General features: G+C 40.8%; 1 protein-coding gene across 1 annotated transcript; it reads right to left on the bottom strand.

The window, feature by feature from the left end:
* Nucleotides 1–53,367: 53,367 nt before the first annotated feature.
* LOC100661985 (procathepsin L) lies at nucleotides 53,368–59,124 on the bottom strand. The gene is made up of 8 exons (XM_003407585.4): nucleotides 59,038–59,124; nucleotides 57,792–57,928; nucleotides 57,002–57,124; nucleotides 56,750–56,896; nucleotides 56,329–56,553; nucleotides 55,477–55,642; nucleotides 54,629–54,746; nucleotides 53,368–53,800 (listed from the first exon to the last, which is right to left on the bottom strand). The coding sequence occupies exons 2-8, from the start codon at nucleotides 57,915–57,917 to the stop codon at nucleotides 53,701–53,703; spliced, it is 1,005 nt and encodes a 334-aa protein (XP_003407633.1). The 5' UTR covers nucleotides 57,918–57,928; nucleotides 59,038–59,124; the 3' UTR covers nucleotides 53,368–53,700.
* Between the last annotated feature and the right edge of the window lie 12,965 nt (nucleotides 59,125–72,089).

The raw sequence follows: 72,089 nt of genomic DNA, 5'->3' as shown, positions 1-72,089 counted from the left end.
GCTGTGCTGGGCTCCGGGTCAGAGCTGTGGGATCTAAAAGTCGATTCCCAGTGGAGTGAATTTGCCTTCCTAATCGGACTATCCGTTGCTGCAAAAGTGAATCACGTCGCCTTCCCTTGGGGAGAACCAAAAACGTATTTTCTGTAAACAAGGAGTTTTAAAAAAATAATCTAACACCTTTCTTTTTGATTAAATGCAATTTTCTATATAAAAATTCTCGAAGCTTTAATGCAGAAGCTAATGGTGATGGTATATGTAATAAACTGCCAGCCCAACCATGTGCGTTTGTTTCTGATATAAGCTTTGCAATTTGATTATTTGATCCCCATAAATTCTGTGCTAAGCAAGGCTGTTAAATAAGCCTTGTGATTCCTTAAACACTTGAAAGTTTTTCCTGCCTTTTTTTTTTTTTTAATGTAAATATATTTAAATACTTCTTTTAAAGTTCTCAGTGCTCCACTTGGTCAAAATACACCAGTGCATGATGGGATAATGGAAGCTCTCTCAAAGTCTCCATCCCACTTCCGAAATATGATCGATGTTAACCAATGCTTCATTACGCTTTATGGCTGGGGTTAACACATTTTTCAGAAAGCACCCACACACCCACCCACCGCTAGTCATTCCGACTCCGAGTGACCCTGTAGGACAGAGCAGAACTGCCTCATAGGGTTTCCAAGGGCGTAAATCTTTTACAGAGCACTGTGCCACATCTTTTTCCCTCGGAGAAAGACTGGTGGGTTTGAACTGCCGCCCTTTCAGTTAGCAGCCCAGTGTCTTAACCACTGTACCACCAACGCTCCTCGAAAAGCAGTTTCTTCTTATTTACAACTCGTTTTTACACTTAAAATTGTCTCTGATCTAGTTATCTGGTCAGGCTCTGGAAAACGAAATCATTCTTTTTCCTTAGCTGTGTTGTAGGGGTATATCAAGTTTATTTAGTCAACCCCCTTTTGACGGATGTTTAGTTTGTTTTTAATTTTCACTATAATAAATAATATACAATAAAGGTCATTATCCATACACCTTTGCATATTTGTGTGATTCTTTGGCACAAATGCCACAGTTACAGAATTGCCCAGTGTACACATTTAAATATTCGATAGATGCTAACAGCCTTCAGAAGGGTTATACCAGTTTATGCTATTTCCTCACACCCATTCCAACACTAGATAGCATACATTTCTTTGTAATGTTTGTCAGAGATGTTTAGGAAATTGTCATAAAATCAGTTTGAGTCTTATATAATTTGCTGCTTCAGCATACATTAGTTCCTTCTAATTGCCCTTTCACCAAGTTTCTGACATGGCCATTCCTATCTTTTTACCCAGCCTCTCAGCAGGTGTGGGCTCTAACTGGCCCTCCTGGCCACACCCCAGGTAGTTTTCCGTGATAAGAACCCCTTACTACTCTGTAGCCCAGTCTGTCAATGGCCACAGTTGCTCCTTGCCTCTCCCAGCCCTGTCCCACATGATTCCCTTTTCCTGCACTAATTAGAAACTTTTAAACCGACCAATAAGACTTCAGCGCATGCTAACAATGAGACCCATCCTGCTTGCCATACATGAGGCCTCTCCTACACTTGCAACTTGTTACCTTGTTCCCAGGTGCAACTCCCTGAGTGACCCTGCATCCAGATGTGCTATAGTGTCCTTTCTGGGACCTTTGAGTACTAAATTCTATTTATTTTTTTGACCTCCCTGCATGAGTTTCACTCCCTAGTGCTACATCTGAGAGACCATCCAAGACACTCACAGACGCTCCTTTTGGTCAAACTTAATGTAAGAATTAATTTCATGTTCTAATGGAGAGGAAGTGACATGTATATGTATATATATACATATATTCAACAAACGTTTATTGAAAACCTGCTTGTGATAGACAACAATTTAGATGCTTAGATAATAACAAGAAAAAAAAGCAATAAAAATCCCCACCTGCCCCCCCATAAAGGTTATGATCAGAGCTACTGTACAGAGACTACCAGTGGAGATTCTCACAAGGAAGAAGTGTCAATTGCCAAGAAACACTGGTACAAATGAGGAGAGTCTAATAAAAGGTGTTCTTGATAAAGCATGAGCAGGGTTGGTGAAGCATCCTATGGCCAGTAGGGTGGTGAGTGGGGTTAAGGAGGATTACCAGACCCTGACAGAAAAGGCCATTCCAATAGGATCTGTGGACTTAGGAAGAGGAACATTGTAACTGCCAGCTCACGGCTCAGCACAGAGAACCAAGGGAATAAATACCCAAACTTCCCTTGTTCTCCACCCTCTAACGTCCTATCCTCTGACAAGCATTGATAACCCGCCACTGTAGTCCAACTCCTAGAAGTCCCTCCACATATGTCGCCTCCAGATATCATTATCAATTTTCCATTGTTACTGTTTTCTAGCCCCAGACTACAGTCAACTCACTGAGCCATTGGCCAGCAATCAGTATAAATCTAAACTTCCAGTACTGTGTTGATTAGTAGTAGGCAGAATGGACATCCTCGCTTCATTCCTGATTTTAGGGGAAAAGGCTTTGAGACTTTAGTCATTAAGTATTATGTTAGGAGGGGCAGATTAGCCAGTAAGCAAGGGCTTATTTGTGCTTATTTACTGATCTGTAGTGACCAATTTCACGTGGATTTCCAACCATGTGACCATGTGAAATTGGTCACTATGGATTACTGAAAAAGCACAAGTAAGACCGTGCTTACCTTGCTCCCTGGGTAATCCGTATCTGTCAGGGACTGTAAATTTGAGAAGAGGCTTTGATTCTGTAGGAAGGTGCTGTGCAGTTGGGAGAGAGACAGATGCCAGCCATGCCTAGAAGCAGAACCTTTGATGTGGTGAAAGAAAATGTGAAATTCGTTCACCATCCTTACCTTGCCTATTGGATAATCCATCCCCGGATGTTAGCTGTAGGTTTTTCAGTTCCTCTTTATCAGGTTGAGAAAGTTTCCTTATATTCCCTGTTTGCTGAGAGTTGTTATCATGAATGAATGTTCATTTGCTCAAATGCTTTTATCCTGGAAAATTCATTGATTATGTGATTTTCTTTAGCCTGTCAATATTGTGGATTGTGTTGACTAATTTTCAAACATCAAAACAGCCTTGCATTTCTGGAATAAACACCTTGGTTGTAGTATATCTAACTTTTGAGATTTTTGTAGATATGATTTACTTATGTGTCTATGTTCATAAGGGAAGTTGGTCTATTGTTTTCTTTCTTTATACTATCTCTGTCTGGCTTTGGTATCAGGGTAGTACTGGCCTTGTAAAATGAGCTCAGAAGTATCCTACCACTTTTGATTTATAGAAGAGTTTATGAAGAATTGGCGTTAGTTTGTCATTAACTGTTTGGTAAGATGCACCAGTGGAGACATCTGTAACAGGATATACCCTTTTTTTGGCAGGTTTTTTAAATTACAATTTCAATTTCTTTAATATAAGACTATTTAAATGATCTATTTCATTTTGGGTGAGTTTTATTAGATTGTGATTTTCAAGGAATTGGACTATTTTATCTAAGTTGTTGAATTTCTGTGCAAAGACTTACAGCATTTCGTTATTATCCTTTTAATCAGGGTTGTGGTGAAAAATGGATGAAATTATGTACTACAGATTAGTAAGTAAGCACAATTAAGCCCATGTGTACCTTGCTTACTGTAAGCTGGTGTGTACTGTGCTTATTGGTTAATCTGCCCTTGGTTTTAATGTCTGTAATGTGTACTTAGAATCCCTCTTTCATCCCTGATACTGGCAATTTGTATCTTCCTTTTTCCTTTGTCAGTCTTCCTAGAGGTTTATCAGTTTAATGACCTTTTCATAAAAAAACTTTTTATTTTCTCTGTTGTTTTCTGTTTTATTGATTTCTGCTTTTATTATTTCCTTCCTTCTTCTGGCATTGAGATTATTTTTGTGCTTCTTTTGCTATTTCCTTGAGGGTGGGAGCTTATATGATTGATATGAAACCTTTCTTCTTTTCTAATATAAACATTTAATGAATAAATTTCCCTGTAAGCACTGATTTAGCTGCAACTCATGTATGTTACATTGCATTTTTACTTTTATTCAGACATACATTTTTTCCATGACACATTTTCTTTGATCACTGGAATGTTGAGAACCAGTTTGTTTAATTTGCAAGTGTTTGAGGATTTTCCTGTTAGCTTCTGTTACTGACTTCCAGTTTAATTCCACTATGGTTGGAGAATGTGTATTATTTCAATTCTTTTAACATATTTTCATGTTTATTTTATGTCCCAGGGTATGGTCCGTCTTCGTGGTCTAGGTGCACTTGAAATGAAGGTGTAGTCTGCTGTTGTAAATGGCAATGTCCAGTAAATTTCAGTTAGATCCTGTTGATTGATAGTATTGTTCAATTCTTTTATATACTCAATGATTTTCTGTCTAGTGTTTCCATCAGCTCCTAAAGGAAAGGAGCTGAAGTCCCAAACTATAATTGTGGGTTTGCCTAATTCTCCTTTCGCTTCTGTCAGTTTTTGTTTCATATATTTTGTATCTCTATTGTTTGGTATGTACATATTTACAATTGCTGTATCTTCTTGATAAATTGACACTTTTATCATTATATAACGTTCCCTTTGCCCCTGGTGATTTTCCTTTTTTTTTTTTTTTTTGAAGTCTACTTTGTCTGGTATTAATTTAGTTTTCAAAGCCTTTGCAGTGCTGTTCTGGTCTGCCCCACCTTGTGTGCTATGCAGAAGCCCATCTGAAACCCGGGCAGTATTCCATACTAGTGTTTAATTCTCAGACCTTTTGTTGCTTCATTTCTCATGCATGTGATGCTCAGAGTTCTCCATGCACACATTTATAAAATCCAATTCTCTAGTTCCATTCCCTCTATAAGCCTCCCCCATTCTCTAGTTGGGAGAGGCAGCCCTTTTCCTTAAAGGGTAGGGATGGAAAACAGAACGCTGCTGACATTCGCTGCTGCTGCAGTACCTGGTGTGGCAAGGGATTAGCCCCATCTTGTTACTGCAGGGCAGGGATGGAAACTAAGGCTCCTCCCACAGTCTCTGAAGCTGGTCAGGTTGGGGAGGTAAGGTAGTTATTGAGGGGCAAGGATGGAAAATCAGTCTTTGCCCACAGTCTTCACGGCTGGAGATGGGGTGCCACCTCATTATTACTGGGCAGGGATGAATGTCAGGACTCTACCCACAGTTTCCATGGATGGAGAGAGGTGTCTCTTTGTTACTGTAGGGTGGGGATGAAGAAAGGACTCTCGCACAGTCCCTGTAGCTTCAGTGTCCAATGAAGGGCAGGAGGGAAGGGGTTTCTCTCCTGGTGTTTTCCCGAATTGGGCAGGAATGATCAAAATATTTCTGTCCTATTGAGCTGTCATTTTCCTGGTCCATTTGCTAGAAAGAGTGGGTTTTTCTGGAGATTTTTTTTGTCTGTGTCCATTGGCATTTCCAGTCATGTGCCTCTCCAGTACCTAGGCTGGGATCCATAGACGGCAATTAAAATAAAATTTTTTTTTAAAACCTATAAGTCTGCATCCCACTTTGAAATGTGGCATCTGGGGTCTTAAATGCTAACAAGCGGCCATCTAAGATGCATCAGTTGGTCTCAACCCACCTGGATCAAAGGAGAATGAAGATCACCAAGGTCACACGATAACTGTGAGCCCAAGAGACAGAAAGGGCCACATGAACCAGAGACCTACATCATCCTGAGACCAGAAGAACTAGTTGGTGCCCGGCCACAATCGATGACTGCCCTGACAGGGAGCACAACAGAGAACCCCTGAGGGAGCAGGAGATCAGTGGGATGCAGACCCCAAATTCTCACAAAAAGACCATACTTAATGGTCTGACTGAGACTAGAGGAATCCCGGCGGTCATGGTCCCCAAACCTTCTGTTGGCCCAGGACAGGAACCATTCCCAAAGACAACTCATCAGACATGGAAGGGACTAGACAGTGGGTAGGGGAGAGATTCTGATGAAGAGTGAGCTATTTGTATCAGGTGGACACTTGAGACTGTGTTGGCATCTCCTGTCTGGAGAGGGGATGGGAGGATAGAGAGAGTTGGAAGCTGGCAAAATTGTCACGAAAGGAGAGACTGGAAGGGCTGACTCATTAGGGGAGTATGGAGTAAGGTGTATATAAACTTATATGTGACAGTCTGACTTGATTTGTAAAAGTTCACTTGAAGCTCAATGAAAGTTAAAAAAAAAAAAAACCTATAAGAAAAACAAAACAAAAAACCCATAGGAAATCACCACAGGCATTTCCTCCCAAGATCCCTATTCTAGTCATTCTTCTTCTGTCCATCTCCAGAGTCTTCTGTCAGTTACTTTACAAATTTTATCCAGGGTTTTATAATTAATGGAATGAACAAAGTGGAATTTGTTTACTGCATTTAGTCTGGCACCAGAATCTTGTCAGCTATTTAATTTTCGCCATTTTAATGGCTGTGGTTTTCACTTACATTGCTCTGATTGATACAATGTTCAGCATAATTTTGTCATATTTTCCACTCAAACCTTTTATGAAGGGTCTGTTCAAATTTTTACCTCTTCATTTATTGGGATTTTGTCTTTCTATTTTTGATTGTAATATTCCAAAATATATTTGGGATACAAGTCCTTTGTATCCAGATGTATATTTTGTAAATATCTTCCTCCTGTTTGCAGTGTGCTACCTGTTAAATTAAAATTTTTTTTCAAGATATTTTTGATTAACATACAACTGAAGGAAATAGTGCACAGAGATCCCAAGTACCCTTTACCCACTTTCCCCCAGTGGTAGCATCTTGCAAAGCTCTAGTACATTGTCCGAACCAGGATATTGACAAGGATACGGTCAAGATATATAGAACATTTCCGTCATGTAATTTGCTTTTTGTAAGAAAATAACGTACTCTTTCAAAGTGCAGAAGATTTAGTTATGATGACAGCTAATTTATCATTTTTTTTCCTTCATGTTTAGTGTTACTTGTGATCTAAGAAAACTTTGCCTACCTCAAAATCATAAAAATTTTCACCTACGTTTTCTTCTAGAAATATGTTTTTACCTTTTAAATTAAAGACTATGGTCTATTTGGAAACCCTGGTGGTGTAGTGGTTAAATGCTACGTCTGCTAACCAAAAGGTTGGCAGTTTGAATCCACCAGGCCCTTGTTGGAAACTCTATGGGGCAGTTCTACTCTGTCCCACAGGGTTGCTATAAGTTGGAATTGACTTCATGGAAATGGGTTTTTTGTTGTTGTTGTTTACGGTCCCTTTGGTGTCAATTTTTTTTTTTTTATTAACTTTTATTGAGCTTCAAGTGAACGTTTACAAATCAAGTCAGACTGTCACATATAAGTTTATATACACCTTACTCCGTACTCCCACTTGCTCTCCCCCTAATGAGTCAGCCCTTCCAGTCTCTCCTTTCGTGACAATTTTGCCAGCTTCCAACTCACTCTATCCTCCCATCCCCCCTCCAGACAGGAGATGCCAACACAGTCTCAAGTGTCCACCTGATATAATTAGCTCACTCTTCATCACCATCTGTCTCCTACCCACTGTCCAGTCCCTTCCATGTCTGATGAGTTGTCTTTGGGAATGGTTCCTGTCCTGGGCCAACAGAAGGTTTGGGGACCATGACCGCCGGGATTCCTCTAGTCACAGTCAGACCATTAAGTATGGTCTTTTTGTGAGAATTTGGGGTCTGCATCCCACTGATCTCCTGCTCCCTCAAGGGTTCTCTGATGTGCTCCCTGTCAGGGCAGTCATCGATTGTGGCCAGGCACCAACTAGTTCTTCTGGTCTCAGGATGATGTAGGTCTCTGGTTCATGTGGCCCTTTCTGTCTCTTGGGCTCTTAGTTATCCTGTGACCTTGGTGTTCTTCGTTCTCCTTTGATCCAGGTGGGTTGAGACCAATTGATACATCTTAGATGGCCGCTTGTTAGCATTTAAGACCCCAGATGCCACATTTCAAAGTGGGATGCAGAATGTTTTCATAATAGAATTATTTTGCCAATTGACTTAGAAGTCCCCTGAAACCATGGTCCCCAAACCCCCGCCCTTGCTCCGCTGACCTTTGAAGCATTCAGTTTATCCCGGAAACTTCTTTGCTTTTGGTCCAGTCCAGTTGAGCTCACCTTCCATGTATTGAGTATTGTCCTTCCCTTTACCTAAAGCAGTTCTTATCTACTAATTAATCACTAAAAAACCCTCTCCCACCCTCCTTCCCTCCCCCCCTCGTAACCACAAAAGTGTGTGTTCTTCTCAGTTTATACTATTTCTCAAGATCTTATAATAGTGGTCTTATACAATATTTGTCCTTTTGCCTCTGACTAATTTCACTCAGCATAATGCCTTCCAGGTTCCTCCATGTTATGAAATGTTTCACAGATTCGTCACTGTTCCTTATCGATGTGTAGTATTCCATTGTGTGAATATACCACAATTTATTTACCCATTCATCCATTGATGGACACCTTGGTTGCTTCCAGCTTTTTGCTATTGTAAACAGAGCTGCAATAAACATGGGTGTGCATATATCTGTTTGTGTGAAGGCTCTTATTTCTCTAGGGTATATTCCTAGGAGTGGGATTTCTGGGTTGTATGGTAGTTCTATTTCTAACTGTTTAAGATAACGCCAGATAGATTTCCAAAGTGGTTGTACCATTTTACATTCCCACCAGCAGTGTATAAGAGTTCCAATCTCTCCACAGCCTCTCCAACATTTATTATTTTGTGTATTTTGGATTAATGCCAGCCTTGCTGGTGTGAGATGGAATCTCATCGTAGTTTTAATTTGCATTTCTCTAATGGCTAATGATCAAGAGCATTTTCTCATGTATCTGTTAGCTGCCTGAATATCTTCTTTAGTGAAGTGTGTGTTCATATCCTTTGCCCACTTCTTGATTGGGTTGTTTGCTTTTTGTGGTTGAGTTTTGACAGAATCATATAGATTTTAGAGATCAGGCGCTGGTCGGAGATGTCATAGCTGAAAATTCTTTCCCAGTCTGTAGGTGGTCTTTTTACTCTTTTGGTGAAGTCTTTAGATGAACATAGGTGTTCGATTTTTAGGAGCTCCCAGTTATCTGGTTTCTCTTCGTCATTTTTGGTAATGTTTTGTATTCTGTTTATGCCTTGTATTAGGGCTCCTAAGGTTGTCCCTATTTTTTCTTCCATGATCTTTATCGTTTTAGTCTTTATGTTTAGGTCTTTGATCCACTTGGAGTTAGGTTTTGTGCATGGTGTGAGGTATGGGTCCTGTTTCATTTTTTTGCAAATGGATATCCAGTTATGCCAGCACCATTTGTTAAAAAGACTATCTTTTCCCCAGTTAACTGACACTGGGCCTTTGTCAAATATCAGCTGCTCATATGTGGATGGATTTATATCTGGGTTCTCAATTCTGTTCCACGGGTCTATGTGTCTGTTGTACCAGTACCAGCCTGTTTTGACTACTGTGGCTGTATAATAGGTTCAGAAATCAGGTAGAGTGAGGCCTCCCACTTTCTTCTTCTTTTTCAGTAATGCTTTGCTTATCTGAGGCTTCTTCCCCTTCCATATGAAGTTGGTGATTAGTTTCTCTAAAAAAAAAAAAAATCTATCACCTTAAAAAATGACATTGGAATTTGGATCGGCAGTGCATTGTATGTATAGATGGCTTTTGGTAGAATAGACATTTTTATTATGTTAAGTCTTCCTATCCATGAGCAAGGTATGTTTTTCCACTTAAGTATGTCCTTTTTAATTTGTTGCAGTAGTGCTTTGTAGTTTTCTTTGTATAGGTCTTTTACATCTTTGGTAAGATTTATTCCTAAGTATTTTATCTTCTTGGGGGCTACTGTGAATGTTATTGATTTGGTTATTTCGTCTTTGATGTTCTTTTTGTTGATGTAGAGGAATCCAAGTGATTTTTGTATGTTTATCTTATAACCTGAGACTCTGCCAAACTCTTCTAATGGTTTCAGTAGTTTTCTAGAGGATTCCTTAGGGTTTTCTGTGTATAAGATCATGTCATCTGCAAATAGAGATAATTTTACTTCCTCCTTGCTGATCCGGATGCCCTTTATTTCTTTGTCTAGCCTAATTGCTCTGGCTAGCACTTCTAGCACAATGTTGCATAAGAGAGGTGATAAAGGGCATCCTTGTCTGGTTCCCGTTCTCAAGGGAAATGCTTTCAGGTTCTCTCCATTTAGAGTGATGTTGGCTGTTGGCTTTGCATAGATGCCCTTTATTATGTTGAGGAATTTTCCTTCAATTCCTATTTTGCTGAGAGTTTTTATCATAAATCAGTGTTGGACTTTGTCAAATGCCTTTTCTGCATCAATTGATAAGATCATGTGGTTTTTGTCTTTTGTTTTATTTACATGGTGGATTACATAAATGGTTTTTCTAATATTAAACCAGCCTTTCATACCTGGTATAAATCCCAGTTGGTCGTGGTGAATTATTTTTTTGATATGTTGTTGAATTCTATTGGCTAGAATTTTGTTGAGGATTTTTGCGTCTGTGTTCATGAGGGATATAGGTCTGTAATTTTCTTTTTTTGAGATGTCTTTACCTGGTTTTGGTATCAGGGAGATGGTGGCTTCATAGAATGAGTTGGGTAGTATTCCGTCATTTTCTATGCTTTGAAATACCTTTAGTAGTAGTGGTGTTAACTCTTCTCTGAAAGTTTGGTAGAACTCTGCAGTATAGCCATCCAGGCCAGGGCGTTTTTTTTTGGGCGGGAGTTTTTTGATTACCGTTTCAATCTCTTTTTTTATTATGGGTCTGTTTAGTTGTTCTACTTCTGATTGTGTTAGTTTAGGTAGGTAGTGTTTTTCCAGGAATTCATCCATTTCTTCCAGGTTTACAAATTTGTTAGAGTACAATTTTTCGTAATAATCTGATATGATTCTTTTAATTTCAGTTGGGTCTGTTGTGATGTGGCCCTTCTCATTTCTTATTCGGGTTATTTGTTTCCTTTCCTGTATTTCTTTAGTCAGTCTAGCCAATGGTTTATCAATTTTGTTAATTTTTTCAAAGAACCAGCTTTTGGCTTTGTTAATTCTTTCAATTGTTTTTCTGTTCTCTGATTCATTTAGTTCAGCTCTAATTTTTATTATTTGTTTTCTTCTGGTGCCTGATGGATTCTTTTTTTGCTCACTTTCTATTTGTTCAAGTTGTAGGGACAGTGCTCTGATTTTGCTTTTTCTTCTTTTTGTATGTGTGCATTTATCGATATAAATTGGCCTCTGAGCACTCCTTTTGCTGTGTCCCAGAGGTTTTGATAGGAAGTATTTTCATTCTCGTTGCATTCTATGAATTTCCTTATTCCCTCCTTAATGTCTTCTATAACACAGTCTTTTTTCAGGAGGGTATTGTTCAGTTTCCAAGTATTTGATTTCTTTTCCCTAGTTTTTCTGTTATTAATTTCTAGTTTTATTGCCTTGTGGTCTGAGAAGATGCTTTGTAATATTTTGATGTTTTGGATTCTGCAAAGGTTTGTTTTATGACCTAATATGTGGTCTATTCTAGAGAATGTTCCATGTGCGCTAGAAAAAAAGTATACTTTGCAGCAGTTGGGTGGAGAGTTCTGTAGAAGTCAATGAGGTCAAGTTGGTTGATTGTTGTAATTAGGTCTTCTGTGTCTCCATTGAGCTTCTTACTGGATGTCCTGTCCTTCTCCGAAAGTGGTGTGTTGAAGTTTCCTACTATACTTGTGGAGGTGTCTATGTCACTTTTCAGTTCTGTTAAAATTTGATTTATGTATCTTGCAGCCCTGTCATTGGGTGCAAAAATATTTAATATGGTTATATCTTCCTGGTCAATTGTCCCTTTTATCATTATGTAGTGTCCTTCTTTATCCTTTGTGGTAGATTTAAGTCTAAAGTCTATTTTGTCAGAAATTAATATTGCTACTCCTCTTCTTTTTCACTTATTGTTTGCTTGATATATATATTTTTCCATCCTTTGAGTTTTGGTTTGTTTGTGTCTCTGAGTCTAAGGTGTGTCTCTTGTAGGCAGCATATAGACGGATTGTGTTTCTTTATCCAGTCCGAGACTCTCTGTCTCTTTATTGGTGCATTTAGTCCATTTACACTCGGCGTAATTATAGATAAATAAGTGTTTAGTGTTGTCATTTTGATGCCTTTTTATGTGTGTTGTTGACAATTTCATTTTTCCACTTTTTTGTGCTGAGACGTTTTTCTTTGTAAATTGTGAGATCCTCATTTTCATAGTATTTGACTTTATGTTTGCTGAGTCGTTATGTTTTTCTTGGTTTTTATTTTGAGTTATGGAGTTGTTATGCCTCTTTGTGGTTACCTTAATATTTACCCCTATTTTTCTAAGTAAAAACCTAACTTGTACTATATCACCTTGTATCCCTCTCCATATGGAAGTTCTATGCCACCTGTATTTAGTCCCTCTTTAAAAAAAATTTTTTTTTTTGATTATTGTGATCTTTTACATAATGACTTCAATGATTCCCTGTTTTGAGCATTTTTTTTTAATTAATCTTAATTTGTTTTTGTGATTTCCCTATTTGAATTGATATCAGGATGTTCTGTTCTGTGACCTTGTGTTGTGCTGGTATCTGATATTATTGGTTTTCTGACCAAACAATTTCCTTTAGTATTTCTTGTAGCTTTGGTTTGGTTTTTGCAAATTCTCTAAGCTTGTGTTTATCTGTAAATATCTTAATTTCGCCTTCATATTTCAGAGAGAGTTTTGCTGGATATATGATCCTTGGCTGGCAGTTTTTCTCCTTCAGTGCTCTGTATATGTCATCCCATTGCCTTCTTGCCTGCATGGTTTCTGCTGAGTAGTCTGAACTTATTCTTATTGATTCTCCCTTGAAGGAGACCTTTCTTTTATCCCCGGCTGCTTATAAAATTTTCTCTTTATCTTTGGTTTTGGCAAGTTTGATGATAATATGTCTTGGTGTTTTTCTTTTTGGATCAATCTTAAATGGGGTTCGATGAGCATCTTGGATAGATATCCTTTCGTCTTTCATGATGTCAGGGAAGCTTTCTGTCAGCAGATCTTCAACTATTCTCTCTGTGTTTTCTGTTGTCCCTCCGTGTTCTGGGACTCCAATTACACACAAGTTATCCTTCTTGATAGAGTCCCACATGATTCTTAGGGTTTCTTCATTTTTTTTTAATTCTTTTATCTGATTTTTTTTCAGCTATGTTGGTGTTAATTCCCTGGTCCTCCAGATTTCCCACTCTGCATTCTAATTGCTCGAGTCTGCTCCTCTGACTTCCTATTACATTGTCTAATTCTGTAATTTTGTTGTTAATCTTTTGGATTTCTGCATGCTGTCTCTCTATGGATTCTTGCAACTTATTAATTTTTCCACTATGTTCTTGAATAATCTTTTTGAGTTCTTCAACTGTTTTATCAATGTGTTCCTTGGCTTTTTCTGCATACTGCCTTATTTCATTTCTGAGGTCATCCCTGATGTCTTGAAGCATTCTGTAAATTAGTTTTTTATATTCTGTATCTGATAATTCCAGGATTGTATCTTCATTTGGGAAAGATTTTGATTCTTTTGTTTGGGGGGTTGTAGAAGCTGTCATGGTCTGCTTCTTTATGTGGTTTGATATCGACTGCTGTCTCCGAGCCATCACTAAGATATTGTAGTGATTTATTCTATATTTGCTCACTGAGTCTTATCTTGTTTTGTTTTCTTTCAATACACGTGGATGGGCTACTAGATTGTGCTGTCTTGATTGTTGTAGCCCTTGAATTACTTATGACCTATTACCAGCTGGTTTGGGCTGTTGCCAGATATATATGCCTGAGTTTATTCACTATTCTTGAGTAAAATCTGATTTTGGGTCATCAAGTGTGTGCTGCACCCTAACACCTATCCACCTCGAGAAGTAGTGGTGATAGTTGTGTGCACCAGATTCTATTAGCAGCTGAGGTTCGCACTCCAGGGGGGGCAGGATGCTGACAGGCTTCCCCCAAGTGTCAGTGAGGTAGGTATGTCTCTATTCCTAAAGCACCTTGGTCGGAGGGCTCTGCAGCTGTACCTTAGGCCACCTATGCAAGTAACTCTACAGATTGGTAGGTGTCACCCTCCTTAGACCCCTAAGGCAAGAGGCTAGGTGGTCTGGGGGGAGCTTCAGCCCTCAGTTCCCTGTTGTGGGTCAGTTAGGGCTCTGTTGAATAAGCAGAGATACTGGGAAATTTGTTTTTCCAGTAAATCCACTAAAAAAAAATGCAGTCAGATCCCTATCAGAAATGCTTTTGCATTATAATAGCCACCTTGTTCCCTTTAGGGATGAAAGCCCGAAATATGGATCATATATGCTTGGCTGGAGCTGGTTCTGTGTTTTTAGTCCGATTAGGGAAGGATTTTTGGTCCCTGGGTTTTTTGTGGTTGCTTCTCTCAGGCAGGAAGAATGGGTTAGGAAAAGACCAAAAAAAAAAAAAAAAAGGGAAAAGAAAAGCCGTGGAGCCGGAGCCATTCTCCCTTTGGCTCAGGAAATTCCAATGTTAATGAAGCCGCCTGGGAAGGGGAGGGGAGGGTTCAGAAAAACAGGAGACAGTAGCACCCCGGAATATAGCCAAAGTTGCTTATCTTGCTTGGGATGACTATTTTATCTGAGATTCCCTAGGGGCGTGTCGCCTACGTGTGCTGGCTGTGTAGAGATTGCCCCCCAGGGTCTGGCCCGCAGAAGCCGCAATCAGATCCTCCGCTGCCAGTCCAAAGCCCAGCATCAAGGTTCCCTGGCTGGGACGCTGCACTCCCGGCTCCAAAATCAGTCGCTGCCTCCCAGGGACTTCTCCTCCCGCCAGCCGCATGGCCGTGCTGCCCGCGCGGACTGGCTGGGCCCCCTCCCGGGGTCAGTTCAAGGGGGTAGGTCTGCGCCCTGTGTTTGCGCAGTGACAGGATGCCGTGCTCAGCTCTCCTGTGCCCAGTCCAAAGCCCGGCGCCAAGGTTACCTTACTGGGACTCTGGCTCCAGGCTCCGAAAACAGTTGCTGCTTCCCCATAGTTGTTCATTCTCCGTCTGTGTCACTCTGGTCAACTCTTTAAATCTGTGTTTGTTGTTCAGGGTTCGTAGATTGTCATGTATGTGATTGATTCACTTGTTTTTCCAAGTCTTTGTTGCAAGAGGGATCTGAGGTAGCGTCTACCTAGTCAGCCATCTTGGCCCCCTCCACCAAGAGTCTGGTGTTAATTTTTATGTGTGGTATGGAATTTGGAATAAAGGTTGAGCTTTTTTTCTTCCACAAATATCCAGTTGTTCATTACTATTTATGGAAATAAACTATCCACCTGTTATTGACGTATCTTGGCATCTGTACAGAAAATCGATTGACCTGACCAGAATTCAAATACAAATTTAATTTTATGAATATGAATACAAATACAAATTTTTAAAATAAATTTTATACAAAAAAATCCTGAATTATTTTAAATGAAACAGTTTGGAAATGTATGTGAGTATGTGTATATGTGTGCATATGTGTGTGTGTATTCATTCTGACAATTTATTAACGGAGATCTAAATGATAATATACGAAATCATACTCGTATTAAAAGTTTTCAGACTTTCCGTAGTCAACTTTTGGGTGTTTATATAGGTTGAGGTGACTGAAAAATGTATTCACACACATGCAAAAAGACTAAATTAATGAAGATAAGTGGATTTGTATTTTAAGATCCTATAGGTCTCGGTGAAGAAAGGGATGTTAAAAGCTATGAGAAAAGTGATTAGATCTGGGTTTTAAAAATAAAAACCATTTGCTGAGTTATTGGATGGGCTCAGCCTTGTTGTCATTGTTATTAGTTACCATCAAGTTGATTCCATCTCATGGCGACCCCATGTATGCAGAGTAGAACTGCTTCATAGGGTTTTCAAGGCTGTGACCTTACAGAAGCAGATCACCAGGCCTGTCTTCTGAGGTGCCTCTGGGTGGGTTTGAACTACCAAACTTTTGGCTACTAGTCAAGTGTTTAACCGATTGTCCCACCCAGGGACTTGAATCAGCTTTAGTTACTTGAAAGTTGGGCATATTCCGCTATTATTCATAACAAAGCCTTATTAGCAGCCATCACACAGTGTATGTTTCAATATTTTTTTGTATAAATTTCATGTGATAAATTCCTTTTTGACTTGAGCACTATTGGGAAATTGAGCATTTCTAAAAGAAGGGTACCCATTACCCATTGCTGTCAAGCCAATTCCAACTCATTGTTACCCTACATGTTCCAGAGTAGAACTGAGCTCCATGAGCTTTCTTGGCTGTAATCTTTACAGAAGCAGATCACCAGGCCTTTCCCCACGGTGCTGCTGGGTGGGTTCAAACTGCCAGCCTTTTGGTTAGTAGTCAAGCGCAAACTGTTTGCAACTGACCATGGGCATGTTTTTTCCCATTGTGCATGAGGTCACCATGAGTTGGAAGCCATCTGAATTGAAGCTAACAACAGCAACAACAGCAATGCCCAGGGACACTCATTAGAATGATTGAAGAAGCTGCCAGGTTATGACAGTTTCTTTCCTATTTTACAAAATTGTTCTACATCTGTAATGCCAGTTTAAACTTTGTCTTCTATAAGATATTCTTTTTTCCTATTTAAGCCACCATATTTTTGAACAGTGGGCACAAACAACAGAAAAGAAATCTGTGTGGAGTTTGAAAGGTTTTTCTGAATGCTGCCACTTTCTAAAAGTTCAGAAAAACTAATTTCACATTAAATAAGCAACAGGGGATATTTCTGGTTCTGCCAAGATGGAATAGCCCCATTGCTTCTAGGTCCTTCCTCTTACAACCAAAATACCTTGCAGAGCACAGATGGAAAGATGGAAAAAAGAAGATGGGTTGTCTAGGGACACAGGACTTGAGGACTATACAGTGATGAGTTCCCTGGGGGTTTTCTTATTACCTCCCATATCCCCTGAACAGGGCACTGGAGAAGCTTCCAACTCCAAACCATCCACAAGCACAGACAAAGCCCCAAGAAAGTCTGGTTGACTTTAGCCAAAGGTCCAGGAATGGATGGGCTACCAGCACAAAACTTTTTGTGGAAATACCCACTCTACTCAGGCAAAAACCAATGGAAAAACCTCAATTCCCTATATCTCAGGGGAAGCAGGCAGCAGCTCTCCAATTTCTTCACTAGGTGGTGTCTTTAGGGCTGAGCATGGAACGAATCTTTCATCTCCTGCCTGGAAGCAGACACTGGTCCATAGTAGTGTCAGTCAGGTCCAGTGGTGAGCTAAGCCTCTCCCCATACACAGTAGTCAGGCTTAATAATGCAGGGATAGTCACGAGAAGGCTTCAAATGCCCCTCCCCATCTGCAAGGACCAATGGTAAGCTGACACTCCACCTCCAGCCTGCAACAACAAAGTGATATGAGTCAGTCTTTGGCTATCGCCTTGCTGGAGGCAGGGGAGACCAGCAGTGAGAAGATTATATGTTCTCATTCAGAGGCAATGTGGTGGTACTAGTCAATGCCCCACTTTCACTGGGAAGGTGAAAATGAGGTGAATAGGGATCTGAACATCCACTCCACCCATCTGCAACAAAGCAGTGTGAGTCAGCAGGGCCCAATGGGAAGATGAACATACATATATACCTGGTCATCATGGTACGCCTGTTTAAAAAAAAAAACAAAGGTTAAATAGGAGCCATGGTCTCATAATACAAGACACAAACATGTCCAGGATGCTATTAAAAAATCACTCATACCAAGAACCAGGAAAATCACAACGTGAATGCAAAAATACAATCCACATATGCCAACAACATGATCAATCATATATTAGAATTATCTACCACAGGTTTTGTAAGTAGCCATCATAAAAATGCTATAATAAGCAATGTTCTTGAAACAAATAAAAAATATCTGTAAAGAATGGGAGTTATAAAAAAAGAACCAGATGAAAATTAGAGAACTGAAAAATACGATTTAAAAAAAAAAAAAAACTTATTGAAAGGCTCAACAGTAGAGTGGACATGACACAGGAGAGAATCTGAACTTGAGAACAGACCAATAGAATTTACCCAATCTGAGCAAAAGACAGAAAATAGGCTGGGCAGGGTGTGGGGGGATGACAACATCTCAGGGACCTGTAGGAAATAACAAAAGAACTAACATTTGTATAGTCAGAGACCCAGAAGGAGTGAAAAGACAGTAGGATTGAAAGGGTCTTTTAAAAAAGAATGGCTGGGGGTGGGCAAATTGACAGAGTAAGAAATTGCTCCCCTTTATCCCCCTGCAACTAACCCACTTAAAATGAATAAAAAGGAAGTGAGGCCAAGATGGCAGAGTAGTCAGACACTTCCTGTGGTCCTTCTTACCACAAAGACCAAAAAAAACGAGTGAGTAGATTATATATGACAATCTAGGAGCCCTGAACATCAAAGGCAAAGTTGAGGAATCGGACTGAGCAGCAGAGGGAAGGAGAGATGGTTCAGAAGCAGCCAGAAGTTGCCAGACCTGACCCAGAAGGAACAAGCACCCCACAAGCCAGGATTGGCTGGTGTCAATGGTGAAGCAAGCAGTGGCTTTTGTGAAGTGTTTTCGACATCGGGGAGACCAATCGGTGGGGAGTCTGCTCATGCCTCCAGAATCAGCTCAAAGTGGCACTGAATCAGCAAAAGATAAGCACATGCATCTAACCTACCTCACAGATCAAAAAACACCCCTTTGGGAAAAACTTCTCTTCCACTTACTGATCCCTTCCCACCCTGCACTGGGTCTGAGCTGGCTTCAGAGAGTGCCACATCCCCTGGGCCAGAAGTAGGACACATCATGGGCTCTGAGCCATTGTCCCAGCCTTGGAGAGGGAAAAAATTAACAAACACAGAAAAAATAATCTGCTGGCTCCCCTAAACCAGAAAGTCAGGGCAGAAACAGCTCCTTTGCCTAGGCACAGGCATAACAGATCCACGGACTTTGAATGCATTTCGCCCCTTCATAGACCTGTGTGGGCCCATTTCAACAGAGTAGGCCCTCATTAGCACAATACAACAGGGTATATACCTGAAGTCAAACGTCAACTGTTTCAGCTATATGGTGGAGAGGTAGGCTCATGATATTTGACACCACTCTGCCCGTTAAGCAGGGTCCTTACCTGCCCACATCAGGGGTCTGAAGACACATGACTCCATCCACGACACCTAGCCACCTGTGAAAGGTTTTCAACAACAAGTGGTGCCTCCCAGTCCTTACCTAGACAACAGCATTGGGTGCCCATAGTCCAGCTGCAAAACCCACCCACTTACATGCTCTAGGAAACAGGGACATGCTTTCCTTACATACACTCAGGGACAGTTGTAAGCCTCCTGCCTTGCTCGATGCGTGACCCCCTAGTACAACCAGATACCTGTACCTACACCAATCACCCCTGCTCTTCAAGAACTGTAGATGAGAGCCTGCACCACACGCTTGGTGACAACCTGGACATCTGAGCTGAATCCGTATATGAAAAGTAAACAGACTCCTGAGCTCACGTACCTAGTAAAAGCCCTAACCACCAGGTGACAGGATGTTAGAGCTTCAAAGGTGGCAATAATCAAACTAGCTCATTCTAGCAGCCTATTTGGGCATATCAAAACAAAACAAAACAAGAAGCTAGGACACAGTAACCAAACAAAATAAATAAACACAAAAACTTATTGATGGCGCAGAGACAACAGTCCATATCAAATTACATAAAGAGGTAGACCATGATGGCTTCAGCAAGCTCCCAAAACAAAGAATCAAGAAATCTTCCACATGAAGAGAACTTCCTGGAATTACTGGAGGCAGAATACAAAAGATTAATATACAGAACCCTTCAAGAGATCAGGATCAGGCAAAATGCAGAACAAGCCAAGGAGCACACAGACAAAGCAATAGAGGAACTTAAGAAGATTAGAGAAAAGCATAATGACAAATTTAATAGGCTGCAAGAACCCATAGAAAGACAGCAAACAGAAATCCAGAAGATTAACAATAAAATTTCAAAATTAGACAACTCAGTAGAAAGTCAAGGTCAATTTACAGCAAGAAATGCACACATCCAAAAAGTAGAAAGGGCCAAAATCAATATAGTAACCCTACAACTTGAACAAACAGAAAGCAACAAAAGAAGCCCTTGGGTACCTGAAGAAAGCAAATAATAAAAATTAGAGCAGAATTAAATGAAAGAGAGAAGAGAAACACAATTAAAAGCGTTAACAGGACCAAAAGCTGATTCTTTGAAAAGATCAACAAAAGCAATAAACCACTGGCCAAAGTGACAAAAGAAAAACAAGAGAGGAAGCAAATAACCTGAATAAGAAATGAAATGGGCGATATCACAACAGGCCCAACTGAAATTAAAAGAATCATAACAGAATACTATGAAAAACTGTAAAAAAAAAAAAAAAAAAAAACTATACTCTAAGAAATTTAAAAACCTGGAGGAAATGGACAAATATCTAGAAACACACTACCTACCTAAACTAACACAGAGGTAGAACAACTAAATAAACCTATAACAAAAGAAGAGATTGGAAAGGTAGTTTAAAAACTCCCAACAAAAAAAGCCCTGGCCCTGACGGCCCCATTGGAGAATTCTACCAAACTTTTGGAGAATAGTTAACACTACAAAAGTGATTTCAGAGCATAGAAAAGGGTGGAATACTCCCAAACTCATTCTATGAAGCCAGTATATCCCTGATACCAAAACCAGGTAAAGACGCCACAAAAAAAGGAAATTACAGACCAATATTCCTCCTGAACTTAAAAGCAAAAATCCTCAACAAAATTCTACCCAATAGAATTCAATAACATATGAAAAAAAAAAAATAGTTCACCATGACCAAATGGGATTTATACCATGTATGCAGGGATGCTTCAACATTAGAAAAATAATTGTAATCCACCACATAAATAAAATAAAAGACAAGAACCACATGATCTTATCAATTTATGCAGAAAAGGCATTTGACAAAGTCCTCATTCATGATAAAAGCTCTCAGCAAAATAGGAATAGAAAGGAAATTCCTTGACATAATAAAGGGCATTAATACAAAGCCAACAACCAACATCATCCTAAATGGAGAGAGTCTGAAAGCATTTCCCTTGAGAATGGGAACCAGACAAGAATGCCCTTTATCACCATTCTTATTCAACATTGTGCTGGAGGCCCCAGCCAGAGCAATTAGGCTAGAAAAAGAAATAAAAGACATCCAAATTGGTAAAGAAGAAGTAAAAGTATCTCTAATTGCAGATGATATGATCTTATACACAGAAAACCCTAAAGAATCCACAAGAAAACTACTGGAACTAATAGAAAAGTTCAGCAAAGTATCAGGATTCAAGATAAACATACAAAAGTCGGTTGGATTCCTCTACACCAACAAAGAGAACGTCAAAGAGGAAATCACCTAATCAATACCATTTACACTATCCTCCAAGAAGGTAAAATACTTAGGCATAAATCTGATCAGAGACGTAAAAGATCCATACAAAGAAAACTAAAAGACAGTACTGCAAGAAACCTATGTAAGTGGAAAAACATACCTTGCTCATGGATAGGAAGACTCAATATTGTGAAAATGTCTATTCTACACAAAGTGATCTATAGATACAATGCAATTCCAATCCAAATTCGAATGGCATTTGTTAATGAGATAGAGAAACAAATCACCAACATCATATGGAAATAGAAGAGGTGCCAGATAAGTAAAACATTACTGAAAAAGAAGAACAAAGTGGGAGGCCTCACTCTACCTGATTTTAGAACCTGTTATACTGCCACAGTAGTCAAAATAGCCTGGTACTGGCACAACAACAGATATATAGACTAATGGAACAGAATTGAGAATCCAGATGTAAATTCATCCACTTATGAAAGGCTGATATTTGACAAAGGTCCAAAGTCCATTAATTGGGGAAAAGACAGTCTCTTTAACAAATGGTACTGTCGAAACTGGATATCCATCTGCAAAAATATGAGACAAGACCCATACTTCACACCATGCACAAAAACTAACTCAGAATGGATCAAAGACCTAAATCCAAATCCAAAAACCCACTGCCATCGAATCGATTCCAACTCATAGCAACCCTATAGGACAGAGTAGAACTGCCCCGTAGAGTTTCCAAGGAACACCTGGCGGATTTGAACTGCCAACCTCTTGGTTAACAGCTGTAGCACTTAACCACTACACCACCAGGGTTTCCTAAATATAAAATCTAAAATGATAAAGACCATGGAAGAGAAAATAGGGACAACGCTAGGAGCCTTAATATATGGCATAAACAGTATATGAAACATTACTAACGGTGTACAAACACCAGAAGAGAAACTAGATAACTGTGAGCTCCTAAAAATCAAACACTTATGCTTATCCAAAGACTTCACCAAAAGAGTAAAAAGACAACCTACAGAATGGGAAAAATTTTTTGGCTATGACAAATCCAATCAGCATCTAATCTCTAAAATCTATAAAATACTGCAAAACCTCAACAACAAAAAGACAACCCAATTTAAAAAATGGGCAAAGAATATAAACAGGCACATCACCAAAGAAGACATTCAGGAGGCTAACAGATACATGAGGAAATTCTCACAATCATTCGACATTAGAGAAATGCAAATCAAAACTAGAAGATACCGTCTCACCCCAATAAGGCTAGCATTAACCCAAAAAACACAAAACAAGTGTTGGAGAGGTTGTGGAGAGACTGGAACACTTATACACTGCTGGCGGGAATGTTAAATGGTGCAACCTCTTTGGAAATTTTTTTGGCGCTTCCTTTAAAGCTTGAAATAGAAGTACCATACGATCCAGCAATCCCACTCCTTGGAATATATCCTAGAGAAATAAGAGCCCTCACGCGAATAGATATATGCACACCCATGTTCACTGCAGCACTGTCTACGATAGCAAAAAGATGGAAACAACCATGGTGCCCATCAACGGGTGAATGGATAAACAAATTGTGGGGTACTCACACATTGGAATACTATACAATGATAAGGAACACCAGTGAATCTGTGAAACATCTCATAACATGGATGAATCTAGAAGGCAATATCAGTCAGTTGAAAAAGGACAAATATTGTATGAGACCATACAGTTTGTAAAAAGATATTATAAGAACTCAAGAAAAGCTTTAAACAGAGAAGAAAACATTCTTTGATGGTTACCAGGGTGAGGAGGGAGGGAGAGGAATAGTCACTAACTAGGTAAACCAAAAACCAAACCCAGTGCCATTTAGTCGATTCCAACTCATAGCGACCCTATAGGACAGAGTAGAACTGCCCCATAGAGTTTCCAAGGAGCCCCTGGAGGATTTGAACTGCCAACCTTTGGTTAGCAGCTGTAGCACTTAACCACTACGCCACCAGGGTTTCCTAACTAGATAGTAAAAAAAAAAAAAAAAGAGATAGTAGACAAGAATTATTTTAGGTGAAGGGAAGGGAAACGCACAATACAGAGGAAGTTGGCACAACTGGACTAAACCAAAAGCTAAGAAGTTTCCTGTATACAACCAAACACTTGGAGGGACAAAGTAGCAGGGGCAGGGTTCTGGAGACCATGGTTTCAGGAGACATCTAGGTCAGCTGGCATAACAAAGCTTATTAAGAAAATGTTCTGCATCCCACTTTGCTGAGTAGTGTCTACGGTCTTAAAAGCTAGTGAGCAGCCATCTAAGATACATCAATTCGTCCGAACCCACCTGGAGCAAAGGAGAATGAAGAACACCAAGGACACAAGGAAAATAGGAGCCCAAGAGACAGAAAGGGCCACATAAACCAGAGACTACATCAGCCTGAAACCAGAAGAACTACGTGGCTACCACCAATAACTGTCCTGACAGGGAACACAACAGAGAGTCCCTGATGGAGCAGGAGAAAAGTGGGGTGCAGAACTCAAATTCTAGTAAAAAGACCAGACTTAATGGTCTGGCTGAGGCTGGAGGAACCCCAGAAGACATGGCCCATGGACTGTCTGTTAGCACAAAACTAAAACCATTCCTGAGGCCAACTCTTCAGACAAAGATTAGACACAAAATGACACTGGTGAGGAGTGTGCTTCTTAGCTCAAGTAGACACATGAGACTATGCAGGCAACTCCTGTCCGGAGGCGAGATGCAAAGGCAGAGGGGGACAAGAGCTGGCTGAATGGACGCAGGAAATACAAGGTGGCGAGAAGGAGTGTGCTGTCACACTATAGGGAGAGCAACTAGGGTCACCTAAGAACACGTGTATAAATTTTTGTATGAGAAACTGACTTGAATTGTAAACTTTCACTTAAAACACAATAAAGAAAAAAAGAATGAATAAAGACAAACGACTCTATACATACATTTATCATAGATTAAATTGTGTCCTCCAAAAATGTATGTCAACTTGACTAGGCCATGATTCCCAGTATTACGTGATTGTCCACCATTTTGTCATCCGATGTGATTTTCCCATGTGTTGTAATTCCTGTCTCTGTGATGTTAATGAGGTGGGATTAGAGGCAGTTATGTTAATGAGGCAGGACTCAATCTACAAGATTAGGTTGTGTCTTGAGTCAATCTCTTTTGAGATATAAAAGAGAGAAGTGGGCAGAGAGACAGGGAGCCCTCATACCACCAAGAAAGCAGCACCGGGAGCAGAGCACATCCTTTGCGGAATTTGATGCTAGCAAACCAACTCTCAAGGAATGGCTAAAGGAAGTTCTCTAAACAGAAAGACTTGGAACTTCAGAAAAGAAAGAATATCAGAGTGGGTAAAAATAGGGGTAAATATAAAAGACTATCTCACCTCTCATGAGTTTCCTAAATCACATTTGATGGTTGAAGCAAAACTGTAACATCATCTTATGTGCTGCTCAATGTGTGTGGCGAATATACCTAAAACAACTATATTTCAAACGTGGGAAGGGTGCTTGTTGTCCCTGTCAGTTGTCACCAAATTGACTCTGACCCATGGCGACCTTATGTATAACAGAATGAAATGTTGCCCAGTCATGTGCCATCTTCTTGATTCTTGATATGTTTGAGTCCTTTGCTGCAGCTATGCATCTGCTTGAGGGTTTCCCTCATTTTCACTGACCCTCTATCAAACATGATGTCCTTTTCTAGCGATTGGTGTTTCCTAATGATATGTCCAAAGTAAGAAAATATGAAGTCTCCCCATCCTTGCTCCTAAGGAGCATACTGATTATACTTCTTCTAATATTGGTTTGTTCATTCTTCTGGCAATCCACAGTATATTCTATACTCTTTGCCAACATCACAATTCAAACACATCAATTCTTCTATCTTCCTTTTTCATTGTTCAGCTTTTGCATGCAAATGAGGAAATTAAAAAGACTATGGCTTGGGTCAGGTACACCTTAGTCATCAAAGTGACATCTTCACTTTGTAAAATTTTTTTTTTTAATTTTTATTGTGCTTTAAATAAAAGTTTACAAATCAAGTCAATCTCTCACACAAAAATATATACGCACCTTGCTATATACTCCTAAACGCTCTCCCCGAAATGAGACAGCACACTCCTCCCCTCCACTATCTTTTTTCGTGTCCATTCAGCCAGCTTCTGACCCCCTTTGCCTCTCATCTCCCCTCCAGACAGGAGATGACAGCATGGACTCATGCGTCTACCTGATCCAAGAAGCTTGTTCTTAACCAGTGTCATTTTCTATCCCATTGTCCAGCCTAATCCTTCTCTGAAGAGTTGGCTTTGGGAATGGTTCCAGTCTTGGGCTAACAGAAGGTCTGGGGACCATGACCACCGGGGTCCTCCTAGTCTCAGTCAGACGGTGAAGTCTGGTCTTTTTATGAGAATTTGGGGTCTGTATCCCACTGCTCTCCTGCTCCCTCAGGGGTTCTCTGTTGTGTTCCCTGTCAGGGCAGTCATCAGCTGTACCTGGGCACCATCTAGTTCTTCTAGTCTCAGGATGATGTAGACTCTGGTTTCTGTGGCCCTTTCTGTCTCTTGGGCTCATAATTGCCTTGTGTCTTTGGTGTTCTTCATTCTCCTTTGCTCCACGTGGGTTGAGACCAATTGATGCATTTAGATGGCTGCTTGCTAGTGTTTAAACCCCAGACGCCACTGTCCAAAGAGGGATGCAGAATGTTTTCTTAATAGATTTTTTTATGCCAATTGACTTAGATGTTCCCTGAAACCATGGTCCCCAAACCCCTGCCCCTGCAACGCTGGCCTTCAAAGCATTCAGTTTATTCAGGAAACTTCTTTGCTTTTGGTTTAGTCCAGTTGTGCTGACCTCTTCTGTATTGTGTGTTCTCTTTCCCTTCACCTAAAATAGTTCTTACCTACTATCTAGTTAGTAAAAACCCCTCTCTCTTCCTCCTTCCCCACTCTCCTAACCATCAAAGAATATTTTCTGTTTAAACTATTTCTTGAGTTCTTATAATAGTGGTCTCATACAATATTTGTCCTTTCGCAACTGACTAATTTCACTCAGCATAATGCCTGCCAGATTCCTCTATGTTACGAAATGTTTCATGGATTCATCAGCATTCTTTATCAATGCATAGTATTCCACTGTGTGAATATACCATAACTTATTTATCCATTCATCTGTTGGTGGGCACCTTGGTTGCTTCCATCTTTCTGCTATTGTAAACAATGCTGCAATGAACATGGGTGTGTACATATATCTGTTCGTGTAAAGGCTCTTATTTCTTTAGGATATATTCCAAGGAGTGGAATTGCTGGATCATATGGTAGTACTATTTCTAGCTTTATAAGGAAGCGCCAAATCAATTTCCAAAGTAGTTGTACCATTTTACATTCCCACCAGCAGTGTATAAATGTTCCAGTCTCTCCACAATCTCGCTAACATTTATTATTTTGTGTTTTTTGGATTAATGCCAGCCTTGTTGGAGTGATATGGAATCTCATTGTAGTTTTGATTTGCATTTCTCTAATGGCTAATGATCGTGAGCATTTCCTCATGTATCTGTTAGCTACCTGAATGTCTTCTTTAGTGAAGTGCCTGTTCATATTTTTTGCCCATTTTTTGTTACATTATTTGACTTTTTGTCGTTGGGTTTTTGCAGTATCATGTAGATTTTTTAGAGCTCAGAGGCTTATTGGGAATGTCATAGCTAAAACCTTTTTCCCAGTCGGTAGGTAATCATTTTACTCTTTTGGTGAAGTCTTTGGATGAGCACAGGTGTTTGATTTTTAGGAGCTCCCAGTTATCTAGATTCTCTTCTGCATTGTTAGTAATGTTTTGTATACTGTTTACACCATGTATTAGGGCTCCTAACATTGTCCCTATTTTTTCTTCCATGATGTTTATCATTTTAGATTTTATATATAGATCTTTGATCCACTTTGAGTTCGTTTTTTGTGCATGGTGTGAGGTATGGGTCTTGTTTCATTTTTTTGTAGATGGATATCCAGTTGTGCCAGCACATTTGTTAAAGAGACTGTCTTTTCCCCATTTAACTGACTTTGGGCCTTTGTCAAATACCAACTGCTCATATGTGGATTGATTTATGTCTGGATTCCCAATTCTGTTCCATTGGTCTATGTATCTGTTGTTGTACCAGTACCAGGCTGCTTTGACTACTGTGGCAGTGTAATAGGTTCTAAAATCAGGTAGAGTGAGGCCTCCCACTTTGTTCTTCTTTTTCAGTAATGTTTTAATTATCCAGGGCCTCTTTCCCTTCCATATGAAGTTGGTGATTTGTTTCTCCATGTCATTAAAAAATGTCATTGGAATTTTCATTGTATCTATAGATAGCTTTTCATAGAACAGACATTTTTACAATGTTGAGTCTTCCTATCCATTAGCAAGGTATGTTTTTCCACTTATGTATGACTCTTTGGTTTCTTGCAGTGCTGTTTGGTAGTTTTCTTTGTATAGTTATTTTACATTTCTGGTAAAATTCATTCCTAAGTATTTTATCTTCTTGGGGGCTACTGTAAATGCCATTGATTTGGTAAGTTCCTCTTTGATGTTCTTTTTGTTGGTGTAGAGTAATCCAACTGATTTTTGTATGTTTATCTTGTATCCCGATGCTCTGCAGAACTCTTCTATTAGTTTCAGTAGTTTTCTTAAGGATTTCTTAGGGTTTTCTGTGTATAAAATCATGTCATCTGCAAATAGAGGTACTTTTACTTCTTCCTTGCCAATCTGGATGCCCTTTATTTCTTTATCTAGCCTAATTGCTTTGGCTAGGACGTCCAGCACAATGTTGAATAAGAGTGGTGATAAAGGGCATCCTTGTCTGGTTCCTGTTTTCAAGGGGGATGTTTTCAGACTCTCTCCATTTAGTATGATGTTGGCTATTGGCTTTGTATAAATGCCCTTTAATATGTTGAGGAATTTTCCCTATTTTCGTATTTTGCTGACAGTTTTTATCATGAATGAGTGTTGAACTTTGTCAAATGCCTTTCCTGCATCAATTGATAAAATCATGTGATTCTTGTCTTTTATTTATCTGATGTATTGCATTCATTGTTTTCTAATTGTTGAAGCACCACTGCATACCTGGTATGAATCCCACTTGCTCATGGTAAACTAATTTTTGGTATGTTGTTGGATTCTATTGGCTAGAATTTTGTTGAGGATTTTTATGTCTAAGTTCATGAGGGATATAGGTCTGTAATTTTTTTTTTTTTTAATGGTATCTTTACCTGGTTCTGGTATCAGGGATATGCAGGCTTCATAGAGTGAGCTTGGGAGTATTCGGTTCTTTTCCACGCTCTGAAATATCCTTAGTAGTAATGGTGTTAACTCTTCTCTGAAAGTTTGGTAGAGCCCTGCAGTGAAGCCATCCAGGCCAGGGTTTTTTTTTTTGTTGGGAGTTTTTTTTATCACCTTTTCAATCTCTTCTTTTGTTATGGATCTATTTAGTTGTTCTACCTCTGTTTAGGAAACCCTGGTGGCATAGTGGTTAAGTGCTATGGCTGCTAACCAGAGTCGGCAGTTCGAATCTACCAGGCGCTCCTTGGAAACTCTATGGGGCAGTTCTACTCTGTCCTATAGGGTCACTATGAGTCACAATCAATTTGATGGCACTAGGAACCGGGTACCTCTGTTTGCGTTAGTTTAGGTAGACAGTGTGTTTCTACGAATTCATCCATATCTTCTACGTTTTCAAATTTGTTATAGTACAATTTTTCATAGTAATCTGATATGATTCTGCTAATTTCAGTTGGGTCTGTTGTAATATCCCCCATCTAATTTCTTATTTGGGTTATTTGCTTCCTCTCCTGTTTTTCTTTTTTCAGTTTGGCCAGTTGTTTATCAATTTTGTTGATTTTTTCAAAGAACGAGCTTTTGGGCTTGTTTATTCTTTCAATTGTTTTTCTGTTTTCTATTTCATTGAATTCTGCTCTAATTTTTGGTATTTGCTTTCTCTTGGTGACTGAGGGTTTCTTTTGTTGCTCTCTTTCTATTTGTTCAAGTTGTAGGAGTAATTCTTTGATTTTGGCCCTTCTTTTTGGATGTGTGCATTTATTGATTTAAATTGACTTCTGAGCACTGCTTTTGCTGTGCCCCAAATGTTCTGATAGGAAGTGTTTTCATTCTCACTGGATTCTATGAATATATTTATTCCATCCTTCATGTCTTCTATAATCCAGTCTTTTTGGAGCAGGATATTGTTCAGTTTCCAAGTGTTTGATTTCTTTTCCCTGCTTTTTCTGTTATTGATTTCTACTTTTATTGCCTTATGGTTAGAGAAGGTGGTTTGTAATATTTCAATGTTTTGGATTCTGCTAAGGCTTGCTTTATGACCTAATATGTGGTCTATTCTAGAGAATGTTCCATGTGCACTAAAAAAGAAAGTATACTTGACTGCTGTTGGGTAGAGTGTTCTGTATATGTCTATACGGTCAAGTTGGCTGTTTTGGCATTTAGATCTTCCGTGTCTTTATTGAGCTTCTTTCTGGATGTTCTGTCCTTCACCGAAAGGGGTGTGTTGAAGTCTCCTACCATAATTGTGGAGCTATCTCACTTTTCAATGCTGATAGTTTGTTTTATGTATCTTGCTGCCCTGTCACCGAGTGCATAAATACTGAATATTGTTATATCCTCCTGATATATTGTCCTTTTAATCATTATATAGTGTCCTTCCTTATCCTTTTTGGTGGATTTAATTTCAAATTCTATTTTATCAGAAATTAATATTGCCACTCCTGCTCCTTTTTTGACTACTGTTTGCTTGATGTGTTTTTTTCCATCCTTTGAGTTTTAGTTTGTCTTTGTCTCTAAGTCCAAGGTGTGTCTCTTGCAGGCAGCATATAGATGGATCATGTTTTTTAATCCATTCTACCACCCTCTTTCTCTTTATTGGTGCATTTAGTCCATTTACATTCAGCGTAATTATGGATAGGTACGAATTTAATGCTGTCCTTTTTATGTCTTTTTTTGTGTGTTTTTGACAGTTTCTTTTTCCCACTTAATTTTTTGTGCTGAGTAGTTTATCTTTATGTATTGTCTTTTCCTCATATTCATGTTGTTGATTTTGTTTCTCCTGAGTCTCTATTTCTTTCTTGTATTTTATTTTGATGTGTAAGATAGTTTGTCTCCTTTGTGGTTACCTTAATATTTACCCCTATTTTTCTAAATTTAAACCTAACTTTTACGTGTTTGTATTGCCTTGTCTTCCTCTCCATATGAAGGATCTATGACTATAGTTCTTAGTCCCTCTTTATTATCTTAATGTTGTCTTCTTTTACATAATAATATCTCTGTTTTGAGTTTTTTTTTTATCATGATTTATTTTTATGATTTCCCTGTCTGGGTTGACTTCTGATTGCTCTGCCCAGTGTTCTAGTCTTGGGTGATTTCTAAACAAAGAACTCTAGTATTTCTTGTAGTTTTGGTTTGGTTTTTTCAAATGCCCTAAACTTGTGTTTATCTGGAAATGTCCTAATTTCACCTTCATATTTGAGAGACAGTTTTGCTGGATATATGATTCTTGGCTGGCAATTTTTTTCCTTCAATACTTTGTATAAGTCATCCCATTGCCTTCTTGCCTGTGTGGTTTCTGCTGAGTAGCCCGAGCTTATTCTTACTTACTTTCCTTTGCAGGTGACTTTTCATTTATCCTTAGCTGCTCTTAAAATTCTCTCTTTATCTTTGTTTTTGGCAAGTTTGATTATAATATGTCTTGGTGACTTTCTTTTAAAATCTTCCTTATGTGGAGTTCGATGAGCATCTTGGACATATATGTTCTCATCTTTCATGATACCAGGGAAGTTTTCTGCCAAGAAATCTTCAACAATTCTCTCTATATTTTGTTATCCCTCCCCATTCTGGTACTCCAATCACTCATAGGTTATTTCTCCTGATAGAGTCCCACATGATTCTTAAGGTTTCTTCATTTTTTAAATTCTTTCATCTGATTTTTGTTCATATATATTGGTGCTGTGTGCTTTATCTTTCAGTTCACCAATTTTGCTTTCCACTTGCTCAATTCTGCTCCTCTAACTTTCTATTGCATTGTCTACTTCTGTAATTTTATTGTTAATCTTCTGCATTTCTGATTGCTGTCTCTCTATGGATTCTTGCAGCTTATTAAATTTTTCATTATGTTCTTGAATAACCTTTTTAATTTCTTAAAATACTTTATATGTGTGTTCCTTCTCTTGTTCTGCATATTGCCTGATCTCCTTCCTAATTTTGTTCCTGATGTCTTGAAGAGTTCTGTATATTAATCTTTTGAATTCTGCATCAGGTAATTCCAGGAAGGCACCTTCATCCAGAAGATCCATTGATTCGTTGTTTTGAGAGCTTGTTGAGGCGATTGTGGTCTGTTCTTTATGTGACTTGATATTGACTGCTGTCTCCGAGCCATCTGTAAGTTATTGTATTAGCTTATTTTATGTTTGCTTACTGTATCCTAGCTTCTTGCTTTGTTTTGTTTTGATATGCCCAAATGGGTTCCTTGAGTGAGCTAGCTTGATTATTTTCACCTTTAGTGCTCTGAAGTCCTGTCACCAGATAGCTAGAGCTGTTATCAGGTACATCAGTCTGGGAGTCCATTCACTTTTCTTGTGTGAATTCAGCTCAGGTATTTTTATCCAGGTAGCTGATCATCAAGTGTGTGGTACAGGCTCTGTCCTACAGTCTTAGAGGCGCAAGGGTGATTGGTAGAGGTACCGGTATCTGCTTGTAGCAGGGGGTCGTGATCTGAACAAGCGTATCTGAGGAAAGAGTGTCCCTCTTCCCTAAAGCGTACAGGTGGGTAGGTTCTGTAGTAGACCATGGGCATCCAATGTTTTTGATTGTAAGGACTGGGATGTACCAGTTATCCTTGGACCCCTGTCGCAGGTGGCTGGGTGACCTGAGTGGAGCCACCAGTCCTTAGGCCCCTGATGTGGGTAGGTGAGGACCCTGTTTAATAGCCAATGTGTGTCAAACTTCAAATACCCACCTCTCCACCACGCACCTGAAACAGTTGTAGTCTGCCAACAAGAAGCTGTTCTCCTGAAATAGGCCTACACAGGTCCACGCGTGGAGGAACCTATTCAAAGTCTACGGACCGTTTATACCTGGACAGGTGCCACTTCTGTCCTGAGCTCCCCAGGTTAGTGGATGTGGCCAATTATGTTTTCCCCCAATTGCAAATTTATTCCTTCTCCAAGGCCAAGAGAATGGCTCCAGGCTATCAACATGGCCTATCTCAGGCCCAGGGAAATCAACAGCCATTGAAGCCAGCTTGGGGGTGGGGGGCACAGTAACATGTACAGAAGTACTCAGCTTTTGCCGAGAGCACTGTTCTTCTCTGGTTCCAGAGGTGTGAGTAGGCTGTGCAGATGGCTGCTTCTCCCTGAGGAAACAGCGGCCAACTCTACTACCAGTCTGCCACAGCCACTTCTAGGAATTGTGACTGAGGGATCCTGGCAATTCAGGTCTGGCAACTCCTCTCTGTTTCTGAACCGTCTCTTTCTCCCCCTTGCTGCTCAGTCTGTTTTCTAACTTTGCCTTTGATGCTCAGGGCTCCTAGGTTGTCATAAATATAATTTTTTCACTTTTTTGGGGGTGGTCTTTGTTGTAAGAGAGTTTGCAGGAAGTGTCTGGCGATTCCACCATCTTGGCCCACCTCACTGTGTAAAATTTTGAGGAGGCCTTTCACAGCAGATTTTTCCAATGCAATACATCATTTGATTTCTTGACTGCTGCTTCCACCATGGATAATGATTGTTGATCCAAGTAGAATGAAATACTTGGCAACTTCAATTTTGTCTTCATTTGTCGTGGTGTTGTTTATTGGTCTAGTTGTGAGGATTTTCTTATTCTGAGGAAATATTTCAATGATGTTCAATGTGTTCTTAATTTACTTTTCAGATTGTTCACTGCTAGTGTGTAGAAACACAACTGGTTTTTGTGTATTAATCTTGTATCCTGTGACTTTACTGAATTCATTTATTAGCTTTACTAGCACTCGTAGATTCTCATGTCATTTGCAAATAGAAATAGTTTTATTGCTGTGTTTCCAATTTGGATACCTCTTATTTCTTTCTCTTGTCTAATTGCTGTGGCTAAAACTTCCAGCACAATATCAAAAAGCAGTCTTTGTCTTGTTCCTGATCTTAAGGTGAAGGCTTTCAATCTTTCACTATTGAGTGTGATGTTAGCCATGGGTCTTTGGAAATGCCCTTTATCATGTCGAGGAACTTTCTTTCCATTCTAGTTCGTTGAGTGTTTTTTTATCATGAAAGGGTGTTGGATTTTGTCAAATGCCTTTTCTGCACCTATTGAAATCATCATGTGTTTTTTTTCCTGTGTTCTATTAATGTGGTTTATTACATTGATTAATTTTTTTATGTTGAACTACTCTTGCATTCCTGGGATAAATCCCATTTGGTCATGGTATATAATCCTTTTAATATGCTGCTGAATTCGATTTGCTAGTATTCTGTTGAGGATTTTTGCATCTGTATTCATAAAGGATATTGGTCTGTAGTTTCCTTGTGTTGTCTTTACCTGGCTTTGGTATCAGAGTAATGATGGCTTCAAGAATGAGTTAGGAAGTGTTCCCTCCTCTTCTAATTTTTTGAAGAGTTTGAGAAGTATTGGCAGTAATTCTTTAAATGTTTGATAGAATTCACCAGTGTAGTCATCTGGTCCTGGACTTTTCTTTTTTGGAAGGTTTTTGATTACTGATTCAGTCTCTTCACGTGCTGTTGATCTCTTGAGACCTTCTATTTCTTCTTGAGTAAATTTAGGTAGTTTATATGTTTCTAAGAGTTTGCTCATTTCATGTTCTTTTTTAAGGAATTATAGCATTAGCAAAGAATGTTGAATATACCATGGACTCCCAGAGAATAAACAAATCAATCTTAAAACAAATATAACCAGAATGTTCCTTAGAAGCAAGGATGGCAAGACTTTGGCTCTCTTACTTTAGGCACTTCATCAGGGAAGATCAATTGCTAGAAAACGACATCATGTTTGGTAAAGTAGAGGGTCAGGAAAAATGAGGGGAACAGTCGATGAATCTGATTGATACAATAGCCACACCAATGGACTCAAATATACCAGTGGTTATGAAGGTGGCACAGGACAGGGCAATGTTTCATTCTGTTATAAATAAGGTCAACATGAGTTGGAGCCAACTTGATGGCAACTAACAACAATAACTTCTCTATCATGAACATATGTTGTTCTTGCCTACCTGGTAAAAACACCCTGGTTTTCCTCTGGGAAACCATTGTTCTTCAAATCACAATCCGTGTAGTTTGGTGGGGGTTGACAAGCCCCCACAGCCTAAGGCAGGCATGTGACCCAGGCAGGGCCCTTCAACACAAGCCCTGGCTATAACTGAGAAAACTACTGTCCTCCAAAAAGGATAAAAGGGGAGCCTGACTGGAAGTGTTTCCAAAAAAGCAAAACCTAGAGATGGAAAGAAATGGAGTGCTGATGACATTTTTTGAGCCCTGGATTCTGCCATGTCTGTAGCCAACAAGTTCCCTTTTCTTGTATAAACTAGTTTAAAATTGGTGTCTGTCACATACGGCCAAGAATCTTGCTTAATTGACCATCCATGCCAATTCTGTTATCTGTAGCTTTGATAAGCATTTCCTTATAGCAGGGTTTAGTGTGACAATGGGCCCAGTGGATTTTTTTAAAGCTGCATTTGCAGAAGCAAACATAGTTTTTATTTCAGTTTCATGTGTGTTTGGGGTGGCTTACTGGGTGGCATGGGTTTGTGTGTGTGTGTGTGTGTGTGTGTGTGTGTGCGTGTGTGTGTGTGTGAGTGAGCACATGTTAGTTTATTTTAAGCCTTCTATGTGCCTCCAATAAGGAACCCTGGTGGTTAAGCACTTGGCTGCTAATGAAGGGTTGGTGGTTGAACCCACCCGCCTCTCTGTGGGAGAAAACTGTGGCAGTCTACTTATGTAAAGATTACAGCCTTGGAAATCCTACGGGGTAGTTCTACTCTGTCCGGTAGAGCTGCTATGAGTCAAAATCAACTTGATGGCAATCGGTTTCAGGGCTGCTTCCAATGTATTCATTTAAGTTGTTGATAAAAATCATTCAGATCCAGTCAAGGACACAAGTGATTGTTTGCTACTAGAAACCAGGCATACATGGAGAGTAACTAACAGTACTTTCAAAACATGGTTTAGTGTTCTTTTATCCAGGTCATTTTTATGTTCTTCATGCTCTAAGATTTTCTCTAGTCTTGTGCCATCCTCATAATCATTGTTATATTTGAGCCCATTGTTGAAGCCACTGTGTCAATCCATATCATTAAGGGCTCTCTCTTTTTCGATGAACCTCTACTTTATAAAGCATGATGTCCTTCTTCAGGGACTGGTCCCTCCTAGTACATAACATGTCCAAAGTATGTGAGGCTATGTCTTCCCATCCATGCTTCTAAGGAGCATTCTGGCTGTATTTCTTCCAAGACAGATGTATTCATTCTTCCAGCAATCTATGATATAGTTAATATTCTTCGCCAACACCATAATTCAAAGGCACCAGTTCTTCAGCGTTCACATGTATAAGAGGTGATTAAAAATAACAGGGCTTGGGTCAGGCACACCTTAGTCCTCAAGGTGACATCTTGGCTTTTTAGCACTTTGAAGAGGTCTTTTGCAGCAAATTTGCCCAAAGTAAAATAAATAAATAAATAAATTTTTTTTAATACATTGATTTCTTGACTGCTGTTTCATGGGCGTTGATTGTGAATCCAAGTAAAGTGAAATCCTTGACAACTTCAGCTTTTCTCTGTTTATCATTATGTTTCTTATTGATCCAGATGAGAGGGTTTGTTGTTTTCTCTATGTTGAGGTATAATCTATACTAAAGGCCTTTTATTTTCATCAGTAAATGCTTCAAGGCTTCTTCTCTTTCAGCAAGCAAGGTTGTGTCATCTGTATATCACAGATTGTTAATGAGTCTTTCACCTATTCTGAAGACCTATTTTTCCTCATATAGTCCAGTTTCTCAGATTATTTGCTCAGCATATAGATTGAATAAGTATGGTAAAAGGATATAAAGATGATGCACACTTTTCCTAACTATAAACCACGCAGTATCCCCTTGTTCTGTTTGAACGACTGCCTCTTGGTCTATATACATGTTCTTCATGAGCACAATTAGGTGTTCTGGAATTTCCATTCTTTGCAATGTTATCCATAATTTGTTATGATTCACACACTCCAATGCCTTCGCATAGCCAATAAAACACAGGTAAACATCTTTCCAGTATTCTCTGCTTTCAGCCAAGATCCATATCCCTAGTTCCATGTCCTGAATCCAGCTTGAGCCTCTGGCATTCCCTTTTCAATGTACTGCTGCAACCATTTTTTAATTATCTTCAGCAAAATTTTATTTGCATGTGATACTAAAGATATTGTTCGATAATTTCCACATTCTTTTGGATCACCTTGCTTTGGAATGGGCACAAATGTGGATCTCTTCCAGTTGGTTGGCCAGGTAGCTGTCTTCCAAATTTCTTGCCATAGGCAAGTGAGCACCTTAGCACTGCATCCATTTGTTGAAACACCTCAATTGGTATTCTGTCCATTCCTGGAGCATTGTTTTTTGCCAATGCCTTTAGTGCAGCTTGGACTTCTTCCTTCAGTACCATCGGTTCCTGATCATATGCTACTTCCTGAAATAGTTGAACACCCACCAGTTCTCTTTGGTACAGTGACTCTGTATTCCTTTCACCTTCTTTTGATGCTTTCTGCATTGTTCAGTATTTTCCCCCTAGAATCCTTCAATATTACAACTCGAGGCTTGAATTTTTTCTTCAGTTCTCTCAGCTTGAGAAATGTGTGTTCTTCCCTTTTGGTTTTCTAACTCCAGGTCTTTGCACATTTCATTAAAATACTTCACTTGGTCTTCTTGTGCCACCCTTTGAAATCTTCTGTCCAGCTCTTTTACTTTACCATTTCTCCTGTTCACTTTATCTACTCTCCATTCAATAGCAAGTTTCAGAGTATCTTCTGACATCCATGCAGAAGTTGGTAAAAAATCTCCAGGTTCTTGAACTTTGGCCTTACTGATTGGTGTGTAAATTTGAATAATACTCGTTTTAACTGGTCTTCTTGGAGGCATATAGATATTATCCTGTCATGACAGCATTGTACTTCAGGGTAGATCTTGAAATGTTCTTTGTGATGATGAATGAATGCAATGGCATTCCTCTTCAATTTTTCATTCCTGGCATGGTAAACAATATGATTGTCCAATTCTAAATGGCCAACACCAGTCCATTTCATTTTATTAATGCCTAGGATATCTATGTTTATGTATTCCATTTCATTTTTGACAATTTCAAATTTTCCTAGATTCGTACTTTGTACATTCCTCATTCCAATTATTAATGGAAGTTTGCAGCTATTCTCATTTTAAGTCATGCCACATCAACAAATGAAGGTCCTGAAAGCTTGACTCCATCCATGTCATTAAGGTCAACTCTACTTTGAAGAGGCAGCTCTTCCCCAGAACTAGATGGTGCCTGGCTACCACCAATGACTTCCCTGACAGGGAACACCTGACAGGGAACACAACAGAGAGTCCCTGGTAGAGCAGGAGAAAAGTAGGGTACATGGCCCCAGACTCTGTTAATCCAGAACTGAAATCATTCCTGAAGCCAACTCTTCAGAAAAAGATTAGACTGGACTATAAGGCATAAAATGATACTCATGAAAAGTGTGCTTCTTAGTTCAAGAAGATACATGAGACTAAATGGGCAACTCCTGTCCAGAGGTGAGATGAGAAGGCAGAAAGGGATAGGAGCTGTTGAATGGACAGGGGAAATCCAGGATGGAAAGGAGGAGCAGGCTGTCACATTACAGGGATAGCAACTAGGGTCACATAACAATGTGTGTATGAATTTTTATATGAGAAACTAACTTGAGCTGTAAACTTTCACCTAAAGCACAATTAAAAAAAAATACTTCTTTCCCACATACTCAGGCATTTTTAGCAACTATGAATTAGAGAAAATTACTTTTCCCATAGCTATTCTGGAACTTATGAATTTGAATAAATACTGTCTCTCTACATTATTCAAAAAAATTTTAGATACACTCAGTGTATAATAATAATAATATGTTGTTGTTGGGTGCCGTTCAGTCGGTTTCTACTCATAGTGACTGTAGGTACAACAGAAAGAAACACTGCCTGGTCCTGTGCCATCATCTCAATTGTTATGCTTAAGCCCATTGTTGCAGCCACTGTGTCAGTCTATCTCGTTGAAGGTCTTCCTCTTTTTCACTGACCCTCTATTTTACCAAGCATGACGTCCTTCTCCAGGAACTCATTCCTCCTCATAACATGTCCAAAGTATGTGAGACGTAGCCTCTCTGTCATTGCTTCTAAGGAACATTCCAGTTGTACTTCTTCCAAGACAAATTTTTTCCTTCTTTTGGCAGTCCATGGTATATTCAATACTCTTTGCCAGTACCACAATCCAAAGGTATCAATTCTTCTTTGGTCTTCCTTAACTCATCATCCAGCTTTCTCATGCATATGAGACGACTGAAAACACCATGGCTTGTGTCAGCCCCACTTTAACCTTCAAGGTGACATCTTTGCTTTTTAACACTTTAAAGAGGTCTTTTACAGCAGATTTGCCCAATGCAATATGTCTTTTGATTTCTTGACTGCTGCTTCCATGGGTGTTGATTGTGGATCCAAGTAAAATGAAATCCTTGACAACGTCAATCTTTTCTGCATTTATCATATGTTGCTTATTGGTCCAGTTGTGAGAATTTTTGTTTTCTTTATGTTGAGGTGTAATCCATACTGAAGGCTGTTGTCTTTGATCTTCATCAGTAAGTGCTTCAAGTCGCTTCAAGTCCTCTTCACTTTCAGCAAGCAAGGCTGTGTCATCTGCATAACGCAGGTTGTTAATGAGTCTTCCTCCAATCTTGATGCCCCATTCTTCATATAGTCTAGCTTCTTGGATTATTTGCTCAGCACACAGATTGAATAAGTATGGTGAAAGGATACAACTCTGATGCACACCTTTCCTGACATTAAACCATGCAGTATCCCATTCTTGTATTTGAACAACTGCCTCTTGATCTATATACAGGTTCCTCATGAACACAATTAAGTGTTCTGGAATTCTCATTCTTCACAATGTTATCCATAATTTGTTGTGATATGTACACAGCATGAATTTTATACTCATGGGCTCAAGTGTGCAAAACATAATTTTTAAAAAATTTCTCTGGCCCAGTAGTTAAGAGCTTGGCTGCTAACCAAAAGGTCAGTAATTCGAATCCACCAACCGCTCCTTGTAAACTCTGTGGGGCAGTTCAACTCTGTCCTATAGGGTTGCTGTGAGTTGAAATCGCCTCAAGGGCAGCTTTTTTTTTTTTTTTTTTTCCATGTACCAGAACTTAACTTAGCCCTTGAGTCACCATTTCCTCTGATGACCTAAGATCAGTCTTGCCAATTCCAGGAAATTCAGTCACTTCTAGTTTATAAATCAGTATTGTTGACTTGGTTAATTCAGGATTGTTTTCCCCTCTTCCTTGCCTTCTTCCTGTTGATGATCCCATTGCATTCCTGCAGGTGGGGGTATATCTAGTGTTCTGACTCAGCAAGGCGGAACAGGGGCAAGGTCGTTGACCACTGTCCATTTTCAGGTGTGCTGAGATTAGAAAGTCCCTATGAGCTTCTGGTCATTTATACCCCATCCCCTGCTGCCTTTGCCCTAGACATTTGGTGTCCCTCTCTGCTACCTGACACTGGTTCCCGTAGTCCATTTGGCTCCCCTGGCCCCAGCCATGAAAACTCTGATGGTATAGTGGTTAAGTGCTATGGCTGCTAACCAACAGGTTGGCAGTTTGAATCCACCAGGCGCTCCTTGGAAACTCTATGAGGCAGTTCTACTCTGTCATATAGGAGCACTATGAGTTGGAATCAACTTGATGGCAATGGGTTTGGTTTGGTTTTTGGTCGGCCTTAGTCATGCAGGTTCTATAAGCCCTCTGGTCCCTCTCAGTTGCCCATTTGGCTGGTGGGAAGGCTCTCGGGTCTCCATAGGCCTGGATCAGACCCACTTTTTTTCTAGTCCATTGCAGCTGTCTGTGGTGGCCTGGGGAAACTTTGAAGGGCTCTTATGCCAGAGACCTGAGAGAGATGTGAGACACAGGCTCTGTGTTCCCAGACACCCCATATGCTGGAGGGTTCTGTCACTTCTCTGCGACCCTCCCCGGCCCAACCCCGGGTTTCTCAAGGGCCTGCACCAAAGTTTTACTTTCCTGCTCTTCTCCCCAGATCCCTTTCTCTGCCTTAGCCTGAGGCTCCTTCATGAGCTTGGATAGAAACTGCTCTTTTTTTGTTCATGGAATAAAACTGATGTAATGCTTTTGGCTCTTTAATTCTTTCAGAATTAAAAAACAAATAACAAAAAATATTTTTCTGTCTCATTAGGCAGGACTCTTGAAAGTAAAATTTTCTTTGGCTCTTTGGAATCTCATCTCTGCTATGATTTTTTTCTCAATTTTTATTATGATGGTTTCAAACACACAACGAAATTGAAAGAATTTTATAGTGAATACAGTTACCCACCTCCTAGATTCTATCATTAACATTTTAATACCTGTTTTATCTCATATCTATTTACCCTTTGCTCTGTTCATCTATCAAGCCATTGTATTTTTCATGCATTTCAAAATCCTTTGCAGACACCAGTACTTCCTCCTAAATACTTTGGCAGGCATATCATTAACTAGGGTTCAATATTTGTTTACGATTCTTTTCTTTTAATGTAAAATTTATATACAATGAAATGCACAAATCTTTAGTGAACATTCTTTGAGGTCTGACAAATGCATACACTTGAATAACGCAAATCCTTATCCAGCAATAAAATACTACCATCACCCCAGAAAGTTTCCTCATGCCCCTTCCCAGTGAAATGCTCTGCTATGATTTTTTTTTCTCTGCTATGATTTTCAAGAGCAAAATTTAGAAACCAAAGTAAAGGACTTGCCCTTTACTCCTGCCTTATTAGCCCTCCGCTTGGGGGGTGGAAGAGAGGCAATCGTGTGATTAGCAACCTATTGCTACTTCCTGAATGTAGAACCAAGAGAAAGCGTACCGAAAGCTGGGTAAGGACAGTTCTGTTAATGCCTCAATATACTGTCCCACTTTTGAGGTATGGGTTTATGAGAGGGCGAGGAAAGGAAGGGGGAACAAATTCTTTGGAACCGTGTCGAGAGCCAGTTTCCTGTTCCCAATAACCAGTTGCCGTTGAGTTGACCCTGACTCATAGCAGCCCCACGTGTGTGAGAGGAGAACTGTGCTGCACAGGGTTTTCAATGGCTGATTTTTTGGAAGTAAATCACCAGGCCTTTCTTCTAAGGTGCCTCTGGGTGGACTCAAACCTCCAGCCTTTCAGTTTTCAGCCGAGCATGTTTACAGTTTGTACCAGTCCCATTCCCGGTAAAGTACCAGAACCTTGTCCCTTGGCATTTTCCTTCATTGTTCATCTTCCTTTTGGGCTATCAGCACAGCTCCCTCCCTATCATGCTTGGCTGTACCAGTGAGTTTGAGCCAACAGCTCATCATTCCCAGAGAGGCTCTGTGTTGCTGAGAACGATCTGGACGACACACGGAGCCAACTGGCTAGTGAAGTTACTTAGTATATGCATATGCATGCTATATTAATGGAACTGGCTGAGCAGTGTCGATGTCAATTCAGGAAGATAAATCCCCCCAAACAAGGGATTTACCTGTATATGGAGAGTCCCTGGGTGGTGCACACGGTTAACGTGCTCAACTGCTAACTATTGGTTGGAGGCTTGAGTCCACCCAGAGGCACCTTAGAAGAAAGACCTGGCAATCTGCTTCTGAAAAATCAACCATTTGAAACATTACAGAGCACAGTTCCATGACACACAAGGGGTCACCATGTGTCAGAGTCAATGCCATGTCAACCAGTTTTTTTAACGTTTTTACAAGTTATCTAAGGACTGTGTTTCTCCCCATCTTCCGCCTTCTCCTTTTTAAGTTTCTTTATACACTTCTGAATCTGTTATGTCATGAGGATGATGCATTTGCATTATTTAAAAATGGAAACAAAACAGCACAAAGAGAAACTGGCTCCTTTCAGCACCTCCGAGAAATATATCTGGTTTATAGCCTTTGAAAACTTTTTTAAATGCACATATAGGAGTGTATATGTCTGTGGTTTTTCTTTTTTCTTTATCGTAATTGTACCAAATTATACCAGCTGCTTTAGGACTTGCTTTTTTTAACTAGAAAATTATGTTTCGTAGACAGGACTACGTGTTTCTTCTACCACAATAAGATTGATTCACTTCGAGAAAATGACTCACATAACTCCTTCAGAGCTTGCTTTTTTTTTTTTCCCAATGAAGTCATGTGGATTAATTCTTGTTTTCTCCACTGTCGTTCAACTAAAACTTTAGTTATAAAATGACATTGTTGGCCAAGAAAAATAACTTATGTGCTCACAATTTTCTATCTGGTGACTTTTGGACACATTTAAGGAGATACCCCTCTTCCCCCTCCACTGACAAGTCCTGATTTGAAAAGAGCTTAAGCAATCTGCTGGAGGAATTTTCTTCACTGGAGGACATGCAGAAAAGATGTGAAACACACAAGGCAAGAAAGATGAACTTTGGACTCTCTTATCACATCAGAAGTGGCAAATTCCAACTCATGGAAAAAAAAAAATAGAAGACCCTAAGACCCTAATACTGAGTGTTTGTTAGAGCCTGTTTGGTGTCAAATGAAATGATACAATACGAAGCCGTCCGTAATCCTCTATGAATACTAGATGTTGTGTTATTGTTTAATTATTACTTTGGGAAGCAGTTGCAGATTAAAGAAATAAGCTCTAGATTATGGAATGTTTGGTGATGAGGCCTAGCCTCAGTCCTGAAGCTCTGTCCTGAAGACACTTCCTGTTAAGGACCATAGGATGAGAAACTGCAGTCCATGAAAAGCAATGAAGGAAACATGTTCACCCAAAATGTATTGATTAGGCAATAGCAAGAGCTTGCTGGGCCATCTGACAGGTTAGAAAAACAAAAAGAGTAGACCATGTTCTCAGCATGGGTGTTTGCTGAGGGGGTGGGGTGGGATGATGGCTGGGGAAGGACAAGTTGGAAGGCAAGGGAGGGATAATGGAGGGGGAAAGATGCATCAAGCAGAAAGTCCCCCAACTTGTCAGCTGCTTAGGAAGCAGGGCTTGCTGGGAGGACCAAGAAACATGCCAAATCACTGGAGTCTTGCTGTTAAAGAAGAAAGAGACTTTAAACAGGTTTGGAAGGTGGGCCTTCACCTGTCTTTCTTACTGACCTCTCTGATACTTTGCTGTTCCCTTGCCATAGAGTAGATTCCAATTCATGGTGATGCCATGTGTTCAAGAGGAGAACTGCTCTATAGGGTTTTCCTGACTAATCTTTTCAGAAGCAGTTGCTAGGCCTTTCTTCCATGAGACGCTGGGTATGTACGTTCCAACTGCCAACCGGCAGGTCAGCAGCCGATTGCAAACCACTTGCGCCACCCAGGCTCCTTCTGATATAACCCAAAACCAAACCCACTGCCAAAGAGTAGATTCTGACTCATAGCGACCGTCTGATATATTAGGGAAAAAAAAATCAGGAAATGTGCACCAAAGCTTTTGGCTACAAAGCATGGACATTGAAGTTGAAAGACAGCGCCAGGCAGAGCTCAGGACAGGAGGGAAGGCAGCTGCTTAACTAGGGCAGTTCTGGTTGGCAGCAAGCGCTTACCCTCCCTGTGCCCTTCTTCCTGATTTAAGTAGCAGGGGCCACACCTGCCCACCTCCCAGGATGGTGGACCAAGCTCCTCCTTGCCCAGGTGGCTTTTCTTCTTCTGCAGGGCTAACACGTGTGAAATCCCAAATTCGGCTGAGATTGCACAGGCTCAGGGAAGCCATAGTAGAACCCCAGAGTAGGTCAAGTCCCCCGGTTTTTTGCCCTGATTGTCTTCTGTGCACCCTCTTTGCAACGACCACGCATGGATTTTGTGATTGTTTGATCCACTGTCTCCCCGCAGGAATGTGAGCTCTGCTAGGGAGGGACCAGGACTATTTGCTTCTCATCCTCGTCCCCAGCGCCCAGCACGGCACTGCTACAAAGAAGATGCTCAATAAATACTTGTTGAATGAATAAATATATATATAAAAAAGAAAGTTTCAAAATATGAACTATGGTAGCTTTAAAATGTACATGGAGCAGCTGTTGGTAATAGTTTCACTTTTTAATTTATTTAAAAATAGAAATGATATGAACATTGGTGAAATTCAGTGTTCAAAGTAAAGCAACTTAGGATATACATACCACAAAACAAACAAACAAAAACCCAAACCTGTTGCTATCCAGTAGATTCCGACTCATAACAACCTATACATATACATATATGTCCTCATAACTCTACTAATATTTCCTCTTTTTAAAATTCAAGTTTTCCTTTGCTTTTTAGATTTTTTTAATCAGTCACAAGGGAATGAGTTTCGAAAGCACAGCCAATTTCAAATTCTGTAGGCAAAAACACAAATGTGACCTTATTACCATTAACTTTTTCTTCAATTATAAAACGCTGGCACAAACAGGCAGGCTCGCACTTGCATAAGATTTATAAATGTACCTTGGTGATGGTGATTGAAATGGACATGCTGCTGTGAATGGGGTTTCCTAATTACTTTGAGTCCTTTCCCTCCACTAAGAAGATGCCCAACGGTTATAGCCACACTCCTGTCTAAGCAAATCCCTCCTTTATAATTTGCTGGATCATTTTTAGCTTACCTTCCCTTAATTCCTTTGCAATTTAGGTAGGGCAAGAAACTATGTCTTTTTTTTTAAGAAACTATGAAGATGTCTGGAATTCAGGAAATACTGATGCTAATCTTTTTCTTCAGACAAAGAGTTTTATGGGACTCAAAATGTGTTTTCAAGTCTATTGGTTTCTTTTGAAAAATGCATTTAGATGATACAGTTTGGGATTCTTCACAGTTTAAATAAATATAAATGTCTTTGAAAGTTACAAAAATTTCATGTATCTTCATACTAGTTTAGACATTTGAATGTCTAGGTTAGACATTCCGTCTGTTTTGACAGACTTGAAGCTTAAATATTTGACTAGAAGGGGTATCACGCTTTCCTTCAATTTATCACCTAGAAGTTTCCTTAGTCTTGGGTTGTGGTTCTAGAATTCTGTGGACAGTAGTCTGAACTAGCCTGTTGCTCCAAGAGAAGATGAATTAATCCTTTCTCAGAGAAAACTCAGTTTGAACGCTGCACATTCTATTTTCAAAGATGGCCAAAGACAAAGGCTATGGGAGTGTTATGGATTGAATTGTGTATCCCAAAAATACGTTTTGTAAATTCTAACCTCTATGCCTGTGGTTATAATCCCATTTGGGAATGGGTTGTCTTTGTTATGTTAATGAGACAAGGTTAGTGTTGGGTGTATCTTGAGTCAGTCTCTTTTGAGAGATAAAAGATTAAACAAGCAAGTGGAAGAGAGATTGGGTAAGATAGGTGCCAAGACGCATGGAGATCGCCAAGAAATTAGGAAGCAGAAGCTGAGATGAGGACCCTCCTCCAGAGCTGAGAGAGAAAGCCTTCTGCTACAATCAGCTCCCTGAATTTGGACTCCTAAACTGTGGCATAGTGCTAACCAAAATGTCGGCAGTTCGAATCCATCAGGCATTCCTTGAAAATTCTATGGGGCAGTCCTACTCTGTTCTATAGGGTTGCTATGAGTTAGAATTGACTTGACAGCAATGGGTAAACTGAGAAAATAAATCTGTTTGTTAAAGCCACTTATTTGTGGTATTTCTGTTATAGCAGCACTAGATAACTAAGAATTTGGCACCGAGAGCTGCTCTAACAGATACCTAAAATGTGGAAGTGGTTTTGGAATTGGGCAATGGGTAGAGGCTGGGAGAGTTTTAAGGTGTGTCTGTCAGTTTGTTGTATTGTGGAGGCTTGGGCGTTGCTGTAATGCTGGAAGCTATTCCACCAGTATTTCAAACACCAGCAGGGTCACCCATGGTGGACAGGTTTCAGCAGAGCTTCCAGACTAAGACAGACTAGGAAGAAGGACCTGGCAGTCTACTTCTGAAAAAATTGGCCACTAAAAACCTTATGAATAGCAGCAGAACATTGTCTGATATAGTGCCAGAAGATAAGCCCCTCAGGTTGCAAGGCACTCAAAATAGACTGGGGAAGAGCTGCCTCCTCAAAGTAAAGTCAACCTTAATGATGCGGATGGAGTCCAGTTTTGGGGATCTTCATTTGCTGGCATGGGATGACTCAAAATGAGAGGAAACAGTTTCAAACATCCATTAAAAAACCAGAATATAGAATTTATGAAGTATGAATCTAGGAAAATTGGAAGCTGCCAATAATGAACTTTCGAACCTTGAGAGCTAATATAATTTGTTATTCTGGGTTTTGGACTTCCTTGGGTGCCTGTTACCCCTTCTTTCTCTCCAATTCCTCCCATTCGTAATAGAAATGTCTGCCCTGTGCCTGTTCTACCATTGCATTTTGGAAGCAGATAACCTGTATTCTACACTTCACGGACTCTCAGATGAAGAGGAATTTTGCCGCAGAATGGAATATACCTAGTGTCTCACCCACATTTGATTTAGACGATTCAGGAACATGAGATTTTGGACTTGGAGTTGATTTAAGACTTTTGAGATGATGTGATGGAGTGAATGTGTTTTGTATGTGGCAAGAACATGAATTTTGGGGGGCCAAAGGGTTGAATGTTGTGGACTGAATTGTGTCCCCCAAAATGTGTTGTAAATCCTAACCTCTATGCCTGTGGTTATAATCCTACCTGGGGATGGGTTGTCTTTGTTACGTTAATGAGGCAGGATTAGTGTAGCCTGTATCTTGAGTCAATCTTGTCTTAGGCTGGGTTCTCTAGAGAAGCAAAACCAGTAATGCATATAAATATATAGAGAGAGATTTGGATTAAGGAAACAGCTCATGCGATTGTAGGGGTTGGAGTGTCCCAAGTCCTTGGATCAGGATAGAGTCTTTTCCCAATTCACTGAGCCGCAGAAGCTGGTGAACCCAAGATGAGCAGGTTGGAGAGCATGGATCCCGCCCACAGGTTGTGACAGTTGAGGAATCCCCAAGGTCGGCAGGCAAGACCGCAAGGTTTCTCCTGAGTCATGTACCTGCAGGGGCTGGTGAACCCAAGATCGGCAGGTTGGGGAGCAGGGCTCTTGCTCACAGGCTGTGCAAATCGGTGAATCCCAAGATGGACAGGTAAGCTGCTAGCTCAAGTCCCAAGGACCAGGGGTCAGACAAGAGACAGCAGCTGGATCCAGAACAAGCCAACAACCTTTGCAAGGTGAGCAGGAAAAGGAAGTAGTTGGCAGAAGGCGGGGAGATGAAGGCTGAGGGAGCGGTGAGGCGCCATATGCCCCACCCCTGCAGGTAACACTTGACAGATTCCATCATGCAGGTGATCACATATCAAATTTCAACAGGAAAGTGATCACATTATACAACTGCCGAAACACTGAGAATCATGGCCCAGCCAAGTTGACACACAATCTTAACCATCACAAATCTCTTCTGAGATATAAAAGAGATTAAGCAAGCCAGCAGAGCAGAGACAGGGTAAGGTAGATGCAAAGACGTGGAGATCTCCAAGAAACCAGGAAGCTGAAGTTGAAGAGACAAGGACCTTCCCCAAGAGCCAACAGAGAAAGGCTTCCCCTAGAGCCAGCGCCCTGAATTTGGACTCCTAACCTCCTAAACTGTGACAAAATTAATTTCTGTTTGTTAAAGCCACCCATTTGTGGTATTTCTGTTATAGTAACACTAGATAACTAAGACAGAGAGATTTTGTGGGATAGAAGGAGCCAGGTGTCCTCTTCCTCTCATTTCTTTCACAGTGCATTATAATTTGACCAGATATTTCATCAGATAATTCCTTATATTTTATTTGACTGAGAATATGAGACTTTTACAGATACACACACACACACACACACACACACACACACACACACTCTTGCTTCTTTAGCCTGTAAAAAGCGGGTAAAATTTTACTTTTTTTTTTTCTTGCTGATACAAATAAATGCTTTCTGCAGAACAGGTTCAAGAAAATACTCACACATAACCCACCCAAAAGTCTGGCATATTTCCTTCCAGTCTTTTAAATATGCAAATACATTGTTTTATTTATATTTGCTACTTATATAACCACAAGCTTGGCCTATTTTGTTCTCTTTCAAGTTTTTTAAATCCAGAGATTAGGTTGTTGTTATTGGATGCCGTTAACTCAGTTCTGTCTCATAGAGACTCCATGTACAACAGAGCGAAACACTGCCCAGTCCTGGGCCATCCTTCCAATCGTTGTTATGCTTGAGCCCATTGTTGCAGCCACTGTGTCGATCCATCTCATTGAGGGTCTTCCTCTTTTTCACTGGCCCTCTACTTTACCAAGCATGCTGTCCTTCTCCAGGGAATGGTCCCTCCTGATAATACGTCCCAAGTATGTGAGACAAAGTCTTGCCATCCTTCTTTTAAGGAGCACTCTGGCTGTACTTTCTTCCAAGACAGACTTGTTTGCTCTTCTGGCAGTGTATGGTATATTCAATACTCTGCCAACACCATCATTCAAAGGCATCAATTTTTCTTTGGTCTTCCTTATTCATTGGCCAGCTATCACATGCATATGAGGCTATTGAAAACATCATGGCTTGGGTCAGGCACAACTTAGTCCTTAAAGTGACATCTTCCCTTTTTAATACTTTAAAGTGATCTTTTGCAGCAGATTTGCCCAATGCAATGTGTCCTCTGATTTCCTGACTGCTGCTTCCATGGGTGTTGATTGCAGAGCCAGGTAAAATGAAATCCTTGACAACTTCAATCTTTTCTCTATTTATCATGAAGTTATTTATTGGTTGAGGTGCAATCCATACTGAGGGCTGTAGTCTTTTATTTTCACCAGTAAGTGCTTCAAGTCATCTTCACTTTCAGCAAGCAAGGTTGTATCACCTGTATAACACAGGTTTTTTAAGTCTTCCTCCAATCCTGATGCCCTGTTCTTCATATAGTCCAGCTTCTTAGATATTTGCTCAGCGTAGAGATTGAATTAAGTATGGTGAAGGAATAAACCCTGTCACACACCTTTGTTCATTTTAAACCATGCAGTATCCCCTTGCCTTGTTTGAACGACTGCCTCTTGGTCTATGTACAGCTTCCTCATGAGCACAATTAAGTATTCTGGAATTCCCATTCTTTGTGATGTTACCCATAATTTGTTATGATCCACACAGTCTTTGTATGGTCAATAAACATCTTTCTTGTATTCTCCGGTTTCATCTAAGATCCATCTGACATCAGCAATGATATCCCTTGTTTCACAGCCTCTTCCAAATCTGGCTTGAACCTCTGGCAGTTCCCTGTCAAGGTACCACTGTAGCCATTTTTGAATAATTTTCAGCAAAATTATACTTGTGTGTGATATTAATAATATCATCCAATAATTTCCACATTCGTTTGGATCACCTTTCTTTGAAATAGACATAAATATGGATGTCTTCCAGTCAGTTGGCCAGGTAGCTGTCTCCCAAATTTCTTGGCATAGACGAGTGAGCAATTCCAGTGCCGCATCCGTTTGTTCAAACATCTCATTTGGTATTCCGTCAGTTCCTGGAGCCTTGTTTTTTGCCAATGCCTTCAGTGTAGCTTTGACTTCTTCCATTGGTTCTTAATCATATGCTACCTTCTGAAATGGCTGAACATTGACCAATTCTTTTTGGTACAGTGACTCTGTGTATTTCTTTCATCTTCTTTAGATGCTTCCTGTGTCATTCAATATTTTGCCCGTAAAGTTTATCAACATTTCAACTCAAGGCTTGAATTTTTTCTTCAGTTCTTTCAGCTTGAGAGATGCCAAGCGTGTTCTTCTCTTTTGGTTTTCTATCTCCAGATCCTTGTACATGTCATTGTAATGCTTTACTTTGTCTTCTCGAGCTGCCCTTTGAAATCTTCTGTTCAGCTCTTTTACTTCATCATTGCCTCAGCTCACTTTAGCTACTCTATGTTTAATAGAAGTTTCAGAGTCTTTTCTGACATCCATTTTTGTCTTTTCTTTCTTTCCTGTCTTTTTAATGACCTTTAGCTTTCTTCACATATGATGTCCTTGATGTCATCCTACAACTCATCTGGTCTTCAGTCATTGGTGTTTGATGCATCAAATCTATTCTTGAGATGGTCTCTAAATTCAGATAGGATATATTTAAGGTTGGCTCTTATGGACTTGTTCTAATTTTCTTCAGCTTCAACTTGAAACTGCATATTAGCAATTGATAGTCTGTTCCACAGTCAGCCTCTGGCCTTGCTCTGACTGATGATATTCAGCATTTCCATCGTATCTTTCCATAGATGTAGTCGATTTGATTGATGTGTATTCCATCTGGCAAGGTCCACATGTATAGTAGCCATTTATGTTGTTGAAAAAAGGTATTTGCAATGAAGAAATTGTTCGTCTTGCAAAATTCTATTGCGCAGTCTCCAGCTTCATTTCTATTACCAAGATCATATTTTCCAGCTACCGATCCTTCCGTGTTTCCAGCTTTCACATTCCAGTCACCAGTAATTATCACTGCATCTTGATTGCATGTTTGATTAATCTCAGACTGCAGAAGTTGGTAAAAATCTTCAAATTCTTCATCTTTGGCCTTAGTGGTTGATGCATAAATTTGAATAATAGTTGTAATATCTGGCCATCCTTGTAGGTGTATGGACATTATCCTATCACTGACCGAGTTGTACTTCAGGATAGATCTTGAAAATGTTGTTTTCGACAATGAAAGTGGCACCACTCCTCTTCAATTTGTCATTCCCAGCATGGTAGACCACATGAATGTCTGATTCAAAATGGCCAATACCAGTCAATTTCAGCTCACTAATACCTAGGATATCAATCTCTATGTATTTCATTTTTGATGGTTTCCAATTTTCCTAGATTCATACTTTGTACATTCCACTTTCATATTATTAATGGATGTTTGCAGCTGCTTCTTCTCATTTTGAGTCATGCCACATCAGGAAATGACGGTCCTGAAGGCTTGACTCCATCCATGTCACTAAGGCTGACTCTATTTTGAGGAGGTAGTGCTCCCCCAGTGGTATTTTGAGTGCCTTCCAACCTGAGTGGCTCATCTTCCGGCACTATATCAGACAATGTTTGGTGCTATTCATAAGATTTCCACTGGCTAACTTTTTTCAGAAGTAGACTGCCAGGTCCTTCTTCCTAGTCTTAGTCTGGATGCTCTGCTGAAACATGTCCACCATGGGTGTCCTTGCTGGTATTTGAATATTGGTGGCACAGCTTCCACCATCACAGCAACATGCAAACCAGCACAGTAAGACAAACTGACAGACACATGAGTTATAAGGTAGCTAAGTCTAAGTTTGGCCTAGTAACTTCTGGTTTTCCACCTTTGATCTCTCATTTGTCTTCTGAGCCCAGTGTAAAATTTTTGTAGCCTAGCCTCCATGTCTTGTGGACCTTGAACACATTTCTCTGGTTACCAGAGACCTGAGATTTGTTAATCGCACCTTTTGCTTACACTAGGTAACAAATGAAATCTTTTCCTAGAAGAACTATATGGAATACCATCAGGCTTGGCAGAGCAAAGACACAGTAGCCCTGGCAATCCACTAGTGCCTGGTCCTTATTTGACTGCAAATTACTCCAGTGGTCTTCACCAGCAATTCATGGGGATGCTCCGGTAACTGGCTTTGTGACTTTCATCATGTGGTCTGACTGGGTTATATCTAGCTTGGGCCAAAGAAAGATGATCTCCTTTTCCAGCATCTAAATCCTATGAATCTGTATGGCCACTCACTTTTCCAAAAAGTGAATTTTTACCTTTGTCCTGCTAACTCATTTGTCGAATTTTGCTCCATTCAAAAGTTGGAACAGACACAAACAGCAGTGACACAACATTTGCATATTCATAACTAGAAGATCTGGAGGTCACCCAGTGTCTTTCTCCTAATGGCACATTTAGTTATGTCTTTACAGCCCAATGACAACCCTTAGTAGACAAGAAGTTAATACATTAAAAACAAATGGAGCAAATCAAAACTTCAATGATATACCACCTCAACCCTATTAGAACTGCAATGATAAAAAAAAAAAAAAAACAGAAAACAGGTGTTGGCGAGGTTATGGAGAAACTAGAACTCTCATTTATTGCTGGCTGGAATATATAGTATAGTCTATGAAAAAAAGTTTAGCAGTTCCTCAAAAAGTTGAACACAGAAATACCATATGATCCAGCAATTCTAATCCTAGGTATATACCTAGAAGCAAAGGCAGGAACACAAACATGAACCTTTACAACAATGTTCACTGCAGCATTTTTGACAACAGCCAGAAGGTAGGAACGACTGAAATGTCCACCAAAAGATGAATGGATAAACATAAATGTGGTATATACATACAATGGAATACAATTCAGCCGTAAAGTATAATGAAGCCCTGATGTATTCCACAACATGGATAAGCCTTGAAAACATCATATCACGTGAAATAAGTCAGTCACAAAAGGACAAATATTGTATGATCTCACTTATATGAAATAAGCAAATATATAGAAGGCAAAGATTATGATGTTGCCAGAGGTGGGAAAAGGAGCCCTGGTGGCACAATGCTTAAGTGCTCGGCTGCTAACCAAAAGGTTGGTGGTTTAAACCCACCCAGCAGATCCATGGGAGAAAAGACCTGGCAATCTGCTCCTGTAAAGAAACCCTATGGGGCAGTTCTACTCTGACCCATAGGGTTGACAGAATCAACACAACAGCACACAACAACGGAGGTGGGAGGAAGGCGGAAAAGGTAGTTTTGCTTTAGGGACATTGAGTTAATGATGGTAGAACGGCTTGAAAAAGGATAGTGAGGATGGGCGCACAACTTCAAGAATCTAATCTATGCCACTGAATTGCGCAAGCAGAGATTGTTGAGACGGCGTAGGTTTTGTTGTATATATTTTTACCACACACACAAAAAAAAGGAAGGGCTACCTCTACATACTGAATTAAATTTTATTTTAAAAGGTAAAGCTTTATATATTCTTTCAAAAATGAAAATTCAAAAGTCTTAAGAGTTAATTACAAAGCTGTCTATAGCAGTAATTAAAGTAGTGGTAACATTTTGTCAGTTATAAATATCATAGAATTCAAATCGCAACTTGGATCCTCCGTGATTCAAGTGTTTTACCCACAAAATAAGGGTTGGTCAGTTTTAAGATAAAAACCCTCTGGGCGGCCTGTCTTGGGTCCTTTATGATCATAGTCCATCAGGTCACACCGTGGGGTAGCTGGCTGCAGTGGCGATTCCACAGTGGTTGTTCTGGTCTTTGGCCATCTTTACATAGCCATTCGTGCCCCAACTTGTACCCCAGCTGAAAGAAGAGCAGGTTTTCCATTTTAGACAAAGAATCAAACACATCTTAGATTTATTAATAATAATAGCTAATATCTAAATATTAAATATTTAATTATTTTATTAATATTTAAATAGTGCTTACTTTAAGTTAGGCACTATTCTAAGCTCTGTGACACATATTTACAAATGTATTAACTCCTATAGGTCCTTAACTTTCTAAGATACAAAGCTGAGGCAGAACTGGGATTCCAAGGTAGAGGTCTGTCTCTATGAACTATATTATACAACACTGCCAAAAAAAAAAATCATTTCAAAATTGATTCCTATAATCCTCAAGGCCTCTGGGGGCTGAAAAGTCAAATGCAACTGCAGGGCATCATATGATAACGGAAAGACTACACAGAGGACTTTGGACTCTGGATCAATCTTTCAGACTTCACAGAAAGAACAGGCAGAGGCAGACGTTTCTGCTCATCATACCTTGAAAAATCAGAGAAAGAAAAAGGAAACTAGCCCTCAACCACAATGCTTTATTTGAAACCCCTGGGATCAGATGTGGTTCTATAATAAAAATTTTAGAATTCAGAAATACAATGTTAAAAATATATTACTGCTCCTAACCAAGCTTGGTACAGGGTCTTATACTCAAACAATATTTCTGTGTCCACTCTAAGTGGGAGTAAGACTGCCAGGATTTCAGATTGAGCTGAAGGATTTATGGACCTGTATCCAAATAAAAAAAAAAAAAAAAGATTTTTCTTTTTTTTTTTTATCCAAATACTGATTCCAAACAATGATTCCCTTTTCGATTTCAAAAATAAGTATAATGTTTGGTGTTTTATACCTGTTCTTGACAATCCAAAATTTATTGTTTTCTGAGTCTTTTCCTTCAAAGCCATAGCCAACCAATAGAACACCATGATCCAGGTCTTTGCTGCTGCAGCCTGGCTCATAATAAATCCCTGGAAGAGTAAAATCCAAGACTGGGTGAGAAGCTCCACGTGATTCTGTGACAATACGCCAACCCACCAACCAGGGTAAGGGAGGCAACTCTAAACTCAGTGAAACGTCATAAGCAAATTCCCGGTAAGACTTAAAAACTATTTGCCACAGTAATGGCTGATAAAAAAAGAACATCAACCTCAAATCACTAGAAATTAACAAAATTCAAACTAAATCCAAGCTATTATTTTCTACTTTACAAAAAAACTCCAAAGATTTCCAAAAATAAGATCTATTGTTATCAAGGCCAAGGTGACCTAAGGCACTCGTCTACTAGCTGAAATACAAATTCCTTTCTATTCCTAGGATGTAAGCCTAAGGAAACAACACAAAACAAAAAGAACACTCGAGTCACAGGATTCTTTTCAGCCCCAATTATCATAGTAAAAAACTTGTGGAAAAAATAGGTTCTAATTACAGAACAGTTAAGTAATTCGGCTACATCTATAGAATAAATTACATAGCCATTTAAACGTATATATGAAGAGTTTATCATCATGGGAAAATGCTTACATTATGTCAAAGGGAAATATCCAGTAAAAAGGTAGCATGTACACCACGAACTCAACTATGTTAAATGCATACACTGAAAATTACTCATTTGGATGGAAGATTCTATACCAAAGAGTGAATCATGGTGGTGTTTTCCAATTCTGGCTGAATTTCTGTAATAAAAATACAAACACCTACCTGACTTGTAGAACTGGAAAGACTCATGGCCTGCATCAATAGCAACAGAAATGGGACCCACAGTTGCTACTGCCTTCATCAATGCCTTCTCTCGCTGAGGAATGTCCACAAAGCCAGTGTCATTGGCAGCAGAACATTCAGGCTTGTAGTTACAGGTATGTGTGTCCTGTAAACAGGAAAGCGACAGGATTGCTACCACCCACCTTCTGGGGAAGATGAGTTATAGGACCACAAGACTCAACACTTTGCAACTTAATGACTTTCAAGTCAACCTGGTTATAAAGTAGCCCAGGAAGTGAAATGTTATCAAAAGAAAAAAAAAAAATGCTATTGGTTGGTTCGAAATTGAAAAATTAACTGGTATCTCTTCAGTGAGATCCCCTAGGGCTACCTGCCCATAAGAAATATTTTACTATGAAAAAACATTCTATATATTCTATTATATATAGAATGATATGAATATCCTTCATGTTACCTAGAGATTAAGAACAGCTATTTAACAACCATCTAATCAGAGAACTGTGCAAAGGCTAATAATTTATAATGACTATTCTGACAATTGCAGATATAGATTCTACTACCTCAAATGTGAATGCTGAATATCTTTTATCTCTGAAAGTGTTCAACTTCCCAAAGGTAGAGCTGGAATGAAAACAAGATAACCCAAAAACCAAGCCCATTGCTATCGAGTTGAGTCCAACTTACAGTGACCTACAGGACAGAGCAGAACTGCCCGACAGGGTTTCCAAGGAGCAGCTGGTGGATTCAAACTGCCAAACTTTTGGTTAGCAGCTGAGCTCTTAAGCAATGCACTACTGGGGCTCTGAAAGCAAGATAAGGAACTTCATTTACCGTTGCAAGATATGGATAGGATTCCTCTGAATCAAGGCCTCCGTTGTCCTGAACATACTGGAAAGCATTATCCATCAGTCCACCATTGCAGCCTTCATTGCCTTCACGCCGAGAGCAGTCCACCAGGTTCTGTTCACTGAGTGAGACGAGTTTGCCAGTTTTCCGGAACATCTGTCCTTCCAGGGCACCAGTTGCACTAAAAGCCCAACAAGAACCACACTGACCCTAAAGAGGTAATTTTAAAAGTTATCAGTTTACAAAATAAATAGCAAGACTTGGACAACAGTCCATATATCCGAATACTCTGGGGGAGAAGGGGGGAAGTGAACTGCATGTCCCTCCATAGTCCAGCAAAGCAATGAGGTCAGTTCCTCTTTGGCGTTGCCATTCGAGATAGATCTGAGTCTGAATCATGACATACCTGATTCTTCACAGGAGTCACATAGCCTTTCTGAGTCCAATCCACAGATGTGGGGATATGACCAAAGACAGGTTCATAGAACAGCTTCCCCTTCTTGTGTTTCTGGTTTTGAAAGCCGTTCATCACCTGCCTGAATTCTTCATTGGTCTTCAAAGAAAAGTAAGTAATATGTTGAAAAAGCAAAGGATTATTTTGCTAAAGCATTAAGAAGAGGAAGTGCAGAATTAAGCAATCAATAAATGCCACACTCACCATGTCCCCAAAGGCATTCATGGCCATGGTGAAGCCATGTTTTCCTTGGCTGTACTCCTGATTGTGCCGTTCAATCATCTTCACATTCTTCTCCCACACTGCTCTCCTCCAGTCTTCTTCATTCTAGAGGCAAACATAACAGATTGTCTTTATTTCCCCTTAAAACCCAACCCTCCTCACCAAGTGGATCAGCAGATGGAAGAGAAACCACGGCCAAAGACAGATCTGTGCCTCTGAGTGCTGTCCTCCCAGCTGGGACACAGCAGGGCCATGTACATGGCCGCACTACACTCAGGAATGGGCACATGAAGTTCAGCCTTGGAAGAGCTGACCCCTAGAAGCTCCCATCTGGCTCCCAACTCCCAAAAGCAGGGCCGTGTGCACACCCGCACTGCACTCAGGAACGGGCACCATGAAGTTCAGCCTTGGAAGAGCTGGCCCCTAGAAGCTCCCATCTGGCTCCCAACTCCCAACAAGCAGGGCCGTGTGCACACCCGCACTGCACTCAGGAACAGGCACCATGAAATTCAGCCTTGGCAAGAGCTGGGACACAGCAGGGGCGTGTACCCGCCCACACTGCACTCAGGAACGGGCACATGAAGTTCAGCCTTGGCAAGAGCTGGGACACAGCAAGGGCGTGTGCACGCCCACACTGCACTCAGGAACAGGCACCATGAAGTTCAGCCTTGGCAAGAGCTGCTCCCTAGAAGCTCCCATCTGGCTCCCAACTCCCAACAAGCAGGGACCATTGTCTCCGGGGCCCCTCTGGACAGTTTCAGATGATACCAACCACAGCATATGGTTTCTTGTACGTTGACCTCCACTGGTTCCATTGCACATCTAAACTTTGATCAAGTTTTGGAGCAGCTGAGGCTACACCCAAGCAAAGGGCAGCCAGAAAGAGTGAAAGGTTCATGTTTCAAAAGCCTAGAAAGGAAAAAGAAATGAGTATCTGATTAGTCACTCATTTTTAAAAGTCACCTCATTCCCTCCTGAAAAGTTACAGCCACCAAGATGGAGTGAAAACATTTAAATTATCTTCTCAAGTATTTATAAAAAGACTGTGGAAGAAGGCTAAAGACCTGGGTTGAGAAAAAAATAGGCCAAGGACTTATCAAATGATGGAGGTATTTGGTTCTGCCACCAAATGAAAAGCAAAGGGACAAGTGCTATAGGAATTGGAACAACTTAATTGCAACAATGCAATGACAATTTTTGATAAGGGTCTCCCAGCACCTTATGCGTCAGGATCTCAGGCAGTATCTAGGAAATGGTTGGTCAAGGTTATTTACCAACGGGTTGGCCAAGGCAAAAACCCATCAGGACATTATTCAGGACGTCTGCTCCCCAGTGGGGGCAAGGAAATTCCTAAGATTTCTGAGTGACCCCCCCACACCTATCTTCTTGCCTAACATGCAGCAGGAGGAGACATATGTATTCAGAACTCCCTTTCCTTTTTTCCCAAGCCTCTGCTTCTTGCTTTGAAACCTTTCCTGCCATCCCCACACTTGGGCCTGTGCGGCCAAAGCCCCCCTCCCTCCCCAAACCGGGAACCGCGGTCACGTGGCCGCCCCGCCGGGAGCCGGAGCCCCCCAGCAGCGCCCCGGAAGGAGCAGGGGCAGGGGGTCCGGGCTCAGAGCCCAAGCCCCGGGCCGGGCCCCACACCACGCGTCGCGGGCTGGGCAGGGGCCGTGCCAGGCCTGCCCCCGCCCCTCCGCTTCTTCCCCGAGGATGTCGACGGCGCCGCAGGAAGCGCCGGCCCCTCACCCGGAGCGCGGGGTCAAGCGGCTCAGTCCTGCCCGGCCCGGGCACAGCGCGGCCCGGCTGCGGGACCCTGCTCGCTCTGGGACCCGCCCGGGTGGTCTCGGCCGCCCCGGGCCCCCGAGCCAGGGCCGGCAGCGCTGGCGGGCAGTCCGAACCCGACCTCGCCAGCGCCGGGCGGACGCTCTGGTCCCGGGGTCCCGCCGGCCCCCTCGCCGGAGTCCCCGCAGGGGCCCCTCCTCCAGGCCCAGCCACGACCCCGCCGGGGCGCTCACCTGTGGAGGCCGCGGCTGGCGCAGGCGCAGTCAGCACCAGCAGGTATGGGAATCGCTGATAACCGCGGCTGTTGTCGGGGGCAGTGGGCTCAGCCTTTAAAGCTCGGGGTTGTGGCCCGGGCGGCCCCGCCCACACCGCCTTCGCGCCCCGCGATTGGCTGCACCGGCCTCTGGGCGGGGCCGCCGGGCTCCGTGACTCCCTGGCGCGTGACCCGGCTCAGTCCTAACTCGTCGCGGGCGGGCGTGTCTGCCTCAGTGGACTCTAGGGATTGGCTGGGGGATGTGAGCTGGGAGTCTCCTCAGCGCAGAGGAGGGGTCTGCGCCTCCCTGAGGGCTCAGTTGAACTGATTATCAATTAACGCGATCGGCGAGTTATTGAAAAAAATGTCGGCCAAAACATCTGTATCCTTTTGTTCTAGAGTGTGTTCTATATATTTTTACCACGATAAAGCGAAATACTAAAGGGCCGAGTACCAGTAAACTATTCATTCTTGTGTAATCCAAAGCAAAGATGAGTCCGGATGGAAGAATTCAGAGCCCGCGGGGCAGGCGCATTTCCTCCCAATTTCTGGGTGGGATGCAGCTGGGTTTTAGAAAACTGTAGCCAGGAAGGTGAATCTCCTAAAAGAGATCAGTTGTCAAGGCCCAAATCCCAGGAGGAAAATAGGACTGGACTGCGTGGGTGCAGACTGGGTGGCATTTTCGGATGCGTCTTTTCCTGTCTTCTCTAGTTTAGAGGTTCTCTTTCCTCAAAACCACCAGAAACGAGTTATTTACAGGGGGGGAAAAGGTTTAATAAAATGGAGAAAAACATATAAGAATCGTGGAAACTGCTATTACTTCTCCACTCCGCATTATGGATTGTCTTCCTCAGTTTCCAAAGTGTGCTTCTTCTGAGATTTAAGAAATTTATTTTAATGGCATCTTATGTCAGGATTTAAATCATGCAGTCTGAGAAAACGTTTTAGACGGATGGGAAAAAATATACGTATATATATGACTAAGGATTTAAGGAACTCAATCCAGAAACATTTCCAAAAGCTTCTGTTTTCTACTGTATAAGAAACATACTCATTGTAGAAAATATCTTTTGGAAAAATAAACTCCCACGTTTCTTTCCCCATAACCCTTTTCTGTGAATGTGGTTGTTGTCAGGCGGGGTGGGGTCAGTTTGGAGTCATAGCAGCAGAAGGAAACACTGTCCGTTCCTGGGCCATCCTCGCTGTTGTTGGCTTTGCTTGAGCCCGTTGTTGGAGCTGCTGTGTCAGTCCATCTCATTGAGGGTCTTCCTCTTTTTCGCTGACGCTCTAGTCTACCAAGCATGATGTCCTTCTCCAGGGACTGGTCGCACCTGATAACATGTCCTAAGTATGTGAGAGGAAGCCTCACCATCCTTGCTTCGAATGAGCATTCTGGCTTCTAAGACAGATTTATTTGTTCTTCTGGCATCAATTCTTCTTTGGTCTTCCTTACTCAGTGTTCGGCTTTCACATGCATATGAAGCAATTGAAAACACCATGGCTTGGGTCAGGCTAGCATCTTTCTTAGTCCTTAAAGTGCCATCTTTGCTTTTTAACACTTTCATATCCAACTTTTTATTTTACAAAAATGTACATCAATTTGTAAACTCTTTTTACCAGAGATTAAATTGATAATCCTTCTAGAAGCACGACCACACAAATATTTTACAAAATAAATATATTAAGAATTTCATTTTATGACCTTCAGAAAAGTAGAAGCCTTTCTTTCTCAAACATGACTAGGGGCTAAAAGCTCTTAAAAAAAAAAAAAAAAGCTCTTAGGTGGTGTAAATGAGTAGTTTTTAAATACACGCTGGAATTCAACATAATCATTTAAGTGCAGAAATAAATGAATACCACCCAAATGAGAACAGAGGCCCTATATTCAGACCTTGCTTTAACAAGGGAGACAGCCGCCATCACTTGCAAGTGGCAGAGACTCAAAGGTGGTCAGGGGAGAAGGAAAGCTTTATCCTGAAAAAAAGGGAAGCTTTTTTTTGGGGGGGGGGTATACTCTGATTGGAGGTTGTTGGCATGCAGATATATTCGAAGAGGGCTAACTGGAAAGGGGTCATCCGATGTGACTGGTTTAGGGAGTAAATATGTCTTCCTCTGGCTTGTCCAGGTTTTGAAGTGGGGGCAAAATAAGGAAGTTGGCATCCACTGAGCAAGCCTTGACTCTGTGGAGCTGGTTGCTGGTTTGGCTTCTTTTGTGGGTCAGAGCTCTATTGTCATATAACGTCTGGCCATTGTCCGTTTGTTTACTCTGGTTATCATAGGAAATCTAAATTATTCTAACACTTGGGTTTTGTAGTTGCCCTGGGGCCACAGCTCCATAAGATTGCATAGGGTGGAAAAACCTGCTGCGGCATTAATGTCTGTGCCTTGAGCAAGAGCCTGGCAGGAGGCTGTGCGCCAGGTGCCGCTCCAAAGAATGGCATCCCCTTTGTTTCTTAGAATGTGATACAAGTGCAATGGAGGAAAAATGGACTCTCTTTATATCAAATATGCTCAAAATCTAAAATGAAACAAAAAATATCTAACTACAGGAGAAACATGGGAATTGCTGGGAGAAGGCCATTTAAGCAGAGAGTGGAAGACATCATTGCTCCAAATCAGGGCAACATCTATTTATGTATTAAAACCAAAAAACCAAACACTTTGCCCTGTAGGACAGAGTAGAACTGCCCCATAGGGTTTCCATGTCTGTAAATCTTTATGGAAGCAGACTGCCACATTTTTCTCTCCAGGAGCAACTGGTGATTTTGAACAGCCGATCTTTCAGTTAGCGCCTGAGTGCTTAACCACTACGTTACCAGGGCTGCTATTTATATGTAATCTGTTACGAAATGCATTATAAGCCAAAAAAAAACCCAAACCCATTGCCGTGGAGTTGATTCCGACTCACAGTGACCCGACAGGACAGAGTAGAAATGCCCCCATAGAGTTTCCAAGGAGTGCCTGGTGTATTCAAACTGCTTACCTTTTGGTCAGCAACCATAGCTCTTAACCGCTAAACTCCCAGGGTTTCCTAATGCGTTATAGAAAGTGGTAACACTAACCGTTTTGTTCCTTGTCTCACTCTTCTGTCCCCATTTCTTTGCAAAATAACTTTGATGAGTGCTAATTATTAAAATGTTCACATTTTAGTGAAGCAACCAAGCCGTAGCTCTGCCTTTGATGGTAAAATGCAGTTGACAGAGCTACCCAATTTCTATTTAAAATGCCATATCTGTGAAGAATATATTCTTGCATACTCCTCCATAGATTTGTTTTGCTTGCTAGTAAGACAGGATATAATTCTTTACCTAGTCTCTGGAAATTTTAAACTGTAGGGGAGCTAACAAATTAGCGTGGTGGGAATAAGACATTGAGGTCACTTAACAGCCTCCCCAGTATAACAACCCCCTCCAATTTGTTTAAATCCACTGAGCCCCGGATTACTATTAAAAAATGTTATACAGCAAACTGTCTATTTGCAAAGTGGTTTATTACCATTTATCATTGTTTGGAAAAGAGCCTATTTACGATTTGATGTCCATATGAAACCACTTATGAAATAATTTTATGAGTTATTGTACCCTTGTTTTCACGTTAGTGGGCCAGCCAGTTCATCTAGTAAGTAAATTAATCAGTACGACTTAATGAAGCTTTTTAGTTGTGGTCATTGTCTTTTGCTCGTTGTAGTTAGAGCACTTACTTAGTTAGACACGTTCTACATGTGACTTTCCTCGCAGCTTTCGTCAGGCTCAGTCTTTCCATTTTAACCTCTGAGATTAACCACTGTAATGTTGATTTTACAGCAGATGGGCACAGGCCATGGTTGATATATTTAAATGAGCTAATGGTGATGAAAAAAAAAATTTTTTTTATAGTGGTGAAGCGTTTTGTGAGTTGACTTTGTGGGATTTGTCCCTACCCCCAGGACTATGTTCCACAACCTGTCTTTTGGATCCCAGAGGATCTCTTCCTCAAACCTGAGAAAAGGCTTCTTAAGAAGCATGATGTATTAGTTTCCTAGGCTGCTGCAGCAAGTTTTTACGAATTTGGTGGCTTAAAAACCACAGAAATTTATCGTCACACTTCTGAAATCTGAAAGCATTATCACTGGGCCAAAATGAAGGTGTCAGCAGGGCTATTCTCCCTCCAAAGTTTCTAGGGAAGAATCTGCCACTTGCTTCTCCCCGGCTTCTGGTGCCTGCTGGCTTCCTTGGCATGTGGCTGTATCATTTCAGTTTCTGCCTCTGTGGTCACATTGCCTTCTCCTCTTCTGTGTCAAATCTCCCTCTGCCTCCCTCTTACAAAGACATTTGTGATTGTATCTAGGGTCCACCTTGATCAATAATCCAGAATAATCTCCCTATCTCAAGATCCTTAGCTTAATCACATATGCAAAGTCATTACCATATAAGATAGCATTTCTGGGTTTCCAGGATTAGGACCTGGTATCTTTGGGGGCCATTATTTAGCCTACTACACATGGCATCAGTAAAAATCAGTCCCTGGAGTAGACTAATCAAAACTTCGTGCTTGGCATAACTTTAGGTTGGCTTGACTAGGATAGCTAGGCCCTTAACTCTACCCACGTGAACACTCATCACTGTAACTTCTTTGCTTCATCTCAGGCCCAGACCCCTGCCTTAGGTGCTTGACTACAGACAACATTTCCTGCCTAGACTTTCCTATTATTGCAGTATTTGCCATAATTTAAGTTCCAAGACCTCCCCAGAAGTTCTTAGCATGTCCTTCCTCTTCCCACAGTTACCTACCCCACCATCTCTGCATATAAAAGCTTTGCTATCCTGCCGCTTCCCTTAGATATTTCTGGTTTAGGCTTTGAGCATCTCTCTATTGCAATAGTCCCCATTAGTAAAGTCTTCCCTGATTAATGTCAGGCTTGCTTTTCCCCCTGTATCACTACGGTAACTGGTAAAGACAGAGAAAACCTTTGTGCAGTTACAAGATCCAGCATATATCTGCCTTGGGGATTGTGTCAGAGGAAGGATATCTCAATCTGAGTGCTTGGTACTCTTGAAATTAAAGCCTTATTATCTGCAAAGATTCCTGTAATGATAGCGATGATGATTTTGATGATACGAATAGCTAAATAGCAGTTAAGTGCCTGGCACTCTACTGAGCATTTTCTACGTGTTTCTGCATTTAACCTTCACAGAGAGTGGTTCTCAAAATTGAGCAGGCATCAGAATCACGGGGACAGCTTGTGAAAACTCAGATTGCTGAGCCCTACCCCTGAGTGTATGGTTCAGTAGGTCTGTGACAGGGTTCCAGAATTCGCTTTTCTAACAAGCTCCCAACTAATGCTGATGGTCCGGGGACCCCACTTTGAGAACCACTGGCCTAGAAGATGGATGCTACTCTGTGCCCCATTTTGCAGCCAAGGACGATCGTCAGCAGTGGGGTATATGAGATCAAAGGCAGTAAATGAAAAAATGAAAAAATAACTTAAATGCACTTCAGGGGTATATGAGATCAAAGGCAGTAAATGAAAAAATGAAAAAATAACTTAAATGCACTTCAGGCCAGCAGGGCTTAGAAAAGGAGGCTGAGCTCTGGGGACATTGCCACATCCCTTAGCCCAGCCCCTCTCACTGTAATTCACAAACTCCACTCTGGTGCCAAGAGTACCAGGTGCAGTAAGACAGGAGCACCGAGGCCACGAGGCCACGGTGAGAAACAGCAGCAGCACTCCCAGTGCCAGGCTCTCAGCTCAGACTGCGGATTCCGCCTGCCCTGGAGTTAGGATGCTGAAAAGAAGAAAAGACAGGTGAGCCACGCAGAAGGTATGCTGCTGGGAAGGGTGGGGCCCCCATCTTCCTACCCCACCAGGTTCAGGAGGGTGTTTTGCCCTGTGCCTCCTGGGTGCTTCCTTGCTTGATCATTTCTCTGAGACAAAAAGCTCTGTACCTTACCTAGGATCAATTAAATATCAGGCTTTTAAGCCTATTTCAGAGGACAGTGTTTCCATGACTCATGGTTTTTGGAACGCTGAGCGTTAAAAAAGTAAGGCTTGTTCATCCGTTTACCAATTCAAAAACAGACACACAGAAAACATTCTTTTAAAAATAGGAGACCACAAAAAGTAAAAGCGACATGTAGTCAAGCTTCCTCAGTTCCCTCATATGACCCCCCTCAAAAAGCAAAACCAGGGAGGTCTTTTCAGTGTAAGCCTTGGAAGTGTTGCTGAGTCACTGGCTCCATGGGGCTGGTTGATGCTTGTATTTTTCTTGTGTATTACTTTTCATTTGTTGCTGCCTCCTGGTCTTAGTTTTACTGTCCTGAAATCAAACCTCTAGCCATGGTCTCAAGCACGTCTAACCTTTATCCTCAAATCTCTAGATCCGTGGGGTCCACTTAGTATCTCAGCTTCTACTTTTGAGCACTAGCCCACCCTCTGAATAAGAAATCAGATCTTTCTTTGTTGAGACAACCAGAGGCAATACCGTGAAGGATTAAGTAGAAAACACGCAGTTCTGATCTGAGTAAGCAATGACTGCTTTTTTTTCTTTATTGTTGAGAATATATACAGCAGTATATACACAAATTCAACAACTTCTACATGTACAATTCAGTTACATTGATTACATTCTTCAAGTTGTGCAACCATTCTCACCCTCCTTTTCTAAATTGTTCTTCCCCCAATAACATAAACTCACTGCCCCCCTAAGGTTCCTATCTACTTTTTCATGTTGGTGTTATCAGTACAATCCCATATAAATAGATCTTGAAAGAGCACAATGCTCAAGACAGACATTTTTTATTAGTTAACATAAACTATTGTTTGATTTTAAGAAGACTTCAGGGGATATTTTTGGTTTAAGGTTTAAAGCTTATCTCAGGGCAGTAGTTTCAGGGGTTCATCCAGCATCCGTGGCCCCAGAAAATCTGAATTCTGTGAGAATTTGAATTTCGGTTCTGCATTTCCCCTCTTTTGATCAGTATACTTCTTCAGAATCTTGTATCCAAATATTCAGCAATGGTAGCCAGGCACCATCCAGTTCTTCTGGTCTCATGGCAAAGGAAGGAGTTGTTCATGGAAGCAATTAGCCACACATTGCATATCCTTCTCCTATTCCTGACTCTTCTGTTGTTGTTAACATATCTATCACAGAACTTTTGCCAATTCACCTTTTTACAACTTAGTGTAAAACTCAGGTTTATGATGATGGAAAAATAGCACTGATTAAGGGTGGGTTGCACAGCCGATTAATACAATTGCTGTCACCTGCTTCTTTTAAATGTATTTTATTATTCATAGTGTCCTATACCCAGGTGGTGTTCTCCCACATCAGGGAGGAAAAATAAGGCTGTTGACAGAAGACACAGATCTCCCTGCTCTTGCAGCCCCACCTTGTGTGAAGTAACAAGGCTTGGAGTCTGCTGGCTCTGCCTGAGTGTGTCCCTGGCCAGCACCACATTTGCTGTCCGGGGAGCAAGGGCCACACAAGGTGGCTGTTCCAAGGCTAATTAGCGTCTGCACTTTGGATGTGGCACGTGTGTCTTATATATTCACTGACACCCCACACTGCCCCTCACACAGTCTCCCCAGCATCTGAATTTCCATCTGCTGCCTGTTAAAATTACTGACATGCAACACTCAGTGGTGTGGCTCCCTGGAGATAGTGAGTGAAATTTTAACCAGGGAAATTTGGGAAGTGGATAAAGGAAGAGTTTTTCTCCAAGAGCAAAGAAGGAAGTGGAACTAAACGATCGTTCGAGTAATATTAGAAATGGGTTTTAGTTACAGTAGCAGGACAGACAACACTAAGTTAAATACTGAGTTCCTTTTATGTCAGGCCCTGTGCTGAGGAGTCAATAATGAACAAACACTGACCCATCCCCAGCTCTGGGAGCAGATATGGTCAATAGGGTCCTGGGCATGAGTCAGATATTGCCTTTGAACGATACATAGACTTTGTGCTTCCTTTCTTCCCATTGACCTGATGATCGTGGCTGTTTTCTCATTTTGTGAGTCCCTTGATGGTGGAGTTTCCAGATAGCGATCCATTCCCTGATGAGGGGAACCCGCCAGAGCACAGCAGCCTCCTTTCTCCACGTTTCTTCAGGGAATGGAGAAGTCTTGAACAACAATAAGTAAAAGTTCGCTTTCTTACTCATAGTCTGGAAACACACTCTGCCAGGTGCCCTTCATCATGGGCTTGGCTTAACTGGGTTGATTCAGGTGTTTCTGCCTAAATAGAGGGTGGCCTCTGTCACTTGGCTTTGCTATAGGGTTACTGTCATGGATTGAATTATGTCCTCCCAAAAATGTATCAACTTGGTTAGGCCATGATTCCCAGTATTGTGTGGTTATCCTCCATTGTGTGATTGTAATTTTATGTTGAGAGGATTAGGGTGGGATTGTAAAACCACTCTTACTAAAATCACTTCCCTGACCCAATGTAAAGGAATTTTCCCTGGGATGTGGCCTGCACTACCTTTTATCTCTCAAGAGATAAAAGGAAGGGGAAGCAAGCGGAGAGTTGGGGACCTCATACCACCAAGACAGCAGCACCAAGAGCAGAGCGCATCCTTTGGACCTGAGGTTCCTGCACTGTGATGCTCCCAGAACACAGGAAGACTGATTCATCACAAGGACCTTCCTCCAGGACTGACAGAGAGAGAAAGCCTTCCCTGGAGCGGACACCCTGAATTTGGACTTCTAGCCTAATCGACTGTGAGGGAATAAACTTTTCTTTGTTAAAGTCATCCACTTGTGGTATTTCTGTTATAGCAGCACTAGATGACTAAGACAGTTGCCCTCCTTGTGACCTGTCTGGTCTGAATTTCAAAGAGTAGCATCATCGCACCATTGAACATCAGACTCCCCACACAGTAGATCCTTGCAGGAATCTCAGGTGATTTGCGGGTCCCCCGCAAAATTTTTTTTTTACGTCCTAACAGGGAGCCCTGGTGGCTCGGTGGTTGAGAACTACAGCTGCTAACCAAAAGGTTGGCAGTTCGAATCCACCAGCACTCCTTGGACACCCTATAGGGCAGTTCTACTCTATCCTATATGGTCTCTGTGAGTCGGAATCAACTCGGCAGCTGCAAGTTTGGTTTGGGTTTGGTAGGTGTTAATAGAGAAAAGGGCTGATTTCCTGACTGAGAGGACAGGTAATGCCAGCAATAATGCAGAGATAATGGAGGCCTGTAGTCTTTGAAGTTTTAAACAAAATATCGTCACCATCTTAAAAGTATTTCTTAGGGGAAAAATATTCATTTTAACAGAATGAAGCCCCTGCCTACCACCAAAGGTCTTAGCAGAATGTCTAGGATTATACATTTTATCCAATAGTATAAACTTTTCTTTTTAAATTCAATACTGTATCACAGACATCGTCCCTTGCCAATACATACAGCATTCCATTGTTCAGCTATATAATAAATCATTTAACAGTCTCCTTTTCTCCCATCCATGGACATTGAGATTATTATTGTTTTTATTTCCAAAGACTGCAGTAAACATCTTTGCATGTGTATCCTTATACCAAACCAAACCCAGTGCCATCGAGTCGATTCCGATTCATAGCAACCCTATAGATATGTGCAAATATTATGATGAAATTAATTCCCAGGAATGGAACTGTTATTCCATTCCAAGTTATTCCAGCTCCTTCCTGTGGTTCATAAGAATGTCCATTTCCTCCCAGTGCATGAATCCAGCTCATATTATAAGCAAAACATGATTAACTTGCTGTTTTACAGTATTGAAAACTCATGTGACATGCATTTTACCTGCAGAGCTGATTTAATTTAATTCATTCCTCATAATAACCACGTGTTTTTAATAACCATATGAGGTTGTTGTTGTTGTTAGCTGCCATCAAGTCGGTTTTGACTCATAGCGACCCTATGCACAACAGAATGAAACACTGCCCGGTCCTGCGCCATCCTTACACTTGTTGTTATGCTTGAGCTTACTGGTGCAGCCACTGTGTCAATCCACCTCACGGAGGGTCGTCCTCTTTTCCATTGACCCTGTACTCTGCCAAGCATGATGTCCTTCTCCAGGGACTGATCCCTCCTGACAACATGTCCAAAGTATGTAAGGCACAGTCTCGCCATCCTTGCCTCCAAGGAGCATTCTGGCTGCACTTCTTCCAAGACAGATTTGTTCGTCCTTTTGGCAGTCCATGGTATATTCAATATTCTTCGCCAACACCACAATTCAAAGGCGTCAACTCTTCTTCCGTCTTCCTTATTCATTGTCCAGCTTTCACATGCATATGAAGCAATTGAAAATACCATGGCTTGGGTCAGGCGCACCTTAGTCTTCAGGGTGACATCTTTGCTCTTCAACATTTTGAGGAGGTCCTTTGCAGCAGATTTGCCCAATGCAATGCGTCTTTTGATTTCTTGACTGCTGCTTCCATGGCTGTTGATTGTGGATCCAACTAAAATGAAATCCTTGACAACTTCAATCTTTTCTCCATTTATTATGATGTTGCTCATTGGTCCAGTTGTGAGGATTTTTGTTTTCTTTATGTTGAGGTGTAATCCATACTGAAGGCTGTGGTCTTTGATCTTCATCAACATTTGCTTCAAGTCCTCTTCACTTTCAGCAAGCAAGTTTGTGTCATCTGCATAACGCAGGTTGTTAATGAGTCTTCCTCCAATCCTGATGCCCGTTTCTTCTTCATATAGTCCAGCTTCTTGTATTATTTGTTCATCATGCAGATTGGATAGGTATGGTGAAAGAATACAACCCTGACACACACCTTTCCTGACTTTAAACCAGTCAGTATCCCCTTGTTCTGTCCAAACAACCGCCTCTTGATCTATGTAAAGGTTCCTCATAAGCACAATTAAGTGTTCTGGAATTCCCATTTTTTGCAATGTTATCCATAGTTTGTTACGATCCACACAGTCGAATGCCTTTGCATAGTCAATAAAACACAGGTAAACATCCTTCTGGTGTTCTCTGCTTTCAGCCAGGATCCATCTGACATCAGCAATGATATCCCTGGTTCCACGTCCTCTTCTGAAACTGGCCTGAATTTCTGTCAGTTCCCTGTTGATATACTGCTGTAGCCATTTTGGAATGATCTTCAGATCTATCCTGAAGTACAACACTGTCAGTGATAAGATAATATCCATACGGCTACAAGGAAGACCAGTTAATACGACTGTTATTAATTTACGCACCAACCACTAGGGCCAAAGATGAGGAAACAGAAGATTTTTATCAGCCGCTGCAGTCTGAAATTGATTGAACATGCAATCAAGATGCATTGGTAATTACTGGCGATTGGAATGCAAAAGTTGGAAACAGAGAAGGATTGGTAGTTGGAAAATATGGCCTTGGTGATAGAAACAATGCCAGAGATCGAATGATAGAATTTTGCAAGACCAACGACTTCTTCACTGCAAATACCTTCTTTCACCAACATAAACGGCGACTATACACATGGACCTCGCCAGATGGAACACACGGAAATCAAATTGACTACATCTGTGGAAAGAGATGATGGAAAAGCTTAATATCATAAGTCAGAACAAGGCCAGGGCCGACTGTGGAACAGACCATCAATTGCTCATATGCAAGTTCAAGCTGAAACTGAAGAAAATCAGAGCAAGTCCACGAGAGCCAAAATATGACCTTGAGTATATCCCACCTGAATTTAGAGACCATCTAAAGAATAGATTTGATGCATTGAACACTAGTGACCGAAGACCAGACAAGTTGTGGAATGACATCAAGGACATCATACACGAAGAAAGCAAGAGGTCACTGAAAAACAGGAAAGAAAGAAAAGACCAACATGGATGTCAGAGGAGACTCTGAAACTTTCTCTTGAGTGTCGAGCAGCTAAAGCAAAAGGAAGAATTCATGAAGTAAAAGAACTGAACAGAAGATTTCAAAGGGCCTCTCGAGAAGACAAAGTAAAGTATTATAATGACATGTGCAAAGAGCTGGAGATGGAAAACCAAAAGTGAAGAACACACTCAGCATTTCTCAAGTTCAGAACTGAAGAAAAAATTCAAGCCTCGAGTTGCAATAGTGAAGGATTTCATGGGGAAGATATTAAACGACGCAGGAAGCATCAAAAGAAGATGGAAGGAATACACAGAGTCATTATACCAAAAAGAATTAGTCGATATTCAACCATTTCAAGAGGCGGCATATGATCAGGAACCGATGGTACTGAAGGAAGAAGTCCAAGCTGCTCTGAAGGCATTGGCGAAAAACAAGGCTCCAGGAATTGATGGAATATCAATTGATATGTTTCAACAAACAGATGCAGCACTGGAGGTGCTCACTTGTCTATGCCAAGAAATACGGAAGACAGCTTCCTGGCCAACTGATTGGAAGAGATCCATATTTATGCCTATTCCCAAGAAAGGTGATCCAACCGAATGTGGAAATTATAGGACAATATCATTAATATCGAACCATATGAGGTAAGAAGTATTTAATTTATTTTACAATTGAAAATGAAATGTGAGTTAGCTGTGTGCCCCTAGGCAAAAAATTTAAGCACTCTGCTCTTCCCTTTTTTTTTTTTTTAACGGGAAAATAACCAATCAATCAGTTGCTATTGACTCAGTTCTGACTCATGGTGATTCCATGTGTATCAGTGTAGAACTGTGCGCCTTAGGATTTTCAATGCTTATTTTTTGAAAGTAGATCACCAGGTCTTTCTCCTGAAATGCCTCTGGGTGGACTCAAACAACGTTTTGGTTAGCAGCAAGTATGTTAACTCTTTGCATCACCCAGGGACTCCAAGACAGAAAAGGTAATATCTTCCGTATCTGCTATCTGGGTGTGATGCTCAGTTTGTCATTTTGGGTAGGCTACAGCCCCAATTATTCAATCAAACATTAATTTAGGTGTTGTGCAGGTGTTTTATAGATGTGGTTAAAGTCCATAATCAGTTGACTTTAAGTAAGGGCGATAATCCTAGATAACCTGGTGGGTCTGGTTTAATCAGTTGAAAGATGTGAAGAGCAGAGCTGAGGCTTCCCTGAGGAAGAAGAAATTCCACCTGTGGACAGCAGCTTCATCCTGTG

The sequence above is a fragment of the Loxodonta africana genome, chromosome 9 (assembly GCF_030014295.1).
Source record: "Loxodonta africana isolate mLoxAfr1 chromosome 9, mLoxAfr1.hap2, whole genome shotgun sequence".
NCBI lineage: Eukaryota > Metazoa > Chordata > Mammalia > Proboscidea > Elephantidae > Loxodonta > Loxodonta africana.
The sequence above is the reverse complement of the archived record's forward strand: the minus strand, read 5'-3'. Positions and strand labels throughout refer to the sequence as shown.

What these genes read in the sequence shown, in the direction of transcription:
- LOC100661985 (XM_003407585.4), bottom strand. Translation starts at nt 57,917, where the DNA reads ATGAACCTTTCACTCTTTCTGGCTGCCCTTTGCTTGGGTGTAGCCTCA. An exon ending in TGACTCCTGTGAAGAATCAG is followed by an intron (nt 56,554 to 56,749) that starts GTATGTCATGAT and finishes TTACCTCTTTAG; the next exon opens with GGTCAGTGTGGTTCTTGTTG. An exon ending in CCTATCCATATCTTGCAACG is followed by an intron (nt 55,643 to 56,328) that starts GTAAATGAAGTT and finishes TCCTGTTTACAG; the next exon opens with GACACACATACCTGTAACTA.